A 72,089-nucleotide genomic window follows, 5' to 3' on the forward strand; every position below is an offset into this window, starting at 1 on the left:
TCAATCATTAATATTTTTAAAATTAAACTTAATAAGTTAATATTTGATAATATTTTATTAATATTTAAAAATTTAATATAATTTTTTTTGGTGAAGAAACTAACGGTGTTGGATTAAAAAATTAAAATATATTTTATAAAATTAAGAGAAAAAAAATTTTATGTAAAATTAAGAGACTAAAAAATATTTAATCAACGTAAAAATATTCTCTCCCTGCTTGAAAAGTCGTGATTTTGATAGCTTACCTGAACTTACCTTGATTTAGATATCTAGCTAGAACCTTGTCATTTTTACATCAAAATCCAACACTATTTTCACAGTTTCATCAGGCTGGTTCTACCTCAAAGCTCGCCCCATGAACAACATCGATCAAGCTGCCCCAAAATAGAGGGAAAAAAATTTAGTGGATATATTTTATATACAAGACGCGCGATATTGGCGCGGCTCAATCAAACCATAGAATCAAGTCTTTGTTCGATGCTACGATTGGTTTGAACCGTCCCAATACCTCGAATTAGTGTACGCCTCTTATTTTCCCCCCTTCCTTTTCGCTATTGATGAGCAATACAGTCCACTTCACAGTGTACAAAATGAATGTGCTTCGCAGGGTGTGTGGCTGTGTGTGTGTGTGTGTGTGTGTGTGTGTGTGTGTGTCCTCTATATATAGCTTAATTAACAAGCATGTGTGTGTATGTGCATCTTCTTATGAACGGGCTAAATCATAAGTTGACGAATGGGAAAAGACAGAGAGAAAGATTCAAGCCAAAATGTGTTATGAGCAGCTGATATCTCAATGAGCACCGGCCAAGCTTTAACTTTAATTAATTAATCTACTTAATAATTCATTCTCATGCACATATATAATTTAATTTTAATTTACAGTTCTAGTTTTTATTTGATTTCTGGCCGGCTTTTGATCACCCAAATGTTGAATTTTGTTTTCAATATAATCGTCCTTGACACCTTGCTAACTCCTCGAACATTGTATGTATATATAAATCAATTACGCACTCTTTGGTAGAGCACTTTTTTAATAATATAACTTTGTAGCGAGTGAATGTAAAAGAAATCAAGTTTATATTTATGTGACAGTAAATGATGGACCCCATAGTATGGATGACATAGCATTAATGGCAACGAAGGTTGAGGATGGTAATCATGAGTATGATGACATGGAAGGAGTCCAATACTTCCAATCCAACGTACCTAAAAACCCATTACAACATATTAGAGGTCTAATGACAAGAGCCCAAACTAAAGCCATGAAGCAAGCTTTGTTTAGTCTTGTGCAAGAAGTTCAAGAGCTTGGAGAGCATTAGGGCACTCCTTTCAAGCCCAAAGGAGAGCATCTATACATGTATAATGTACTTAAGATCTAAACTCATGAAGAGTCAAGCCCAAGAGATGCATACCTTAGCCCAATGCAAGGAAAATTGCAAGTTGAGCCTCTTGCAAGTAAGGAGGCATGAAACCCTAGTGAAGAAATCAAGAGTGGCGTGATTTTAAATCCTTTATGATCCCTTGATTGTCTCCTAAATTATTTCCTATTTTAATGGTCCTTTGGTTTGATTTCCTATTTTGAGTCTAGTGAAAGGTTAGAATTAATTATAGTATTAATTTTTAAATTTTGTAATCCCATAATTTTAGGATCACATCTCCTAAACTATGTGGCTGAATATTTTATCATTATTTTTTCTTTTAGTATCAGGAAATTAGGGTTTTAATTTTAGAAAATATTCTTCTCAATGAACCTATATAAATTAGGCATGCTCCCTCTTGTAAACAGAAAAGAAGTTGAATAAAATTATTTATTTTAGAGTTTACAATTCTTGTGAGCCTTAGTGCTTTGTGGTGGCATCTCGTGTGAGAAACAAACGTGATCAAGAGCATAATCAACTCTTGTGGTGTTTTCAAAGGTTGAGGTTCCTAGGGACAGGTGCTCTAAAGGATTTTCTCTTTGATCATTATTCGATTATTTATTTCATATCTTTTTTTATTTTCATCATAAATTTTGTCTCTTTCTTTTTGGTTCTTGTGTTTTTGTTGTGTCAGGGTTCTGTCCCTAAATTAGCATGATTCTGCTTCCGCGTCCCCTATCAATAAATTAATTATTTAGTCTCTAAATTAAGATTGTTTTTATCTTTTTTGCTCCATTGAAACATAAACATTTTCGATTAATTAGTTCCTCAAACATATGGTTTCCCAATTTAAAGTAGCCTTCTCACGCGTAAAAACATGTTAATGCATCAAAGAATTTTTTAAAAATTAATTACCAGATAACCACACACAATTCCAATCCAAGCACCCCCCCTTTTTTTTTTGTAAAAAAGGTAATTATTTTTTAAATTTTTTATACTTCATTTATGTCCATCAACTGAAGAAATTAATATGTGCAATAATAGTATCATTTGGAATCAAAATGGAACAGCTTTGACATGGATGGGTTAAGTCCTCACACCATATGATGGATCAATATTTAAATTTATCTTTGATAAAAACATATTTTTGAATAATAAAAACAGTGTTTAAGCGATCTTCATGTAGGGCATATTACACTCACTTCTAGTTCTAAAGTTTCCTGTTTGGCTTTTGCTTTTCCCCTCTAATTCTTATTCTTAAATATCTTTCAGTTTGTCAACTGATCGTCTCACCTTTTATTCTTGCTTTTGTCTGTTGTGCAAGCTAATGATTTTGTTCTTCTTCCCCATTACAGGTCATGCATATTTTGAAGTGACATGTGACGAATATTATAAGTCATGACTTGAACGTGCGTGGACAAGGATTTCAGGATTATACGAGATAATCAACCTTAGAATTCAGTGATACATATAGTTGAAAATTTAACATTATTGGCTTCCCCTTCGAATTCACGCCAGTCCAAATTTTTCACCTGAAGTTTTCGCCAATATGTTTGTTCTTCAATATGCCATACTATTTTTTTTTTAAATTTGACAATTAAAAATAATCTAGAGATTCAGTTATACAACATGCTATTCGGTAGATAGTCGTGCTGTGATTGAACTATCAAATAAAAATTTGCAGTCGTGAAGTTATAAAAAAGAAAATGACCAAAAGAGTAAGGCAGTAATTGCATATCTCTTCTTTTACATTTTTCTCTTTTGATATTACATGCAGTTATTTTTTATTTTACAGATGATGACATGAATTGGTAAATTACACTCTCACCCAACTCACAGCCCGATGTAATCTAACTTTTTGTCGATTTTATTGAAAAAATTTGGATGAAATGTAAAGTCCAGACTCATGGGGTCATATATATATATATATATATATATGTTTGCTATATTGTTGAAGATGCTATATTGTTAGATCTAGTGATAGGTCAAATGCAAGTTGTCACAATGCTGGAGAAATAAACAAAACTGGAAAACTCTTGATCGGCACCACCAAAGGAAGCCTAACGAGGAACCCAATGGTTTTGTAATCTTATAGTTGCTGTCCGACTGATTCTCCGTTCTGTTCTTATTGTCTTCCTCAATCTCTCCAAACTCCGAACCCTAATTATATTCCTTCCACAACCTTTTATCCTCACTTCACCTTCTGCTTCTTCTTATATGCCTTTCACACACAGAGACAGGCACATACTTCATTCATAATATATTATAATTAACATCCCCACCACCCACATTGGGAATCCAAAAGAAGGCCCCATATAGAAGAAAACGAAAAGTGCATGGAGTTGGAGTGAGAAGTGAGAGAAATTAAATATCGATCACTGCAAACAACAACAGCAATAATAACAATGGTGAGGCTAGATAGAGCAGGAACGAACAAGAGCTTAGAGAGTTTATTGGAGCTGAACAAGGTTAAAACGACGACGACGAAGAAGCAACTGAGGCCGCAGAAGTCTATTCCCGGGTATGGCCTGGAGTTCAATAATCTGTCGTATAGTGTGGTGAAGAAGGTGAAGAAAGATGGAGTTTGGGTAAAGAAAGAAGCCTATCTTCTTCATGATATATCTGGTCAAGCAATGAGAGGCGAAGTTATGGCGATCATGGGACCTAGTGGTGCCGGAAAGTCCACTTTTCTTGATGCGTTGGCTGGTCGAATTGCACAAGGCAGCTTGGAAGGATCAGTCAGAATTGATGGAAAACCAGTACGCGACTATATAGACATATATGCTATTGTATTGATTTCCTTTTTCTTTTCTGACTTAGCGGATATATTAAGGATGATGATTAACACTGATGTGAGGTTTTGTTGTTGTTGTTGTTGATCATGTCATCAGGTGACAACAAGTTACATGAAGATGGTGTCGTCTTATGTAATGCAAGATGACCAGCTGTTTCCCATGTTGACTGTTTTTGAGACATTTATGTTCGCAGCTGAGGTCAGGCTTCCTCCTTCTATTTCCAGAGAGGAAAAGAAGAAAAGGGTTTACGAGCTCCTTGATCAGCTTGGCTTGCAGGTATTAAATCTCTCTCTCTCTCTCTCTCTCTCTCTCTCTCTCTGTGAAAGTTTGGAAAGAGTGTGACACATCGGTTCATGGAAAGATCTTTGAAAGGATATGTAAAAATTGGGATTCATATTTGATTTTTCTTCAAATGATCGAACAGAAGCATATTACTTCTCTCAATTGATATGATAGAAATAAAAGAGGAACAATATGATGATGTGGTATAATCTAAGACTGTGGTTATAATAGGCCACTCAAATATCTTTATATGGATTGTTTTTGAATGATGATTATGCAGAGTGCGACACATACATATATAGGTGATGAGGGGAACAGAGGAGTATCAGGAGGAGAACGACGAAGGGTTTCCATTGGCATAGACATAATCCACAAGCCATCACTTCTGTTCCTTGATGAACCAACCTCAGGTCTTGATTCAACAAGTGCTTATAGTGTCGTCGAAAAGGTTAAGGATATTGCTCGAGGTGGAAGCATCGTGCTCATGACCATTCATCAGCCCTCCTACAGAATTCAAATGCTCCTAGACCGAGTCACTATCCTTGCAAGGTGCAATCTTCAAACCAACCTCCAACTTGAATCTCTTCAAGAGTGTAGTCTAGCTTAGTGTAGAGAGATAGAGTACGGAACTAATGGTTCCATTGTTGACATGGTTCCTGCCAAAGAAAAAACCTTTTTTTTTTTTCATACCAAGATTTTCTATTTGACAACTTTAATTTGAAGAGAGAGAGAGACACACACACATGATGGACCGAAACTCTCTCAGGATCGAAATCTCTCAGTTCCCCTACCATGTGATTGTGAGGGCAGGAGGGAGCCCAGGAGGAGAGGATCAGGAGATATCCTGCCCACACATAATAAAAGCATAAGGTGGGGTCCATTCATCCTTTAAATGAGAATCACTAATCAGGTGAAGTCCATTTACGTAGTGGGGCTTACTTATCAACCCACCTTCATGTTATTCTCTTCCCAGAACATTGTGCTTGTCAAATATAAAATCCTGTTCATATTTGCTAATTTCTCTCTTTCTAGGCATAAAAATGTAGTTATGAGGGAATCCAATTTCTCTCAAGTTACTGATCAAGTGGCTTTAGAAGTTGTTACTTGAGATAATTGAATCAATAATATTATGTATGACAACAGGGGAAGATTGATATACATGGGAGAGCCAAGTGCAGTCACTTCTCATCTTTCTGGGTTTGGAAGAACAGTACCTGATGGAGAAAACAGCTTAGAATATCTCCTAGATGTAATAAAAGAATTTGATGAATCCAACGTTGGACTCGACCCACTTGTTCAATACAATCTTGACGGCCTGAAGCCTGACCAAGCTGCCAAGACACCATTTGGAAGACACCAAGAACAATTTATAAAAAGATCAGCAACACACCCGCATCAAAGCACATGATTAGCCTGAAAAGCCAGGGCTTCAAAGCTGGAACAACACAGCCTGCAGATTCTGCACAATTTAGCTATAACATTCATGGTGATCATGAAGATGATGTCGATGATGAGGACTTTGATAACTCTCTTGAAAGGAAAAGTGTTCACACCCCTAGGACTTGTAATACCATGACCAGCGGTGTCTATCCTCGTTTGGCTTCTCAGTTTTATAAGGATTTCTCTGCCAAAGATTTCTCTGTTTGGCTTTACCATGGTGTGATAGGAACCCCTCGCCGCCCATCCTGGACTCCGGCTAGAACACCGGGTTGGACGCCGGCGAAAACTCCTATGTCCGGACTAGGAAGCACTGTTTTGATGAACCAGTTTTCAGCATCATACGAGGAGCCTTATCATCATCCCAAAACACCATCTATGGTTAGTCAATCGTTTGCCTTGGACTCCTGCGTAAGTTCCTATGAGGAGTTTGACATTGAAGTTCTTGATGAGCCAAACGTTGGGCCAAAGTACGCTAATCCATGGCTTCGTGAGGTCGCAGTGCTTTCATGGCGAACTGCCCTGAACGTGATTCGAACCCCAGAACTGTTCCTTTCTCGTGAGATTGTTCTAACTGTAATGGCTCTCGTCCTCTCCACCATCTTCAAGAACCTAAGTCACCCCACCTTCAAAGAGATCAACAGGATTCTCAACTTCTACATTTTCTCGGTGTGCCTCGTCTTCTTCTCCTCCAACGACGCCGTTCCATCGTTCATCCTCGAGAGATTCATCTTCATCAGGGAAACCTCCCATAATGCTTATCGTGCTTCTTCATACGTGATCTCTTCACTGATTGTTTATCTCCCATTCTTCGCAATCCAAGGCCTCACATTCGCTCTCATAACCAAATTCATGCTTCGCCTCAAAAGCAGTCTTTTCTATTTCTGGTTGATTCTTTATGCTTCTCTCATCACCACCAATGCTTACGTCATGCTAGTCAGTGCTCTTGTTCCCAGTTATATCACAGGCTATGCTGTGGTGATCGCCACGACGGCATTATTCTTTCTGACTTGTGGCTTCTTCCTCAAGAGAACTCAGATTCCTCCGTACTGGAAATGGCTTCACTATATTTCTGCGATAAAGTATCCGTTTGAAGCATTGTTGACTAATGAGTTTAAGAATGAACGGTGCTACACAGGGAGCTTATCGGATTTGTCTCCGGGGCCATTGGGAGATGTGAAGAAGAGTGAAGGACATGATAGGTCGAACTGTCCGATTGGCTTAATCGGAGAAGATGTTTTGGCCACCATGGATATTCAGATAGAGAAGATTTGGTTTGATGTAGCGATTCTTCTGGCTTGGGGTGTCCTTTACAGGTTCTTCTTCTATTTGGTTTTGAGATTTTACTCCAAGAATGAGAGGAAGTGAAGTAAAGCCAGCTCCACTTTACCTTTGTTTAACTTCTGTCATTCTCTTAATTTTGGTATTTCATGATGACTGTAAACTTGCTGATATGGTGATTATTAATGCAATTTATTTTTGTATTATTTTTATTTCTTGGCATAAGAAGTCAATACGTATGTATATATATGTGTGTGTATATTCCATATATGGGCATAGCCATGAAAACTTTATTGGGCTAATTTTCAGATGGCAGAATAACAAACGAAGGATTGTTGAAAACAAGTCCCACAAAATAGTCTAATTAAGCTGAAGTTTCAGGGAACTCTTTTGATATTAATTTTTTTTATCAAATTACCATACTACCCTAAATTTAAAATCCAAAAAAAAAAAAATCTATCTCAATCCCATTTCCCCTTCTCTGATCTCATGTGGCTATACTGAACTCTTCTCCCTCATCTTCCTCTTCATATTCCTGTTTCTCTCTCATTGTTTCCACTTTGACCAGATTCACCTGATCTTCATCTTTCTCCTATCTGGCTAGTCATCGTTCCTTCTCCGATGGGGGATAATTGAGCAACTCTCTCTCTCGTCGCCTGCGAACCATTAAAGCTCGATGCCGTTCGCAGAGATTGCTAGACAGAGGAAGCTACCTCCACCCCCCGTTGATGCTTGGGGTCGCCGTTATATGCAACTCAACCACAAAAGCCTCCGTCAGAAGGACTGGCAGGACGTGGCTAACGCTGTCAATGCGCTCTCCATGGTCATACTAAGAAGACACATCGACCATTTTTATTTTCCATAATTGTTTTAACGCTGTTCAATGCTCTCCATAGTTGCGCTTTATTGACAAATAAATTTGTGGAAGGAAATTTTTGTTTTGTTTTAATCAATAACACAATCAAAATAATTGTTTTTTATAATAGATAATGGGAATAGATATACCATTTTGTCAAGAATTAAAATGTCAGATAAGTTTTTACGGATTAAATAATAATTATCATATTTTACAAATACTTATTTTCTTTTATAAATGTACCATACAGATACTGATGATATATACAGTCGCACAGGAGATCCAAGTTCACATGCATCGATCCACACAACATGAAAAGACAGGGAACATAGCTTGTTGAGGGAAAACATCAACCAAAATCGACCTGCTGTAATGGGCATGGTAGTTGTGCATTATACCCGCTTTACATTTTTAACATGGAACAATGACATTTAAGACCTCTTAAAATAATTTTTTATAATAAAGGTCCATTAGTTTGATATCAGATATTATCTTGTGAATTTGTTAAGAAATCCTAATAAAAAATATTAGTTAAGATTTAACTTTTAATAACAATATATATATATATATATATTCACAAGATAATATTTAATATAAAATTGATGGATTTTTATTGTGATAAAATTTTGTGAGAGGGCTTTAAATGTCATTCTTCCTTCTAATATTGTTTTAATCTTGAAAGTCATATTTAATTTGAATTATATTATAACTTTAAATTAAAAGAAATTAAGGAAAAGTTAGATATTAGAAAATAAAATAATTTTCATATTAAAAAAAATTAAGACAAAAGAGACATGCAACCATTGAAATTTCAGAGTTTAGATGAATGATAATGCATATTAGTATTATTTTAAATTTAGTTGTCAATGTATTTAAAAATAATTAATTGTATTGAATGGAATTTTAAAATAATCCTTTCTAATTATTTCACTAATATTAATATTTTATAATTAACATGTCACATTACTCAACTTTCTAGCAGTGCATTTATTTGATTGAGACTAGATAGATATGTTACTATTTTCTATATCTATAAAATTAAATAATCACATGTATCGTTCATAAATATTTTTCATGTCCTAAATATTGCTCGTGAATATTAATTAATATTTTTTTTAAAATATAAAATATTTTTAATTTTTTAAAATGTAATTATTTTTTTTTTTTAAAGTGTCTCTATTGATAAATGACTTTATATTTATTATAGAGTATTTAATATGAATAAATATAAAGAAATAAGATTGATTTAAAAGTAAGTAATTATTTTATTAAAAAATTATATTTTATTAAAATGAGTGAAGTAATTCTTATTGCTTTACCAATAAAAAAAAAGTTGTTATTGCTTTTAAATTCAAATCTGTTAACAATCCACGGAACGATATGAATTGAAATAGAACAAATATTTATAAACCTTCAAAGAAGGTTCAAACTGTGTTTCCACTTTCAACTCCGTTATAAAATTGTCCTCTCATTTTCACAAGTCATTCGTGTTTTTCCTTTCGTTGGAGTCCCCAATCCAAAACTTTGAAGCAGACATTTCCCCGATTCCCTCTCCGTCTGGGTTCACACACATTCTTTGTCCCGACGTAATTTTCAGTTTCAATTTCGTCTTCAATGTTCCTCTCCGCAGCCCTGCACCTATGCTAGGGCCACACTCATTTCGTGAGCTTCCCCTGCGTGTTTCTCCATCACGCCTCTCGTCATGGTCTTCAAGGGAAGGTTCTTCTCCTCCAAGAAATCTGACTCTTCAAGCCCTGATGGATCGTCCAATAGCCCGCGATCACTTGGTTCCAATTCACCCAGCAGATCCGAGAAGAAGAAGGTGAAATCAACTGCCAAAGAAGCCCAGATCGCTAATACCAGCAGCAGCGCTGTTAGCGGTGGCAGAGGGCTCGGTGTCGCCGCCGTGCGCCGCCAGTTGCAAGTGAAGGAAGGGATCAAGAAGGATGTCAAGGATAAGGAAAGTCAAACTCGAGCAGAGTCCCGACTGACAGGTTCGAGGCCTAGCTCCGGGGCGGAATTGGATTCGAGCTCGGAGTCGAAGTCAAAGAAGGCGGCGGCGGTTGACGCAAAGGAATCTTCATCGTCCTCGGTTTCTCCAATTTTAGCATCTTCCCTTGGATTGAACAGGATAAAGACGAGATCAGGACCGTTGCCGCAGGAGAGTTTTTTGGGATTTAGAAATGACAAGGGGTCCACCCTTGGCGCAAGTAACCTCTCTAGACTTGGTGGTAATGGAAGCTCAGGGTCAGCAAGTGAAGGAAAGAAGGAGTTGGTAAATCAGAGCAGAGTAAAGAGTTCAGGCAGTGGAACTTGGGCTGATAATGGCATTATTTCAGATAGTACTTCGACTTGGAGTGCTCCGTCCTGGGACCAAAGCCCTAATATATCGGCGCGGTCGCGGCTACGGAACGGGGAATCATCTTCCGCAGCAGGTTTGCTTCTTCTTGTCCTGTGGCAGTTATTGCCTTGTTGCTTTTGCTGAACATTTCAATTCGGAAGTAAGTTATCAGGGGAATGCCGCTTGTTTTTAATATATTTCTAACACTTCGCTTTTAATTCTTTCCTCTCAAATTATAAGATATTTTTTTAAAACAATTGAGAGCTCCAAAATATAAAACACTTTTAAAATAAGATTTCATCAATGATGCTTTTTCAATGTTACATTTCTCATATATTCTCTCTTTTCAATATTTTTTTGTTAATGAAGTGTTGAATGAAAGAATTTTTAAAAGTTTATATTTTTTTTTGAAAAAGTAAGGTTGTAAGATGTATTTAATGAGCTTTATTGATATATAAAATTTTGTTTAAAAGTGTCTTATTATTTAAAACGAGGAATATATACTTTCATGCCAACATGCACTTCTCTCTACTTAGTCTTCTGGACAACTTCTCTAGAGATAGTTGCAAATAGCAGAATTAAAACAATAATGTCCTTAAATAAGTAAATATTTTTCACAATGTGTGAACAAATTAGGGGTGGAATCAAAATTGAAGTGAACTGTTTCTATTCCTTTTTTATGTTGGTTGATTTTCACGTTTTGTTATTTACTTGTCTTTGAAAGTATACATAATACTAAAAATATCTAAGGTTTAGTTTGCTGGTGTATACATGAAAGATAAATATAATAGGGCTCTTACCCAGAACCATAAGGAGAAGAAATGAGAAGTTTCAATTTCAATTGACAAGTAAACAGGAGAGGGAGTTCATGCGAGTAAAACAGCCAGTATTAATAGAGTATTCCCTGTCACCTTTATAATAGACAAGTAGACGCGAGTCTTGTGTATCATTTGGAGTTGAGGGAATGAATTGTGCTGTTTATAGAATATAGCATGTGAATAGCGTAAGTTGGTAGAGATTTTATATTTTATTTTGATTGATTTGATAATTAAATTATTGAGTGATCATGTGTCATAATCAATGAGATGCTATTTGGTAATTGGTATACAGAACGAAATGAAATAAAAAGGAAAATAGAATAAAGAAAGTGATTTTGTAAATGAGACACTCTCGTGCCCTAATATTTTTTTTTTTAAGCAATGAAAAGGATAGGACTTTGTATTTCTTGCTTTGTTGTAATGAATTGGTCTTTATGTAACAACCAATAAGTTATTTGCTTGGCCATGGTAGACAATATTTAGTTAATACTTGTCTTTTCGTTAGTGCATATTGGAAAGATTTTCGCATGGAGTATATTAAATTACGATGCTGATAAAAAACTATAATAAGAAAACAGATATATTTCTAAATTTAGCATAATCAAGACAATCCAAACAATTTAAAAATTGTTAAAAAGAAAGATGAGTGATCTGCATGACTATGGGGAGTTGCACTCCATGGGCATGTTGGTGTAGCCTGCTGATGTGTATACTTGATGATCCAATGAGCATGAATGACAAAATTAATGAAATTGCCATACGCCAATGCATCTGTGGTGGGAATAAATGCAGAAAAAATGACCCACAATTTGAACTTGGAGAAAAGTTATTACTTGAATCTAACTCAATGTTGTTCAAGAAACATGCCTCAATGGACATTATTTGAAAGGCAGCCTGTTGACTTTCATTTTATGACATTAGGAGTTATGATGTTGACAGCCGCATTCTTATTCAGCTTTTGGCTCAACCCATCTTCTTCCTTATGAAGTAAATTGTTACTCGCAATTAAAGTGGTATTGCCATGGTGAAATTCCCAATCATGGAAATACCTTAAGAAGGTATCACAAAGTAGGTTTTGACTTGATTTATAATGTGAATCTTGTCAAGATTGAATGATTTGGCTTTTTGCTTCCACACAGATGTTTGTTGGAATAACACCTCAACTTTTCAAAAGCCTTTTTAAAAGCACTGCTTGCAGCATAGACAATGCAAGGGCTGGCTGTAGAGCCATATAACCAATTTTCATTTCCTTGCACCTGTCTTTATTGAGCTATTTAATCATCAATTGTTGATTCCTGTAGATAACTGAGTGTTTATGCCAGAGGAACCTGTAAGATTTGCTTACTGCTTTCTGGCTTTGGTCCAAAGGTGGAGGTTTGGGTTGACTGAGGTGTAAATTTTTAGGATAATTTTGTTATTTGCTCATGATTACTTATGGCCTAATTTGAAGAGTGGTGCTGTCTGTTTCTATGTTTCTTTTACTGCAGTGACTGGCAAATAAATACTTTAATCTATCTAAACGTTGCTTTATGTTTAATTGTATGTCACTTTTAAACAGGGAGACAGGATTCGTCACTGTCTCAGTCTGGAGCCGTAAAAAGTGAAGATGTTTGCACTCCAGAGGTATATAAATGATATAATATTAATTGCTCGATTCATCTTAGTTTTAGCCGCTTTAGATGCTGTGTCCTATAAGTTCCATTATTATGGCTCAATATTTGCTTGTTTCTTTTAGACTTCATATGATTTTGAAAACCCAAAAGAATCTGAATCTCCTCGTTTCCAAGCTATATTACGGGTCACAAGTGCACCCAGAAAGAGGTTTCCTGGTGACATTAAAAGTTTTTCCCATGAGTTGAATTCCAAAGGCGTCCGGCCCTATCCATTTTGGAAGCCTCGAGGGTTAAATAACTTAGAGGTAATGAGTCTCCATTTCATGCTATTTAAAGGTGGTGCTTTGTGTTTTGGGAAGTATTTTGTGTTTCTTTTGGGTAATCCTGTATCGTTTAATGCAGGGGGTCTTGGTTGCTATTCGGGCAAAGTTTGATAAAGAAAAGGAAGAAGTGAACTCTGAACTTGCTATTTTTGCTGCATACTTGGTTGGAGTTCTTGAAAAAAATGCAGACTCTCATCCTGAGTGGCAAGAGACAATAGAGGACTTACTGGTTTTGGCTAGGAGGTGTGCTATGACTACACCTGGGGAGTTTTGGCTCCAGTGTGAAGGCATAGTTCAGGAGTTGGATGATCGACGTCAAGAACTTCCTCCTGGGATGCTTAAGCACCTTCATACCCGCATGCTTTTCATTCTGACGAGGTGTACTAGATTGTTGCAATTCACAAAGAAAGCGGTTTGGCTGAGGATGAACACGTTTATAATCTTCGGCAATCTCGAGAGTTGCATTCTGCTGCAAAACGCATTCATCCTGGCTTGGGAAGGGATGGAAAAAGTTCCAGTGCTGCCAAAGTCTCAAATCCCTCAGCCAAAAAATTTTATAGTCAGGAGCAGCGTATTTTGGATTGGAAGAAAGATGTAAAGCCAGAGATTCTTTCACTTCCTGTTTATGATGATAATTCAAAACACAGAGAGTCTCCTTCGGGCAGGGATCGGATGGCTTCTTGGAAAAAATTCCCATCTCCACCAGCAAAAAGTATGAAGGATGCTGCTCAGTTGAAGGACCAAACCTATGGGAGGGTTGATTCTTCAAAACTTTCAAATAAGATATCGACTTCTGATGTAGATCTATCTACTGCCAAGCCATCACAGCATATTCCTGTCAATGACTCCCAGGAGCATACTCTTAAGAGCCAACAAAAGGTTTGTTGGGGCTACTGGGGAGATCAACAGAATATTAGTGAGGAGAGTTCAATAATTTGTCGAATATGTGAGGAGCAAGTCCCTACTTCCAATGTTGAAGATCACTCAAGGATTTGTGCTATTGCTGATAGATGTGATCAGAAAGGTCTGAGTGTCAATGAGCGTCTTATCCGAGTTGCTGATACACTAGAGAAGATGATAGAATTATGTACACAGAGGGATATCCAACAACCTGTTGGAAGTCCTGATGTTGCAAAAGTGTCAAATTCAAGCATGACTGAAGAATCTGATGTTATCTCCCCAAAGCTTAGTGATTGGTCTCGCAGAGGCTCAGAGGATATGCTAGATTGTTTCCCTGAAGCTGATAATTCAGCTTTTATGGATGACCTAAAGGCCTTAACTCTTATCTCATGTAAAACTCGTTTTGGTCCAAAGTCTGACCAAGGAATGACAACATCATCTGCTGGGAGTATGACTCCTAGGTCACCTTTACTGACACCAACGATGAGTCATATTGACTTGCTCTTGGCAGGGAGGGGTGCTTATTCTGATCAAGATGATATTCCACAGGTATGTCTATTTCAGCCTGTTTTCTTCATTTTGTTCTTTTGTCTTCACTGTGGATTTTCACATTCAAGCAGCATTTTCCTGTTATTCTATCATTCATTCTTCTCCATGTGTTCTTTTATTATGTTTGGTTATAAGCAACCTAATAACTGTAATAACCTCTAATTATACACACTTTGTTTGACAAACTGTTTTTAAAGTACAGCATACTAGATATACAATTTCTGATTTTTTTAATATATTAGACACATGCCCAATATTTGTAACATGGTATATTCTTTCCCATTTTAAAACAGTGTTGTTGGAAACATTATATTCAAGCTTTTGCTGCAATTCAGCTTTTCGTTTTGTTTCACAGAATAGTGAATGGTCACAGTACTTGTATTTCTTATCTGGCTGGTTGGTGACTTCCAGTCTGATTAAAAACTTGGAGTGCTTCAACTTATTATTTTCTATTTGAGGTAGTATCAAAATCAAATCCATGAAATCCTTTCATTATAGAATTTTGTGAATGACATGAGTTGTAATGGTGTTTGCAGATCAAAAATGTCTTTTTAACTTGAGGAGATGAATTTTATCCTTCCTTTTCTTGAGCATTTACTAATTTCTTGAAGATAAAGTAGGGGGGAGAACAATCTAAGGGATAGAGAAGGTGAATTTTAAATATAGACATAAACTTGGTGAAGGGGGACTGGTGAGGGACTAAATAGTATCCGTTTTGGATTCATTTTAATATCTAGGTTGATTATTTTGTATGCAAGTTAGTGCATTGACAGTGACTTTGTATAGTTTGTTACATTTAGCATTTAATTGCTAAGCCAGCATTTCATTACTATACCAAATGTTTGGTGTGCACTTTAAAGAACTTTGTGTGATCTTCCAGTGCACTCAACTATTAGTTCCTGTGTAAGCCTGTTATTAATGGTGCGAAGCTGCCTCTTTCTTTTCTTTTGGGATATTGTAGATGAATGAACTTGCCGATATAGCACGATGTGTAGCAAATACACCTCTGGATGATCGCTCAATCTCATATTTATTATCTTGTCTTGATGATTTGAGGGTTGTTGTAGAGCGGAGAAAATTTGATGCACTCACTGTGGAGACCTTTGGAACTTGTATTGAGAAGTTGATACGGTCAGTATCACTGCTACAATATCCAGCATACATTTCTGTCATAAAGCAAGAACTCTTACTCTCTTAAGTGAACTTGGACAATCAGCAATGGATTCTAAATGTTTAAAATTTAGGGTGAATTCTCATTGCAGATACTATATGTTAACTGCTAAATGATATAGTCTCAACCATATTATGTAATAGATTGGCCTTGTTCTGAAACTGAGTGCCATATTTTATGCTGACATGACAGTTTCTAACTTTCTATTTCTTTATCTGTTCAACATCCCTTTATACCATTCCTGGTTAGATTTTGCTTGAATTTTTTGGTCCATAATATTTCTTTCAGTATTATAACTGGTGAACATATATGTTTTATGCAACCTTTTGGTGAAAATTATTTTTGTTGTTTGTTAGGGAAAAGTATTTGCAGCTTACTGAGCTGGTTGAAGATGAAAAGATAGACCTTGCCAGCACTGTAATTGAAGAAGATGCTCCCTTGGAAGATGATATGGTTCGTAGCTTGAGAACAAGTCCAATCCACTCTTCAAAGGACCGTACCACTATTGATGACTTTGAGATTATAAAACCTATCAGTCGTGGGGCATTTGGACGGGTTTTTTTGGCCAAAAAGAGAACAACAGGGGATCTTTTTGCTATAAAGGTCATTATACATATGTTATTTCTCTTATACCTTGTGAAGTTTTAGTGTATGTTTGGTTTTCAGTTTATCAAAAGTTAGTTTAGTAAAAATTAGTTGTTGTGGCCAAATTTGTGTTTGGATACAATTTTTCAAACGTCAATTTGATAAATTAAAAGTTGTTTGAATTGTGATAGTAAGATGTACTTTTGAATGTACAATTACCAAAAAAGACATTGATTTATAATGATTTGTAATTTTTATTATACAAATATAATATATTTGAAATATTTAAAAAATGTAATGAAGATTTTAAATAACATAAAATTTGATCTACAATGCTAAAAATTTGATCTCTAATTATTTGTATTTTTTGAATTTGTAATTTTAAAAAATGTGATGAAGATTTGTAATTTTTATTATACATTAATATTAAAAATTAACATGATTAATTATTCAATTTATAATGTTAAAAACTTGATATCTAATTATTATTATTTAAATGATAATTATATTTTTAATGAATTAACTATTTTTTAAATAAAAGAATAAGAGAGTAAAATAACATCCACATTTCAAACCTACATTTGAAATCCATCAAAAAATAGAGTTTCAAAATCCACATTTCAAATTCATTTCAACCCATTTTTGAAAGTCATTTTGCTTCCTAAAAAATTACCCAAACAACTTTTAACATCTCAAAAGTTCATCCCAAATGTTAAACGAGAGAAAACCAAATGCACCCTTGATTTGCTTGTCAATGGATTTAACTGTACACTTCCAATTTGTTGTGCTTATTGATCGATGGTCATGAAATTCGTGAGCTTGGGAACCTATATCTTACGAGTCTGTGTGTACTCACCTGCGTTGCCACAGAATATTTGTACTTGTTCCATATATCTATTTTTTCTCTTTAAACATAATTATTTTTTACGGGATTTCTAAAACAGAGAATGTGTTACCTACAGCTGAATTATGTGTGGAGTGTGAACAAAGCTTACCAGCTGTGTACTTTTTTTTTTTTTTTGGGGTATGATCTTCATTTCTTCTCTGTTGAGTGCAATTGCTTTATTTCTGATAACAATATAACATAATATGCTCTTAGTCTTTGGCATTGATATTTGTTGAACAGAATCACGAAATGCAATTCTATGATCCACATTTCCTTGGTGCATATAATCAAGAAAATGACACTAGATGGTGGTACCTTGCTGTTACTGGCAGTTTTTTAACACATCGTAGTTCAATTCTACGTTGCATGATGTGGCGGAAGAGCTGTCTGGAACACTGGACATCCTCTGCTGCCACCCCCCACCCTTTACGGGGGGAAAAAACAGAAGTAAAAGGCTTCATAAAACCCTGAGGGAAGATAATGGAGAACAGGAAGTGAATTTTAGAGAAAATAGGAAATTGTGGAAGACTTATTCGAGGGAGATGAAAATTATTGCTTAGGAAGCTGTAGTTTTATTTAATGCAGCACTTATGAATACTTGAATGTTTGTATTTTTTGATTTCGTTGGGTGAGAAATCATTTAGTCTTACTGTGTTTTGAACTTATTCATATTTCCTGTTTTAAGCTTACTGTTTTAGGTCTTACCACGTGCTATCTTGCAACAGGTTCTCAAGAAGGCAGACATGATCCGTAAGAATGCTGTGGAAAGTATATTAGCTGAACGTGATATCTTAATCACAGTGCGCAATCCTTTTGTGGTGAGTAAGTCTAGCTTGCGTATTATTTAATGTTGCTTTCAGAAATGGAAATGGCATTCTAACATTGGGATGAACTGTATCAGGTTCGTTTCTTCTATTCTTTTACATGTAGTGAGAACCTGTACCTTGTCATGGAGTATCTCAATGGAGGGGATCTGTATTCATTATTAAGGAATTTAGGTTGCCTACATGAGGAAGTTGCTCGTGTATATATTGCTGAAGTGGTAATTCATCACGCCTCCCCCCTTTGTGTGTGTGTGTGTGTGTGTGTGGAGAGTAGGTAATATGGAAAAACAATATTATATCTTATCCTCTGAAGCTTAATTTTCTTTCTAATGGTAGGTGCTTGCACTAGAATATTTGCATTCACTGCGTATAGTTCATCGTGACTTGAAGCCTGACAATTTATTGATCGCACATGATGGTCATATTAAGGTAATCACAGGATATGCTTTGATTCTTACTCTCTTGGGCTCTGTATTGTTAGCAAAATAGTTTTATGATTTTTGTTTAAGTGATAGGAGCCGAGGTGGCATGGGGATCTGCCCTTAAAATATGCTTTCTAGGGGTCACAATCACTCTCCTTAAGCATCACACCAAGCATCCCACGTTGCGTGATATATAATGGAAGAACTATACAGTCTAGGATGTCTAAATTCTTTCATAGTACCACGTCTAAAAGCCAACAACTTAGCAATTGCACCCTGCGACAGTTTACTCTGTCTTCTTATTGGTCAAAGTGTTCTAAAGGTAGCCCACTGGTCCCTCCTTGTACAACACCCAACCAGCTTGGGTAGTGAAAAATGGCCCAAGGAATTGCAGGGAACCATACCTTAAATGCGTCATGGAGGGAGAACCACTCTTTAAGCACCAGACCAAGCATCTCGTACTTCTTGTTGTGAGACTCAAGCATCCCAATCTACCTAAGCTCTATTATCAAGCCTATTTAAAAGCATTGTACATAATTTGGAAGTTTGTCCTCTGCTGTTATTTAGTTGTAGCAGGCTAACAAGGCATGCATTTTTGTCACAAGAATATATGTTTCTTGCTTGAAAATGTCGATAAAAAAAGTTCTCCCATCCTTGGTTTCACCATATAGACCAGGGAAGAAAAAGATCAATGGACTCGAATATTCTTAGTCTATCTCTTACAATGGAATAAGTTTATAAAAATGTGAAGTCTTTTCATTATGTTATCATTGCTGGCCTTTGACTTTAAATATTCATGCAAACTTGAGGTTCTATTGAACGAAATTTCACATTTTGTCATTTGTGCTCCCAACTTGATGAAAAGTCGTTTTTTGATGGGTCATGCAGCTAACAGACTTTGGGCTTTCAAAAGTAGGTCTCATCAACAGCACCGATGATTTGTCTGGTCCAGCAGTGAGTGGGACATCCCTCCTTGGGGAGGATGAACCTCAGTTATCTACATCAGAACATCAAAGGGAAAGGAGGAAAAAACGTTCTGCTGTGGGTACACCTGATTATTTAGCACCAGAGATACTTTTGGGAACTGGACACGGTTCGTATAGCCCCTTTTTAATGTTTAAGGTGGTTTAATTTTCTTTTTCTTCTGTCTCTTAATTTAATGTTTGATCTTTTGCTCTGATTAGGGTGGAAATTATTTTCCTGGTTTTGAGGATTAAGTTCTGAATAATGCGGGGAACTGAGAATATTTAATTTTATAGTCATCTTGTTCTTTACAGAATCAATGGTTTCTTTATATATTGGTGTGAAACTTGTGATGTACTTTTCTTTGGGTATTTGTTATTACAAACATGACAATAACAACTTTTAGTATAAATTTTACAGGATATACTGCGGATTGGTGGTCCGTTGGCATCATTTTATTTGAATTGCTTGTTGGCATTCCACCTTTCAATGCAGAGCATCCTCAGGTTTTCACCCATTCTGTTGTGCTATGTATGTCTGTTAATGGTGTTTCACTTTTAGTTCAAATTAATGTTTTCCGTCTTTATTTTCTTTCTGCCTCTCTTGTCTAGGTACACACAAATTCCTGGCATGTGTCAAATTCATATAACAATTTATCTAATTAATCAATACCCTTTCATTGGGCTCCCGGTAAACAAGAATGCAACAGAGCGACAGACATAATCATATATTCTAAGTGTCTTTTACTGTTATTTTTCAAATAAATTCACTAAATAAAAGCAATGTTAATGTTTATTTGTCATCCAATTCTGTATGGGTGTCTAGCTTCTCGTCATCTTCTTCCTCTTTTTTCCCCTCTTTTCTTTTTTGGGGGTGGGTTTTCTATTTTCCCTTTTTGGAGGCAGTTGTGTCCAAGCAGTAGGAAGTATGTCTGACACATATCAAGTAGAAAACATTGTTCTTTTCCTCACATGCATAGTCATGTGTTGCCCCTGCGTTGTGATCAACGCACCTAAAAAGAAGTGCGCCATTATTTTATAGGTGTATGGAGTATTGTAGTTGATGTGACAATGCTAATGAATTCACTTCAAACTGTTAATTAAGGCATTACTGCCATTTTGTTTAGTGGGATGAAATATATTTTATAGTCGAAAGAACTTCATGGATTTTTCAACATATGTTTTATTTATTTATTTATTTTTTTTTTTGACAAATAATTTATGAAGATTATTTTGCTTTGTCCTGGAACTTATCAAAATTAGACTGACACCCAATTTTTTAGATGATGGTGGTGTCATTTATTCGCTTGATCCTCTCAAGTAGTCATGCTTCTACAATGAAACATCCATGGGTGCCATTGAAAATTACTCACTTTTTTTTTTGGGCTCATGTTACAGAAGATATTTTTATGATATAGATCTTTGTGAATTGTTCTCTATCCTTTACTCACTTTATTATTGCTATTAGCATGAAGCTGCTAGCTGAGCACTCACTGCCAGATGTGGTTGTTTTATTGTAGACCATATTCGATAATATTCTTAATCGCAAGATCCCTTGGCCCCTGGTTCCTGAAGAAATGAGTCCTGAAGCACAAGATCTTATTGATCGGTAATTGAATATGTTCTGTTCTTGTTTCAACGTGCTTCCTGTAGGGACCGGGTAGACTTTGTTTTGCAGCTTTTGCACCTAACAATTCAGAATATTAGTTACTTGTAGGTTTTTTTTTTTAACAATATCTGAGTAATTCCTGCTGCTTGATCATGCAAATGACTCTTTTCTAACTTATTCTGTATAGTAATCTTGATCCATTGTATTCTGATGTTTAAGAAAGCCAATGCAGTTCTTCCTCTTACATCCGCTGCTGTTGAATGGTTTATTTCAATAGAATTTTATCACGGTTGCTGCCTTAATTTTGGACCTTTTAGTCAAGTTTAGAGCTAACTAGGAATTCTGCACTGTTGAAAATCTTTCTGTGAATTTTACAGTAATTATTGTGTATTACACGGAAAGCCCTTAAATTTTGCAAATTCACTGACAGTGGACATCATAATTTGCTTTCACCTCCTGAAGGCTCTTCTTATTCGATCAGTGACGTAATTAACAAAGGTGGTTTTTCTTTACTTTGATTAGTGACTTAAGCTGTTCAATTTTCAGATTATTAACTGAAGATCCTGGTCAGAGACTTGGAGCTGGAGGAGCATCAGAGGTGATACTAGAGTTTTTAGATTATCATAAAGATGTTTGTTTTGTGTCGATATTTCTGTTTTGTCATTGCTACAAGGCAAAAGTAATAAAAGCTTCATGATCCAGGTAAAGCAACATGTTTTCTTCAAGGATATAAACTGGGACACACTTGCCAGGCAGAAGGTGAGAACTACTTTCCCTGAGTCATAAATGTAAATAGTATAGCCTTCCTTATCTTGATTTGATGTCCTGGTAAAACATTAAAAGACGCTGTTTGTTTTTGCAGGCTGCATTTGTCCCTGCTTCTGAGAGTGCTCTGGATACCAGTTATTTCACCAGTCGCTATTCATGGAATACTCCTGATGGCCTTGTGTATCCCGATAGTGATGTTGAGGATTCTAGTGATGCGGATAGTCTAAGTGGCAGCAGTGGTTGCTTGAGCAATCGTCAAGATGAAGTGGTACTGCATTTATAGACATTGCTAGATATATTTCTGTTTAATTAATTTATTGTTGGCTGACTCCCCTTTGGGAACATCTTTAAGCAGGGAGATGAATGCGGGGGTTGGGCTGAGTTTGAATCTGGCTTATCTGCCAATTACTCTTTTAGCAATTTCTCCTTTAAGGTATCTCCTCTTACTTCGCTATATTCCAAATTGTATTTGTTATTTAAACAAATAAGTGGAATTGTCTATCATATGAACGATGCATAGTCTAGCATGCTTATTTTCTTTCATCGGAATGGTATACAGCATGCGATGACTTTGTAAAAAGGCTTCTCTAACCCTACTGATCTTTAATTGGGCAGCTCAAGATTTGTTTCCTCTGCTTCTCTAGCATGTTATATATTGTTGCTTATGATTTCTCCGAGTTAATTCATCCTTCATTATACTTGGTCATTTGCTAATGTCTCCATCTGGTTTTTAGAATCTCTCCCAGCTTGCATCCATCAACTATGATCTCCTCACGAAGGGATATAAAGATGACCCATCTACAAATTCTAGCACATAATCTTCTTATTCCAGAATTTGGTTTTCGACATATGACCTGAGCCATTTTTGGGTGCATATGATCCTTCTTGTTTGTAGGCCTTGTACATGTATGATTCTGCGAAGCTTGCGTGATTTCATTATCTTTTTGTCCCTCTTGTATTATGCTGATCTAGTCATTTCTGAATTTGCAGACTTAGAGGCTCAGGCTGGTCCAGGATGTGCTCTTTACTTATTAGGTAACAAATCAACACTGGGATTTCAATGTTTCGGGGTTTATGTTGTGTTATGTATTGGGGATTGTAAGTACTTCAAAATGCATGCAAGTGTTGGTTGTTCACATTTTTCTGTGGTGGGATGCTCTTGCTCTTCCCATAGCCATAAGGAGACATCCTTTACAGGTTCAGGTCATTGTAATTTTTCCTTGAAGAATTTTGAGATATAGTGAAGGCTCTTCTGACCCTCTTTCTTCCCTTAAAGCGTTTGACTTTCTAACTGGGATTAATTCTAATCCTTCAGTGCATGTTTGGTGCATGGAGAAGTCTTTCCTAAAGAGAAAAGAGAGTATCTGGGGAAAAAAAATTAGATAAGTGCATTTTCCTTCTGTTTTAGAAGATATTTTTTTCCATGTCAAACGGTGCATTAAAGTATTTGGGTTAAGGTTTAAATTTATTCCTGTATTTATTTTTTAGGAGTACTGGGCATTTTATACTTTTAAATGGGGCAATTTGACTCTTGAATTATTTTTTTAAGGAGCAAAAAACTTCCTCCATTAATGAAATGTTAATTCTATTATTATATACTGACGTGACATGTGCGTAGGCCTCATATATAGTGATAGGTAAGACTCTAACTATATTCTTTGTTGTTAATTTGACCCTAATTTTTGTTTCCAAAAGCATGGAGCACCTTAAATTTTTTTATTTTTATGAGCATTGATACCTTAAAATTTTATTAAAATAAAATTTAATAAATATTGTCAAAATATTAAATATTTTCATATTTAATAATTTAAATATTATTATTTATTAATATTAATTCAAAATTTATAAATCATTTTTAAAATATTAATAACTCAAATAGTATTTTATAAAGTTATAGATTATTTTTTATTTTTTTATATTGATTTTTAATTTTTTTTTATGAGACAGTACCCAAATTATTTTGTTTTTTGTGCATGTCAAAACTTATATTTTTAATATTGATTAGGTTTTTTATTTTTTTTGATCAATTACCAATCTTTCTCAAAAATATTATTTTATTTAAATTTAATATTCTCTGTATGTTGCAGTATTAAAAATAAAATAAAAAATATGATAATCAATACTAATAAAATGACAACAAAAATGTTTATTTGAAAGACATTGCTTATTTTATTAATGAATGTACTATAAAAAAGTGACTTTATGAGAAAAAAATGGATAGATGAGAAAAAAATTTCTTCATTAATTTAAAGGTTCATTTTCTTTATTTTTAATACAAAATTATTGAATATTAAAATATTAAATTGGGTGGTATAATATTTGTAAAATTAGGAATATGACAATAAAAATATTTTTTTGTAAAGATATCGTTTATTCCATTAATGTGCTATAAAAAATTACTTAATAAGAAAAAAATGAGGAGATGAAAAGAAAAAATTACTTCCTTAATTTAGAGGTTCATTCTTTATTTTTAATATAAAATTATAAAATGTTAAAAATATTAAAATATTAAGTTGGATGATGTAGTGTTTTAAATTATAATATTTAAATTATTAAATGATAAAATATTTAATATTTTAAGAATGTTTATTAAATTTTATTTTAACAAGACTTTAGGATGTCTACTGTTTCGGAAAAGGACTTTAGGATGCTCAATAATTCTAAAAAAAGAGTTTAAAAATAAATTAATATCAAAAGACATGGCAAAATCTTACATGTGTACATGCCACATTAGTATATAACGACAGAATTAATGGTTCATTAATAGGGTTTTTTGCCCTTCAAAAATATAGTTCAAAACTAAAATTATTCCATTTAAAAATATAAAGTGCTTAATATTTTTAAAAAAATAAATATGAAAGTAAAATTAAATCTTAAGTCAAACTATTTACTCTTCCCGACCTTTGGTGGTGATGGCATTAATTTACTATTATAAAATTAAAAGCCAAGTGGTGCTGCTCCTGTGCCTGCAAAGGCAGGTTCATTCATTGAAGAAGTGCTAAAGGTGCTACTTTTATTTTTCTTTTTCAATTATCCACTTCATATATTGTAATCATTTTCAAGTGTCGTTGTTTTATCGACTAAAAATAGAAATTGTATGAATAACGGTGAGCGATTGAAATTATGAAGCAAATCATAATTAATGATTACCATAAGATAATAACATACATGAAAGTAAAATAAAAAAATATATATTATAGAAGGCAAATGAAGAATCTTTCAGAAAAATCTGAACAGCCAATTTTTTTTTTTTTTTGGAATACAGAAATAGCGAGGCGTTTGACAGGAGACAAATGGTGGGTTGTCTAAATTTGTTCCTCTTCCATCACTTTCTTATTAATTGGCATTCCAACCTTTACTGAACTTAGCCTCTAAAAGATTGGCAACATGATCCAAAGGATTTAGATGGCACCAAGATATCATCATAATTCATATTGAAGCTTGATGAGAAGCAGGACCACATTTTCACAATACTCAGCTTTCTTTGAGCTGCCCCTACGTTGTTTCATTTCATGTGACTTGGTCCACCATAAAGTTTCAATCATAAAACTAGCCACATGCATCCCTTGTACTTTATGAGCTTTCACGGTGACTATTGCCCACACAAAGATGATATTGTGACTGCCAAATTTCAATCTTTGCAAGTGACAAATGAAAGAGTTAAAAAATAAAAAAATAAAGGTCTCTGTGTATGCCCATTAAAGTTTGTAAAGCACATATTTTTATAAACTCAAGTTGGAGAAGCAACAGAAAGTTATTTCCACACCGGTCATATATACATATATATATATATATAAAATAAAAAATTCAGATAAGTTGGGTTTTTAGAGACTTATTATCATCAAGACATGCTTCTAGATGCAAAATAAAAGCATTTATAGATCGCTCGTCAATAAAATTTTTATATTAATTGTGAGATTTAACCTCACAATTATGTAAATTATGGATCAAATTCTTGTCAATTGAATCAAAATTTTGTTAGTTTCACACTAATCTTTATTTTAAACCTAAAATTCATTTCAGCCCAATAAAATTTTAACTTTATGCCTGCTTTTGGGTTCCAAATCTCAGTTTGGACCAACAAAAATTCAGCTCGATAGTTAATCAAACATAACCTTTGTTTTTCTTTTTTTAAAAAAAAAAATTGAATACATTTGAAAGTTTAGTTGAGTTTAACTTGAGTTGTCAATCCTCGTGGCATGGATTGAATTTGAAACTTTCAAAACATAATGGAAAAAGTGAAAGGATGAAAAGATAGAATTTGTTTGACTTTATGCTAATTTATTATTATTGGGGACCCACGTGGCCATGTATTGACACCAGGCACATTATAGCGTTCTGATGGGTGTTCTTTGTCCCTACTCAAACTCCTTGTCTTAAAATTTGAGTGTAATGTTTTTATTTATTTTTTTATTTTTTCAAAGCAGTAGATACGAAAATATCTCCTTTGATTAAGAGGGTTGATCCTTAATCTTGACTCTTTTAAGGGTTAAGACATTCTTTAACAATTTGATAATTATCCTGCAATTTTACATTTCTGAGTTGTAATGTGTTTTAAAAATACAAAAATATTTATATGCTTTGTAAGAAAGGAAAAGGTCCATAATTTTAACGTAGCGACATAGCGTTCGAAGAAAATCCAAATACTCCGTTTATACATGTACAGTCCATTCTTTAAAAAATACCTTTTAAAGGTTGGGTGTTTAAAATATAAGAAATTTTTAATTTTTAAGAAAAATATAATCATTGATATTTATAGTTTCATCTGGTTTTACTTTTAGTTTCTATAATTTTTTTAATATTTTTAATTTCTATAGCTTCAATAAAATTAGGTGACATTTGTTATTTAGGTACTTATAGTTTCATATTTTTAGTGTTTTTAATCTATATAAGAATTAAAAATATTAAAAAATTTACAAGAATAAAAAATGAAATGCAATAAAACTATAGGAATCAATAATTATATTTTTCATTAGTTTTTTTATATGCAAATAATGATTTTTTAAAGTACTCTTAATAAATAAACCACTCAACCATTCACCTTTAAGTAAAATATCTTATTAAATAAGGGCAAATATAAAAACATGAGGCTTATATAAAAACAATTAACTGGTAACTTATTTGGATGAGATTCGGTTAAAAAAGTCTTATATTTTTTAACTGAGAAAGTGTGTATATAAAAAAAATTTAATTTTTTTATCCTTCAACTTTTAACTCACTTATAATTTAGTCTTTAACTATAACTCATAATAACTTAGTCTCTGAACTATAAATCGTTTTAACTTAATTTCTCAACTTTTGACTCACCAATAACTCAATCTTTATTTTTTAAATTTTTTTTAAAAAATATCCTTATCAAATAAGAGGAATAAAAGAATGTCCATATATTACTCTAAAATACCCTCCTCTTGCTCTTTGATGTAGGATCTAAGTTAAAATAAAAAAAACAATTAAAAGTTGAGGGGTGATTCATAGGTAAGTCAAAAGTTAAGGGATTGAATCGCAATGAGTTATAGTTAAGTGAATGAGTTACAAGTTAATTAAAAATTGACAAACTAAAAGATTAATTTAAAAAAATTTATATATTTAGTCTTATATATTTAATATGCTTGTTTTCAATTAAATCATGACATGTGACTTTTATATATTATTTATTTTATAATAAATTTTTACTATTAATTTTATTATTTATTAGATTCACTTGTTATAATTTGATTGAATATAAAAATATTAATTAGCTAAGTTATTTTACCCTGCACACCCTAACCAAGTGTTTTAAAATTAATCGAATAGAAGTACATTTAGTCTAGCTTTTCTTAAATTTGATTATAGTATAATGTTGAAAATATCTTGGATTTATTTAAAATATTCAAAAATACTCACATCTCCTCCGGTCCTCCCTTTGTAATTTGCGCGGATTCCGATACAATATATTTTTATTTTTTTATAAATTAAAATTGTTTTAAAAAATTAATTTTAAAACATAAATTAAAATTATATTTGATGTTTTAGCTTTTAAAAATTTAAATTGTATTCCTTTTATTAAAAAATGTAAGATATTTTTTTGAGAGGTTGAATGTTTAAAAATGTAAGGCTATTTTGGTGTTTTAAGATATAACTAATAGGTTTTTTTTTTAAGGATTCATAACAAATAAATTATTTTATATTTATTTTAAAATAAAATATTCTATTAAATAGGGATAAATATAAAAAAATAGTATTAGTTTGAAGACAATTCACTACTTTATTGGAGTGATATTTAGTTAAAAATACCTTTTATTTTTAAAATAAAATATTACTCATATTTTTGTATATTCTAAAATAAATTGTATGAAATAAAAAAATTATTATTTATATTTTTATATTTTGATAACTAAAAAAAATCTGATATTGTACTATGAATAAAAAATATAGTTAATAGAAATTGCTAAGAAATTAAAAAATATATTTATTTTTACTTGTTTTTTTAAGAAATTAATGAAATCTAACTTTTACTATTTTCTTTTCCATTTTTCTTAAATAATGTAGATTACTGTTCCTGGGGATAGCACGGCCCTAAAATTTAGTTGTTACTTTAAATCGCATCCATAATCATATCCTAAATCATTGTCTTGATGGAAAACCGGACTTTTTTCCACGCTTGCAAGAAATAATAACCTGATAGAAACTTTTTGCTACACGATATACTAATTTGAACAAAGTGTTAAGAAATGTAAAAAGAAAAGAAAAAAAAAAAAAATATATATATATATAAACAAAAGTGAAGAGATATACGGATAATAATTAAAATACAAAGATAACCAAAGAAGAGGTGTAAGGAATACCCAAATCTCAATTTTGGCAACTAAACGAATCTTAGTATCATCAAATTTTATTTATAAATTACTTCAACATATTTTATTAAAACAATATATCTTAAAATTTATTAATTTCATTGAAAAATCAAAATATTTAATAATTTTTTAATTTCATTATCATAAAATATAGTACATTTTTCAATAACATACTTTTGCACACGAATATTTTATAGAGTGAAAAAAAAAATTATAATAAAAAATAATAATAAAACTTACAAAAAAAAAAACTCTTTTCATCTGGTAGATAAGACATTAAGACAGGAAGGATTAATCTGTATATAAAATAAAAACCGTAATAAAATAAAAAAACCGTAATGAAAAAAAAAAAATTCTCTCCATCCAGCTGCCGAGAGAGTGATGATTAATAAATTTAGTTAAGAGTATTTAATTCCCAAGTGCTTTCACTCACATCCCCACCAAACCTTTTCGGCAAAACATGAGGGTCTGTGTTTTTGAGATAAATGCCACCGACAGGACATCACAATCAACAAAAGACAGCAAACTATAACATCTTTCTGTTTCTTTTTTTTTAAAAAAAAAAAAAAAGCAAAGAAGTGTTCTAAGCAAAAGTAATAAATCACTATGGACAACTTTGTCCACAAAAATAACTACGGACCACAAATGCAACTTCTGTAAGGTATCAAATGAGAAGAAAACAAGTGGAAGAAAAAGAGTAACACAATGGGGACTATAGCAGACAAAAAGAGGCAATAAATTTGATGTTAGATGCCAAAGAAACTTGAGGCCCAAGTAAAAGCATGATCGGTGCAATCATATCAGCACTAATGCACACTAACAAACTACGAGCTTTGTTTGATGATTTGACAATAAATTCTCCGAGACGAAGCTGTGGCCATCCAGATCATCTAAAAACAAACTACAATCAGAGAAACGAACGAAAAATGATCTTGATGACCAAAATTGGTCCAGAATAATTCAGTTTTACTCCATAAATTAAGACAATCTATACATGAGATGATTATCCTCCATAAAGTAGGATAGTGATAAGCACAAAAGCTAGGATGCATGCACGGTTCTGTCAAGTTACTCTGATAAAAACATGGATCATGTCAAAAAAGATTTCTCCAGAAAGTCAATAATGTGATGTCAATTGCTAAAAGATATTCAAGTGCCATGTTTCTACCAGAGAACTTGACTGATGCCTAAGTTTCGCTCTCACGACAAGCTCAGACCGAAATCAGTAAGAAGATATATCATCTACATCGTTGATCAGATCAGGATGTTGGATTTGGTCTTGATCATGTTTCAAGCTAGCCTCTCGCAACTCTTCAATGTGCTTCGTCACTTCTGACATTGATGGGCGACTGTCAGGGTATGGAGCAACACAATCTATTGCAAGTTGCAACAACTGGACCATCTCCTCCTCAACATTCTGATACCTGAGAAGCTCAATATCAAACACCTCAGAGGTCCACTCTTCTCTAACAACAGATCGAACCCATCTAGGAAGGTCTACACCATCATCATTCAAGAGCGCATGAGCCGGAGCCTTCCCGGTAAGCAGTTCCAAGAGCAATACTCCAAAGCTATAGACATCTGCTTTCTGAGATACCTTGCGAGGATCGGTACCTCAGGTGCACGATACCCAGCAACTCGGTTCAGAGTGGAGGCAGGACCGGCAAGGTGAGAGAGGCCAAAGTCGGATACTTTAGCATCCAAGGATCTGGTGAGAAGGATGTTGGATGACTTTATGTTCCCATGAGAAACATTAATCCCTTGTGAGTGTAGGTACTCAATGCCCCTAGCAGCTCCAAGGGCAATGCCTGATCTCACTTCCCAATTCAATGGGGTCCCGCCAGCCCCTTTATTTCCTGCAATAAGAAATTATGAACAAACTTGTCATGAGGTTTTGTTGGTCAGATTTATGTTCAACATTGTTCAAGGAGGTCATTGGATTCGAAGTCAGAGAAACAGAAAGTACAATACCAAGGAAAACAATATAAGAACTGAACCTCTGAACTATTATTAAAAAAAAATTAAAAACCAGCCAATTCTATCATTTGTTACTTCCATATTACCATATCAGAAGAACAAAAAGCAGGAAAATGAATGCATTTGAGATTCTATGGAAACTGGAGGAGATGATGCTCAATCAGATCCAGTTTCTGATAATGGGATGATAAGAAGCAAGGTTTTGAACAATCAGGTGACTGATAACAATAAAGCAATCCCAAGAATTCATTGTCAGGAGATCAAGAGAACACAAGCAATCATAACCTCAAACCTTGAGAAGAATAAAACAGACCATAACAAAGAAGTAATGAAAGAAACAGAAGGTATCCAAGTGAACTCACCATGTAAAAGTGCAGATAAGCTTCCCGCTGGCATATAGTCATGAACAATAAGCTTTTCCTCTCTGCTATAGTAATAAGCCATTAGAGGGACCAAATTCTCATGATCCATAGCTCCTACTGCTTCAATCTTCTCCTTGAACTCTGTATCAGAAATTGTCACATCCCTCAATCGCTTCACAGCCACCACAGGCCCATCCTCAAGAGTCGCCTTATAGGCTGTTCCAAATGTTCCTTTGCCCAAAACTTCTGCAGAAGCCCTAAGCAAATCCTCAAGATCGAATACATTCGGTGAATGACTGAAAAATACCAGCTTTTTTGCTCCGGCGTTGATCTCCGTCGCTGCCGTCGCCCCTGCAGCAGAGTATCCGTTACTGGTTCCAGTTCTGAAACCGGTTTGTTGCCCCGAATTTCCACTTCAGGATGTTTATCAGTTAAAATGTCCAGCGACCTTGTCTTCTGATTACTGCTCTTTCGGCATAATATGATCAGAGCGAAAAGAATCAACAGAAGACACACGGCTGATCCTACAACGATTCCAGCTATGGCACCACCTGACAGTTTCTTCTTCTTCATGTTTCCCTCATTGTTTTCAATCTTAGGCGTCGGAGATTTCCAGGTTCCGGTTCCGGTTCCGGTTCCAGTTCCATTTACATCTCCTGAACAGAGGCTGAGGGGTTTCCCGCATAGAGAGTTCCCTAGAAATGAATCTTTTGCGAAAGTTTGTAACTTTTCTGGCACTGAACCATTCAGCATGTTGTTTGAAACATTGAACTGCTCAAGGTTTACAAGGTTTAACTCGGGGATGACACCTGAGAGACCGTTGTTTTCGAGGAACAAGGTTCTGAGCCTCGTCAAATTGTTGAAACCCAGCGGAATGGGACCGGAAAAATGGTTGGACGCCAAATTAAGCCGAATCAAGTCCGGTAAAGCAAAAAGAAATTCTGGAATTTCCCCAGAAAGCAGATTCTGCTGCAAGTAAAGGTTACGAAGATTAATACAGGAAGCAAGATCTTCGGGAAGCCCACCCTTCAACGCATTGAAACGCAAGCTGAGAGTTCGAAGGCGAGTCAAGTTGCCGAAAATGCCAGTGGGTATTGAGCCAGAAAGCGCGACACCAGGAAGACGAAGCTGAACGACACGGTCGTTTTTGCAATGGACTCCGAACCACTTGCATGGACTCTGCTCAGAAACGTTCCAGAAAAGGGTTCGGCCTCCAACAGCCGAACGGAGAGACACGAGAGCGAGTCTCTCAGAAGCCAGATCTGGTCTGACTAGAGGAAGCAAAACTAGGAAGAAACTGAGCGAAACGGAGAGTCTATGAAGCAGCATTACCATGCTGGTTTTTTTGCTATCAGTATTGTAAACTCTTTCCGAGAAGGACGAGGAGGAGAAGGAGGATGGGTTTGAGGCGGTGGTTTTAATGTTCACAGAAGCAGGAAGGAACTGAAGCAGCTACTACGGATATGGGGAAAACTTCATTAACAGAGAGAGAGAGAGAGAGGAAGATGAAGATGTTGATTTTGTTTTTATTTATTTATTTATGTATCTCTTTCTTTCTTTTCCAATGGTTTTGAATTTTAAGAGAGTACTGTATAATTTTCTTTTTGGATTCTCTCCACGGAACACGGGGGAAGAAAATCCACATCATTGATTAAATATTGGGAGAATGGCACGGAACGCCCTGAAACATACATGATTATACTTTGAGTTTAAAAAAATTTGATATTACACTGTAAGCCTTGGAACTCTTATTGTAATTTTTCTTGAAATTAAAAGTATATTTTTATCCTTTGTTTGATTTGAATTCAAAAAAAGTGAAACTATGCACAACACGATATTCATCACACATAAGACAATGTTCATGTATGCTCAACTGAAAGTTCATACCTTTTCAGTATTTCAATAACATAGGCTTAATAAAATAGATAACTTAGGCAAATCATATACAATACAATATTCATAATGTATAAAATAATGTTCATGTATACTCAACTCGAAATCTATTCCTTTTCAATATTTAATATGCTAGGCTCAATAAAATGGACAACTTAGGCATGCCATGCGCAATACAACATTCACTATACACAAAACAATGCTCACGCCTGCTTAATTCAAAGTCCATACATTTTTAGTATTTCAATAGCCTTGGCCCAACAAAATGAACAATTTAAGCAAACCATGCACAACACAACATTTACTATGCATAAAATAATGCTTACTTATGTTGAACATAAAATCCATACCTTTACATTATTAAGAAAGATAATTACATCATATATGAATAATTTCATATTGGTACTGGCCTAGCTATTAAAATAAGTATCCACATAAAATTTAACATGATATTTCAAGTCCAATATATATAAAAAGTTAGCAATTATATCCAAAATATCTAACAGTTACTTCTCTGTATACAAACAAAAAATATCTATGATTCTCAATGATCCAAAAAAAAATATTACTTGAAAATGCTTTTATATACATAATTATAGTTTTCTATCTACACCATAAAAGTATAATGTAACTATTTCTCATACTAGATTAGGATTTTTACATGTCTTACAACAGTGTCCGACTTCCCCACATCTTGAACAATGATAAATCTTCTTATCTTGAAATTGAGGCTCTATTCTCTTTATTCTTGACTCCCTACAGTTGGTTAAAGGCAAGTGCAATAAAGTTTAAGATAAGTTATTTGTTAATGTTGCTTATTAGTAAGCTAGACCTAATAAAATGTATAAGTAGGCAAACAATGTACAACACAATATTCATTATACATAATATAAGATTCATATATTCTCAATTAAAAGTCTATACAATTATAGTTTATCAGTAGGTTAGCATTAACAAAATATTCAAGTTCAGCAAACAATGTGTAATACAAAATTCACTATGTATAACACAAGGTTCATATATTCTCAACTAAAAGTCCATACGATTTCAGTTTATTAGTAAGTTAGGCTTAACAAAATATTCAATTTAGGCAGATAATGTACAACACAATATCTACTATATACAACACAAGGTTCATATATTCTCAATTAAAAATCCATACGATTTTAATTTATCAGTAAGTTAGGCTTAACAAAATGTTCATGTCATGTAAATAATGTACAACATAATATTTACTATGCACAACACAAAGTTTATGTATTCTCAATTGAAAGTTCATGCAATTTCAATTTACCATTAGGTTAGGTTTAACAAAATGTGCACCTTAGCATTCAACAACAACAACTCAAAGATAGTTTTTGCACAACAAATATTTCAACATTTTTGATATCATATTTTCTTCATATTAAGTCAATTTTATTCAATTCATATGTTAAAGTCCAATATGAACAAGTCAACCATCATTATTGTATAATAATTAATCCATTTTAAAATTTTCACAGTCAACTTAATAGTTCAACAACCTTTAGTTTAAATTAATAGTAAAATCACAAATGAAATTCCAATTGAAGGTTTTCCCATCCAACTGAATATTTGGTTAAAATCCAACTATTTTAAATCATCTTCTCATCAATTTATGCAAGGCTAAAAAACCAAAAAGCTTGTTCCATCATTCTTTGCTTATGGTTCAATGAAGAAAACATGACCAAGCAAAAAGCAATCAACAATAACAAAAATTGAAAGCCAACAAAACATTACATTACTCTTTGCTTGTGATTCAACTATTAGCCCTTTCTTGTTTCAACATAAAAATGGTAAATAATATCCTTAATCAAAGCTTAATAGATAAATTTTCAACTAAATCATTGCTTAAGAGAAAGGGATTTTGGAATCTACATATCTCAGAAGTTATTTCTCGCCATTAGAATTGAGAAACTTTCACATTTTCCAGCTAGATAGCCTTCTAACATTTGTCATCAATCTCACCACTCTCCATTTGTCCATTTTCATTTCTCTTTATAAAGGGTAAAATTGTATTTGTGGGTGAAGAAAAATTATAATAAAGGTCCAAAGGCTTGCAAAGTAATATCAAATTTTTTGAGACCCAAAATGCAGTAATGTGTTTTTTAGGGCCTACAATGCCATTCTCCCTTAAATATTTATTAATGAAAAATTGATGATAGCTTTAATTTTAATTTTTGATCCATAAATAAAATTGAAGCATCCTATGCGCAATTCCTATGATTTTTATTCAATGATATAGGTTTCGCATCAAATTATGGAATCCGTAATTAATAATTTTAATATATTTAGATATGAATTTTATATTATTATTTTTTAATTATTATTTTTTGATAATAACATAATAATTTTTGTAATTTAATTATAAAATTTTCCAGGGGTTAAAAATAACACATTTATCATTTTATTATCAGAAATATGTTTATTCATACGGGTTTTGTAATCTTATTATACTGATACTAATGATGATTAAAAATAAGAATTAGGGATTATTTTAGTTTTTCCATTTAATTTGATCCTTTTTTTTTTTTACCAGCCATTTAATTTGATTCTGACATTTAGGACGCCGACCTCTTTTGATTTTATGCAAAGTATTAATTTCAAACCCACAAACAACAACCACATTGCCTTTTTGTTTTTTGTCGAAACCAGGTTGCCGTTTTATTATTACAAACTACTACGAAATTAAGTGATTCGAAAATTAGGTGTCTTTTTTTCCCCCCAGCTCAAGAGTTACTTACTACAAGAGAAGTAATTTTCTTGGTCTGTTGTGAGAAATTTTTCTCCTACAACTAAGAGTGAGATTATATGTGAGTGTGTATTTGTGGATAAAAAATAAAAAAAAATAATAGAAAAATTTATTTAAATTATGTAGATGATAGATTGTTACCACAAAATGGTATAATTCTCTTGAAGTTTCATGAGACTTTTTTGTCATTAGGGAATTAAAAAAATGATCAAATTAGTCTCAAATAAAACAAAAATTTCTGAAGTTGCGAATGACTATTGAATTGTTGTAAATTTAGAAACAAAAATTATAAATGAAAAGTTATGAATTTTTAACACTTGATATAATGAGGACCTGCATATGCAGAGTTGCGAATGACTATTGAATTATTGTGAATTTAAAAATAAAAGTTGTTAATATAGAAACAAAAGTTGTAAATGAAAAGTTATGAATTTTCAACACCTGATGTATATCAAGGCCTGTAAATGTGGAGTTACAAATAACTATTGAATTATTGTGAATTTAAAAATAAAAGTTGTTAATATAAGAATAAAAATTGTGAATGAAAAGTTATAAATTTTCAATACTTGATGCATATCAAGACTTACAGATCAAGACTTGTGAATATCTATTAAATTGCTGTGAATATAAAAATAAAGTTGTTAATATATAAATAAAAATTATGAGTGAAAAGTTACGAATTTTTTTTAATATGAATAAAGGGCAAAAGTATTATTTTCTATAATTTTTTAAAGGCAGAAACATTCTTTGGAACTTCAGAAGAATTATACCATTTTGTAGGACTAATTTATTATTTACATAATTTAAATGGATTTTTCTATCATTTTTTCTAAAAAAGATAAGACATTTTTAACTATATTACACCCTTAATAAATTAGTAAATCATCTTTAAATTAATAATATTTTTTTATATTTATTTTTATGTAATACAACATCTCATTTAAAGATAAATGGTTGAGTAATTTATTTTTAAGAGCATCATTGTAAGAGGCGCTATGAATTTTTAAATACATTGAGTGCACCACATCATTTATAATTTATTTAATATGACATTTAAATTATATTAAATATAAATTAATTATGATATTAATGTCACACAATAAATTTTTTTAAAATATTTTAACTAAATAGATCAAAAATAATATAATACATTCAATTTTCAAAGCTGTAACAAAGTTTCAGATCCTTCCATATCCATCGAGTTTACTGTTAATTTATTACAAGGCTGAACATTGTTGTTGTATCGCATAAGTTTTCTAACTTAACCATCAAACAAAGAAGTTTTCTAACTTATGTTAAGTTTTTGATGCATTACACATTCCTAAAAAGTTTACTGTGCATGGCAAATCATGGGGAGTCTTGAAGCTGGAGGATTTTCCTGTTATGGATGTTGGAGTTTCTTCTATAATTCTTTTTTTCCCCTTTTATGTTTAGCAATGCTGCACTCAAATTTTTTTTTTTCATTCTTTTGATTTCTTTTAGTAAGCTATTTTATACAAACCTTATTATTTTCTTTTGTAGAGAGGATGAGATTGAAGATATTCCAAAGTTATAGTATGAAATTTTCCTTGTACGTGACATACACAATGCCTAAATGATTAATTTTTTCATCAATTTAATCTTTAGCAGGAAATTTCTGTTCTGCAACAACGTCGATCTCCCGTATATTATTGAATATTATGGTTCCTATGTCAATCAAACTAAGCTTTGGATAATAATAATAATGGAGTACATTTCTGGTGGCTCTGCTGCTGACCTAGTAGGTCGCTTCTGTTGACTTGACTCTCTATGTTTGATGCCAGTTAGTTCTATAGAGACTTCAAATCAACCCACTACCTCTATTTCTCTCCACAGAATCCATTTTGGTTGGATTGATGTAAACAGAATTTATAGAAAATACCTTCAAATATTATTTTTCAATTTATAGAGTATAATGATGATTTAGTCATTCAAATATTCATAACTATATTGATGATTTAAGAATGATGGTGTTGAGATTATAAAAGGCTCATCTGAACATTGTTGTTGTATCTTATTGTTTTTTTATACTTGGATAATATAAGTCAAGAGAACAAAAAAGAAATAAATATATTGCTAGAATTTTCTTCAATTTAATGTTGTCATTTTTTTTTGGTTTATTATTGTTGTTGTTGTTATTATTCATTCTATTGACTCTTGTGGTGTGACCTACAAGCTATTCTTTCCTAAAGAAGTGATGCCGAGGAATAGAGAATTACTTGGTGATAAAAGAAAATTCTTACCATTTTTGTCAGTATTTTTCTACAGTATTGCATGAAATATTTCTTTTACATTATAACGTAAGAGGTAATCAGAAAAAAAAAACATGAGCCAAAATTAGAAATCTATTATTCACTAACTGAATGTGTTCAGTTGTTAAAAAAAATTCATTCATTTTTTCAACTTTAAAATTGGAATTTTGTAAATTTGTTATTTATGTTATTTTTAAAATTTTTTTAAATCAAATCCGTGGAAGGCACATGATTCAAGCTAGTTTTCTTGGTTTGAAGTGATAAATTTTTCCCCTACAACTAAGGGTGAGATTATATGTGTGTGTATTTTTGTAGATAAAAAAATATAGAGCATTTTTAACTATATTACACCCTTCAATAAATTAATTAATTTTTTTAAATTAATGTTATCTTTTTGTATTTGTTATTATTTAATACAATGTCTCACTTAAAGGTGAATAGTTGAGTAATTTATTTTTAAGGATACTTTTGAAAAAAAAATTCTTTAATCACACATTGAAAAACTAAAAATGAAGTATTTTTTAACATAGCGCATTAAAAAAATATCATATATTTTTTAAATGGAGAGAATATATATATATATATATATATATATGAACTAGTTTCAATACTCATTTGTATGATGAGCATTGAAAACTCATCATCTTTAGATCATTTAGATATAATCTAGACAGTGTAAATTTATAATTTTTTACTTTTATTTTTTATAATAATTAAATATGTAGATGAGTATTGAAACTGGTTCTTGCACACACATTTACCCTGTATACTTAGCATTATATATTTAAACTACTTATTTCCAACTAAATCTAGACTTGTAGATTTTTTATATATTATTTATTCTATAATAAATTATTATTATTAATAATATTAATGCATTAAAATCTACTTATTTTAATTTGATTGAATAAATATAGAAAAAAAATACTATCATCAGATGTTATAGTTTTATGGAGTTTTACTTTTAGTTCTTATAATTTTTTTAATATTTTTAATTCCTATAATTTAAAAAAAAATTAGGTAATGTTCGTTTTTCAAGCATCTATAGTTTTTGTTTTTTAGTGAAATATTAAAAAAATTATAAGAATTAAAAGCAAAACTAGATGAAATTGTAAAAATTGATTATTTTTTTATAAAAATATGTTAAATATATAAGACTAAGTATGTAAGTGGTGCATGTATAAACTTTAGAAACATATTGAACCACCTTTTACTTCAAGTTATTATTATTTAAAAAAATTACGTATAGGTCTTGTGGGGCAAACTTATTCACAAATAAGTTCAGTGAAATTCAAAAACTACAATCAGATTTTTTGAAACTTGAGTATAATTTAAAATTAAGCTATAAAGATAATAATACTCTTATTAAACATATATTACGTCAGTTAAGTAATTAATTTACAACTAATTTATAAGTAATTTAAAACTATAATTTTAATTTTTTACAACTGTAATTTCACATATGTAATAGTTAAACTAATTAGTTTAATTATTAGATACATAAAGTTATAGTCATAAAAGCCCAAAATTATATTTTTTAACTTATTGATAAAGTAATTGTAAATTTTTTAACTAATGTAATATATATATATATTTAATAAATATATTATTATTTTATTTTAATTTTAAATTATCTTCAAGTCTTAAAGAATCTAGTTGTGACTTTTTAATTTTACAGCATTTATTTATAAATAAGTTTGTTCCGCTGTATGTAATTTTCACTTATTATTTTGTAGAAGTTATTGGTGTTGACGCCGGGATTTTGAGAAATTAATTTCGATGATTTTAAAATTGATTTGATTTGTTGTTAATTTTTGAAGTGAACATTTTCAGAATCAATGACAATGATTTTCTTTTAAACGATGCATTTGGTTAATTCAATCAAATGCATGAAAGGGAAGTTTTCCTAATTATATATTACCAACATCAAGTGCTTGAGAAATGCTTCAGGTTACTGATCTTTTTAGCCAAATTCAAATCACACATTTAAGGAGATTTGATTGATATTGCTATGCCTTTATGCAACTTATGGTTTGCATCAAGTTTGTGTCTTTCTTAATCACTATTAAAAATAGACTGAGTGCGTTACGTTATTTATAATTTATCTAATTAGAATATTTTAAGTGATCTAAATAAAATTTATGACATTTTTTAAATTAATTTTATTTTTATAATAGAACACATTTGATTTTTAACATTTTCTCTTTCTACTACCATTTATATCAAAATTAATTTATATTTAATGCTATCTAAATATCATATTTTATTAAACAGATCACAATTGATATAGTACACTTGATATATTTAAGTATTTCTTATTATCATTATTATTATGCATTTTTTACAAAATTTTTGCCATTTGATTTTAAGTTATTACTTATTTCGTGTATTGCACTGAGAAATCTAATTTTTTGTTTTATTTTAAAAAAGGTTAAGTTATACAAAAACTCTCTTAAACTTTGAATCATATACAAATAACTCTCTTAACTTTTAAAAATTTATAATAAATTTTCTTGAACTTTTAGGTTGATGCAAATAACCCCTAGCTATTAATTATATATTTCTTTAAATTTTATTTTTGTGTGCATTTAAGTCCTCAAACTTTGATTAATAAATGGATAACCTCCCTAAACTTTAAGTTATGTATACATAATTAATATATAAAATTAATCGTATAGAGTTATTTATATAAATAGAAGAGTTGATGGGGTTTCTTGTAAAGTTTTAAATGTTAAAAAAGTTATATATACATGATTCAAAATTTAGAGAAGTAATGTATAATTTATCCTTTAAAAAATATCATTATCAGAAAATAAGATCTAGTAAAAAAGTCCAACAAAACATTCAGCATATTTCTCTAGTGGTTGGATGGTTGTTAGCCCAACCGAGGTGTGGAATCTTGGCTCTCTGAATTAATTTGAACAAATTAAATTTAATATTTTTTATTTTACATTTTTAAAATAAAAATTATATAAATTGTAAAAAAATTTAATAAATCTGTTTACTATTTAGGATAGTCCAAATTTGATTTGACTAGTCCACATTTAATATCAAAGTTTTTATACATTAACTTTCAAATATATTCTAGATAATTTAGGTTTAATATTAAATTTTTTTTACAATTTTTATAAATTAAATGTGGATCATTCATATTAAATCTAGACTGTTCAGACTAGTAAATGATATTTATTAAAATTTTTTATAATTTATATATTTTTTTATTTTAAAAATGTAAAATAAAAAACATCAAATTTGAATGGTCCAAATTTCTCATTTAAGACTCTATGCAAAAATCCCAACCCAAATCCACTGTTAATCTCAAAATAAATATATAAATAATTTAAAGGACCCCAATCTATTCATCGGACTCTAATTGAAAAAATAAATAAATAAAATATTAAAATTGATCAAGTAACTCAAGTGAGGGGATCATATTTGAATCTTCACCCTCATTTGGGAAACAAAAAGAGGGATTGCCAACCTCGTTGGCTCATATTAGATCCACAGGACAGTGAAAATAGAAATGATGTGTTTTTGAGAGCTATTCCTCATTTGAGGCCTGACTCGACTTAAATAAGGATTAGTTAAAACTATCGGTTTCAAATAACGGATCACTTATTACTAATTTAAAAAAAAAAGAAATAATTAGAGGGATTGTCAATAAATGGATGTGGTAAGAAATGAAGCTCACAGTTACTTCCCTTTCATGTGCTCTCACAGTTCAAAGTCTCTGCCCTTTTTTCTGTCGATAAGCTTCCCTCAAGAAAACCCATAATTATTAGCTAAGGTAGTTGGGCTTAACTAAGCAAATACTATATGTTCGTCAATTACTTCAAGGATTTGTTGAGTTGAAGACTAAGTCAATGAAAGAGAAATGCATAATAAAATCTGTGTCTCTCAGGCATAAAAATGAATATTCTTCGAAGTTACCTGGAAAGAATATGCTAACACACATGGTGACTGTCTGCGTCTAATGCAAAAACTTCATAAAAAATTCAAGTGATAAGTCCATAAATAAAAATATTAGTCTATTTGGCATTATAAAATGCTTTCCCTAGTCAGAATCATGCAGCTTTCAAACTAAAGTACTTATTAAATCTGTGTATTCCGTATAAATACAAATGAATCTAGAAAAGTTTATGCCCCTATGTTGGTATATACTTGTGTACGTGTCAGTGAAAGTCAAACAAACAAAGACTTTGCAGATGTTAATTTCGACATTACTGGTAATGCCAGATTTCTCTCCAGCAAAGTGGGAGATTCATCTTTTTGCCTGTAAAAAACTTTGCAGGTGATGCGTGGGAAGAAATCATCATAGAAGAAGAATGTTCTTTGGTTTTCATTACTTGTATTTGCTGGTTACTTCTTCATTGATTTTTATGTTTCTTTCTTAGTCTTCGCACACATACCTTCTATGAGTTAATATAAGATGTTAACTTTTGTGTCTTTGTTTCTATTCTTTTGTTCACAAAGTGCCGGTAAATATGTTCATTTTTTTAATTTTTTTTTAAGTTTTCTTTCAGATTTGTATGTGCTGTTTTTAGACTTGGCGGGGGCTGGAAGAAGCTAGAAGAAAGCGATTTTGAATAATTAGTATCAAACATTCTACCCCACTATGCAATATTTTTGTTTCTTTTACTATGTAATTCTCAGATTTATTTTAAATGATAATCCTTGTTGCTTATATTTATGAATTAAAAATTGCTGAAAAAGCCATATTAATAAAAAAAATCATCACTGACAAGTGAATATATAGGAGGAAAAATCAATTTGAGATATATAAGAACTGACATGAAAAATTATCTTCATTTAAGATGACAATGAGTTATATTATATGGTGAAGTTGGATGTATCTTTAATTACTTTGAAGAAAAATTGATGGAAATTTCATCTTTTTTTCATTCTCATCAAATGGATTTGGAGGAGCAAGTGACAAATGTGTTATGAGATGATGCATGCATATTGATTGACTATGTTTGCTCTGAAAAAGTCATTTCACTAAATATAACTTATTTTACAAATTGGGATAATAGATATAACTTATTTCACAAATTGGAATAACAAATATCTTGCTATTTTCTTCAACAACAACCATTACAAAGGAGTAATATTTGAAGCGGCATTGTTAAATGATGAGACCATCAAGTTTTTCAAAAGGTTCTTTGAAACTTTTTTTTGGCTTCTACACAAAAATATGAGGCCACTAACCATTTTTACTAATCAAGAGACTGCAATGGCATGTGCATTACAAGAAGTGATGTCAGAAATAAAGTATGCCTTGTACACATGGAATATTTCAAGGAATGCAATGAAATATCTTAATAATTCAACAAAAGATGGGTCTCATATCATGACTGATTTCAGGGCAAATTAAGTTACTTTTGTACAAAATCAACATAGCTTTTATTTCACTTTACAGTTTCAAGACAATACAATATTTATTTATATTGTTGAGGTTCAAATATAGGCTCACATATGAACTTAGGTCCTCCTAAATGAAGTCATGCAATTCAGCTCATCTCTTCGCAGCCATTTCATTTCAGCTCTTTTTTGCATCCTTTTGTTTTAATTTTCTTTTTGCATCCTTTTGCCTTGGCTTTTGCTTCCTTTTATTCCAGCTATTGCTTTGCTTCTACACCTGTTCCAATCACAGCTCCTGTTAGATGCACTTGGGCTTTTCTTTATTTTTGGTCATGATAGCTCTTGAAATGATTGTATAATATTTACTATACTTGAGCTTCTCTCTTTTTCGTCATGTAACTCATTGTGTTCACAACTCATTGGTTGATTTTAGTTATTACTTTCTTTTTGGATCGCAATTATAAAGTTTCAGTGTAAAGTTATTGTCATTATCTACCACAATATATCAAGGCAAAAGAGCAATATATGAAATTTTGAAAAGTTTCAATTTGTGCATTATCAATCCCAATTCACAAGTCATGCAAAACCAGTGTAGTGATCATCCTATCTCTTCCACTATCTCCTCCTTTGTACTAATACTTGTTTGCAACCTATAATACCAGTTTCATATATATGAAATAGGGCTACTATAGATATGAAATAGTAAAGTCACTTCTGATATAATTAGGGCTACAAAACAAAAACCAAAGACGGAAAAAAAATTAGTAAAGTCACTTCTGATATATAAATAAACATATTAGACACAATTTTTAAAGGGGAAAAAATAGTAAAGTCACTTCTGATATCATGAGGTTAGGGCTCCATTGTTCTTTGAGAACGTCCAGACAAATATTTCCATATGTATGCAAAGAATTTTTCAAAATTACAGTGTTCAGTATTCATCAGCCCATCAATACGATAAGTACAGTGTTCAAACTTCTAAAATCAATGCAAGTCTGTCCATCAATGCACAATCAGATTCAATACCAAAGCAATCATGTTCAATACTTATCAAAGCAGAAAATTCAATTAGATTTAAACAACATTGATTCAAACTCGTATTCAATTACTTTCCATAACAGCACTGAATTAGATGGAAGCACCTTGCCAAGATTGAGATTCCTCTTTTCAGACATGAACAAATCAATTATCCTCACCTTAGTTGAATAGGTGAATAACAAAACACAATTTTAATTTATTTTAAAAAATCACAACTCATCCCTACCATAGAGATTGTAGAAGGATCAAGGATAAAGAATGGGTGAAGGCTTTCGATAAAGCCATCGAACATGAATCCTTACCACAAAGCTCAACTTTCTAAGCTCTGGATGATGAACTAACGATGGGAGCCAAGTCAAAAATGAAGATGCCGATTGCCGACGATGAAGATCTTGGAACGTTCACGGATGATGAAGGACTTTCGAGGCTTGATATGGTTTGAGAGAAACGAGAATTCATCATTGCAAAATGAAATGGAAAGAGGCGAATGATAAGGGCTGAAACATGATTCGGTCTCTTCTCTCCAGATTCCACAAGCAACAGCTGATATTAGATAAAATGAATGGTAGAGATTCTACTTGAATCAGCAAAACAACATCGTTTAGAATTAGTGGAGAGGAAATGGGGACAGGGGTTAGAGGAGAGAAGCCGGATCCAAAACAGAAATTTTAAAAATTGTTGCTGAACAAGAACTATTCTGGTACCATAAAATTGTGCCAATAAGACACTTGCTTTATTTCACATCAACGTACAATATACATACAAGTTCATGTTCTTCAGTGAAGTGAAAAGCATTGTTCCATTGAGATTGAAATCTTCCAACTAAATTGATGACGTGAGAAAAAAACTCTCATGGCAATCTGAGACAGTAATGCATTAGCAACAAGAGATGCATATCAAACGGTTAAATGAATTTAGTAATCCTCCATTAAGAAGAAAGAAAAAAGCCATTTTAAGACACAATTTTGACATCGCTAATGGCACAAAGACAAAAAAAATTTACTAGATGTATGACTTGAACAGAACATCAACAGAAATCAGAGTCCAACAACTTTTATGAGAAACAAACAAGCGCTAGAGGTCCCCATCTTGTTTCAATTTTCTGACAAGCCCTTAGAAACCATTATACGAAGAAGCTTCTCAGCCTCATCATTCTCATTTTTATTAAGAAGATGTCCAATAATAATTATAAAGGTTAGTTATTATGTTAGGGATGCAGCCGCTGTCTTCCATTTTATCAAGCAGCGTCTTTGCCTCATCAAACAAACCCTCTTTGCAAAGTCCTTTGATCATAACATTGTAGGACACAACACTTAGATGTTGACCTTCCATCGAATGATACTGGAAAATCTCTCTCGCCTTATTTAATCTTCCACCTCTGCACAAACCATCGATAAGAATAGTATAGGTCCAGTCAGTAGGTCGGATTTTTTCTCTGCTAATATGTTCAAAACTTCAAATAATGCAATTGCTCGATCAAGATCCCGCCTTTTGCACAATGCATGTAACAATACATTAAAAGTGATTATATTGGGGGGATGACCACTTTGACGCATCTCATCGAGAAGATCAGAAACAAATGAAATTCTTCCTCCTTTGCACAAGCCGTCAGTAAGACAAGTATAACTTACAATGTCGGGAACCAGATTTGTCAAACGCATCTTCTTAAAGAGATTTTCTGGCCTCATCCAATCTTTTATTCTTGCAATATCCATTAATGAAAACATTATAACTAAAAACATCTGGTCTTATACTGCTTTTAATCATCGTATTAAATACTGCCATTACTTCTCTTAAATTATTGACCATACAATATCCATCCATTAATCTGTTATAGGAAACTACAGTGAGCTTTTGACCAAACTTGATGATCTTGGCAAACAAGCTTCTATAATCCTTCCATCCTTACAAAATGCATCCACCAATATATTAAAGTGACAACATTCAGGTTGATGCCTTTTTGGAACATATCATTGATCAACTAAGCAACATCTGTCCATCTATTTACTTTGCAGAATCCATCAATTAGAGTGCTATATGTGACTGTATCGGGAAATATTCCCAGGCCAATCATTTCTGAAAATAAACCAAGTGCTTCACTTGCAAATCCATCCTTACAAAGCCCGTCGATTACTGTGCTGTAGATAACTACATCAGGCTTCACTGCAAGTCTCGGCAGCTTCTGGAGTAATTTAACAACAGACCTTGTTTTCCCCATTTTACATAATCCATTGATTAATATGCCGTATGCTTCGCCAACCATATTATTGATACAGAGTCCCTTCAATAGTATAGTCAAAGTTATAGTATCCGCTTGAAGACCGACCTTGAAAATCTTGCCCAATACAGAGAAAGCAGAATTCATCTGACCCACATGGCAGTAACAGTTGATCAAAATGCTCAGAGAAACTAAACATGGAGTGAAACCCTTCAACTCCAAGTGAGAACAAAGTGACATAGCAATGCGCTACTTCTTCATCTTGGCAATAGCTCCTAAAGTTTTGTTAATTTCGAATATGGAGGGCGGTGGACGCTGACGGAGCAAGCGATTGAATGAATCAACGGCATCGGAGACGTCGTTGGGATTTGGAGAATGCGAATGAAGGAAGAAGTTGAGACGGAGGGCGAGAGGTAAAGAGAGAAGGAAGGGAGAAGAAGATGATGGAGGAAAGGCATACCTGGTAGCCGCCGAAAACAACATCTTCACTTCGGCAAGAGACGACTGTTTGAACGGTGAAAGTCGGAATTCGAAGCTCGGAAAGATGATTGCGGGGCCCCAGCAACTGCCCTTGGGGCCTGGGGGTTGAATTCTGATTTCTTTTTTTGATAAGAGTTGAATTCTGATTTCTCACCCTACTTGTTTTTTGTTTTTGTTTTTAATTATATCGTAAAAGTAAAATTACTACACGAAGCAGATCTGCGATCGTTTTTGATTTTTTTTTTTGGATAAACTCTTCAGAGTTTTAGAATTAGAATTATATTGAACTTTTTTGATTGTTTAATAGATATATAAACTTTTTAAATTTCAGATGACAAATTTTTTTATTATGTAAATAAAAATTATGTATTGTTAAAATACGTGAGAAGATATACGTGGGAAATGTTTTTTTCTTCCTAATAAAATAGTGTAGTTTATTTTCACGTACGGCATAATTTTGATGCCCTTAATGTAATACAAGATTTGAATAAAAATTCACTCACGTCAATTCTATTACTCTAATTAAAGAAATAATTATTTCACTTTGGATTAAATGTTAATTTATCCTTAAATTATTGGTGGAGGAATGTTTAAAACCCTAAACTAATTTTTGTATAAAGTTATCTTTTAATTTTAAAAATAATATAATATCACTCTTACCATTGACAAAAGTTAATATTAACTTTAATTAAAAAATGATAGAAAAATTCTTTAAAAATTATAAAAAAATTAATTTTCTATAATTTTTGAATATTTGTTTGTAAATTTTTAGTCATTTTCTACAATTTTTTTCTTTTTTTATTATTTTTGATATTATTTTTTAATTAATTAACAGTTAAAAAAATTGAATCTGTTTCAAAAGTTAAAGAGGGTTCATGGCATAGAAAATGAATTTAGGATTGTAAAAGTTCTTGAACCTATAGTTTAAAGGTTAGATTGATCATTAATATTTTTTTAAATTTATATAAACTTTCGCTAAAATTAAAAGTTCAAAACTATATATTCCCTTTTTTAAAAAATGTAAGGTTTTTTTTGAGGAATTTGATATTAAAAAAGTAAGACATTTTTAATCTTTTGAGGTGTAACTATTATTTTTTTAAATATTTTTGTTAATGAATGATTTTATTTATTATAGGGTGTTTAATAGGGGTAAATATAAAAAGATAGGGTTAGTTTGAAAGTAAATAACTATTTTATTGGGAGATGAGATTCGATTAAAAATGCCTTACATTTTTAATGGAGGGAGTAACAATTATTCTAATTTTTTATATTTTCATTTCCATCAACCTTAATTAAATCATATTTTTTAAAACAAAACATATTTTTAAATAAATATTAATTAAAATCTCATTTAGGTTACTAAAAAATAATTTTAGTGCTTACTACATGTTTTCATTTTATCAACCATATCTTAAATTTTTTAATTTTGTAAACTTATTTAATAAATAAATTTTTTAAAGATAAAATATAAAAGTTGACCAAAATAATATTTCATAGATTTGATTAAAAATAATATCCATATACATATGAAAAAACAAATCTCAATAAGAGATAAATTAATTAATATAATTTATGTTTATTTTATTATTTTCATATAATATTTTTTAAATTTCCTTGAATAGGAAAAGACAAAGATATAGAGTTGGTAATTTAGATTATCCTAAATAAGCCCAAAAAATTTAAGATCATATTTAATAAAATAATATTTTTATTGTTCTGAAATAATTTGGGCCAAACCCGTTAAAATATATAAAATACTTTAAAAATTAATTAATTTTTTAAAATTTAAGTTGCTGCTTAAACAAGCACAAGTTAACTATAAAATATGAAAGGTAATATGTGATTCGTAGTAGGAGAGAAAATCACCCGTGTAATTGAGTATGCTGCCATTAGTGTACATTATTATAAATATTTTAAAAAAATAAAAATACTTACATTATAATATTTTTATTATTTTTATCTATAAAATATGTCAAAATAATATAAAAATATATTTTAATGTTAATTTTTAAATTTTAAGACTCAGATATTTTTAAAAAAAATCGAGTTTTTGAGATCCTTTAAATATTTCAAAAAATATATTTTATATTTTTTATAACATAAAAACAATTAATTTTAAAGTAAAATTAATTTTAAAATGAAAAATCATTAATTTGGAAATTCATATATTTAGGCAGGCCTAAAGAGGTTCGGGTCAAGCTTGACTATTTAAGTTTTTCTACAAGCTTAACTTATTCAGGCCAACTTGAATATGCTCGAGCTATCCAAATTCCAACTCTAATAAACTATGAAAATAAATCAAAAATTTTAAATTTTTTAACATAGCTTTAATTATAAAATTAAGTATTTTATAATTTTTAATAAAATAAAATATTTCTTAAAGTTTTAAAAATTTAACCAAAGTATAGGTTTTAAAAAGCAAAAAAAAAAAGAGTCATTATAATTTTAATAAAACAGAAAATATATCCTTGTATTTCATTCTAACAAAATTGGATAAAATTATAAAATGCTTGATTTTGTTTGTATTTCAAATTTATTGTCCTCAAAATTTGAAAACCAAGCTAAATTAAAATTGTGATTTCATAAAGCTTGAGGAAAAAATATGCAAATGATATTAAATAATCTAATTTTACCAAAAAAAATCGATAGTCAAATAAATACAATAATAACAAAATCACATGTGTTAGTTCAATCAACTGGCTTCATGCCGCTCGTCTCTATTTTTACTGTTATATTCATCTAAAAGTGATGGCTTCACATTATTATACAACTCATAAAAAAATCAGAGACGGAGTGATTTTTCTGGAAAGCATTTTGTAGCATTTGCATCTAGACCGCTCGTTGGTAGCTACTTTTGAGGACTCCAAAACAGAAACTAAGCTAAGCTCAAATTAGATAAAAAAGTTAAGCTCAAATTAAACTAAACTCAGGAAGGTAATGCAAAGATCTAATCAGAAAATTAGGGAGATCATAATCCTTATTTATAAGGATTTTATCTTTCTTAACTTTAGAAAAAGTAGCTTTCCAATTCAAAGCAATCCTTTGGTATTTTTTTTTTTGAAGGAGCTCAGATATATTGTTAAATGAGTTACTGACTCATATAATTTTGATCCACCCAGTTTTATGAATATTACTCTTGCTTTCAACAATTCAAAGATTATTAAAAGTATTCTTGATGAAAAAAAAAATTCAGGTTTTGAGATTTTGATACTCAAAACTGATTTGGAACATCTGCTAAATCTCTTCAAAAGTCATTGGCTAAAGAATTCACAAACAATTGGAAGCAATAGTGGAAGAGTTTGGATAATTGTAACCCTTTATTTGCTTATTTTTATTTTCCCATATGACTCTAATTTGCAATTGTTACTATTGATAAAAAAAAAAAAAAGTAGTATAGGTGAGTCATAACTCACAGGTTAAGTCCAAGTCTGCTGCTGTGTTTCTAATTATTTGGAATACCAATAATAAAGTGACAATATCATGAGTTCGGCGATGGTACTGCACTTGTTTTTTTGGGAAGGCTTTTGATGCACAGTAAAATTTAAACGCACTGCAAGTGAACAGATTAAATGTAGTAAAATGATTTAAGATTGTCCCACAAAGAATTAAAGTAAAAGAGATTGGGTACAAACTAAATTCATTTTCGTCTCAATTAAGTTAACCAATCAGAGTGAAATTTTTATAAATAAATACAATTAAAAAAATAAAACAATACCCCTCGATGTAAGATAAGAAATCAACGAACATCCTAAGAATTCTTTTTTTAATTTTTTATAAGCAACCCCTAGGAATTATAATCCCTATTATAAGTTACAATTCAATTTCTCTTAATTATTAAGTTTAATTTCAACTTTAGAATCAAGGCTCTAAATTAGATTTAAGCATCCGTCGGTCACAAAAGCTTATAATTTAACTATGCTATGATGTCTCATGCAAGTCCTAATTCAATTATACACAAGTGTTAAGGATTACTCAAGGGTTTTTAGCACATGTCTCTCCCAAGTACAAGTTAGATAAATTATAATCCTAAGTTGCTTAAGAAATGATCTAATTACTATCCACTTTCTTCAAAGGTGAATCCAAAACCCAAACATATATTAGAGTTGGTCATCCAATTCCATGAGAATAAATAAAATCATATTAAGCACCAAAGCATCCATTAAACATAAATGAAAAAAAAAAGAAATCTAACTAGAAAGTATAAATGTTTGTGACACCATCTCTTGTTCAGGCTTCCAAATATAAATTGAAAATAATATAAAAAAGACTAATAAAATTAAATAAATAAAAAAGAAATAAAATGGGTTTTTGTGATTAAAAAATAATAATCTTTTCTTTTTTTATTGACCCCAAATCCCATCAATCATGTTCCAATCAAATTTGACTTAATTAAAGGAAAATCAAAAAATTTGAGAAGTCAAATTAATCAAATAAGGGAAAAATCTGAAAATCTGAAATAATTAAGGCAAAAGTCAAATGAAAACTATTAATGATATGATTATGATTGATTGGGTTATTAATGGGAGAAAAACTCAAGTTGGTTCTATAAAAATGAGAGCAAGAAACATCGCTCAAGGTTGACCTTGGCTCATGTAGGAAGAGCTTTGCTTATTATTAAGGTTGGCTCTCTAATTTATTGTGAACATAATGTTTTGCTAATATATATATATATATGCTTACTGTTGTGAGTAATTGTCTAGCATGTGTCCCCAAGGTTATTGATGTTTGATGCACATCAACATTGCTTGTTCAGATTCCACAGTTTGTTAGTTGGGGCTCCATGCTTATGGCTCTTGCTTAACTTATAATATGTTGGTTATACTATTATTATATATTCTTTGTTGGGCTGGGATTATATCCATGGGAGACGACGCCACCTAGACTCGAATCTTGATGTTAGGATAGAAGTTTGAATTGCTTTGTCCACTTGATTATTCTAGTGCGAGCTCATGCATGTGGAGATAAACGGTGGGTTTCAAATTTCTTACGATAATGCAAGAAGATTATACCATGTGTTTGGGGGGGTTAAGAAGGACATGTTATGCATTTGTACAATTTCGGATTTGTTAGAATGTCTTGGAAAAAATATCAAATTGTTATGACCCTCCATCTCATTTATTTTTTTTTTTGAAAAAAAATCAATTGATTGTTGTTTGGGCCTAAAGTTAAAATAACAGTTCAATGAAAAGAATTGAGGTTCAAGACACGACTGGCCCAAGAAACATAACTCAATCCATTGCTAGAAGTAGAGCATGCACGCACGAGCCTAACATAGCCCTTAAGACTCAAGATGACTAGACATACAAGACCATTGAGGGATATGGTGCATCGTGCCATAAATTGCATGGGCCGTGCTAATAAATCCTTGATATTTCATAAACAAGCTTTGAATTTTGTAAGGATAATAGTCTCAACTGAATAATTATAAAAGGAATAAAAGGCTGCATAAAACAACACATGGACAATCAATCAACAACACCTATTAATACTTTTAGCATCTAAATTTCCTTTCTACTCTCAGATAGTTTTTTATTTCTATTCTTTGTAATCTTTACAATCCTATACTTTGCATAGTTATTAATTAAATACTCTTGTATTCAAATCTCTTTGTCACATTTAGCAAACTATGGCAAGGGAGCTTAGAAACCCATTATTATCTTTTGAGACTTAGCATCTCTGGTCTAGTACTTTTTTATTGTTTGTGAAGAACAATTTGCAACATACCTAGTATGACTCTGTGTGATAAGATGCTAAGGATGAGAAAAGACAAAAAGATTGATAAAACATGTTCTAGTTCTAATGAGCCAAAAGGAAACTGTGCACCCACAGTGTTAACCATTGATGCCTGATGCTGAAATAGGTGTACATTGTGAGCATATAGTGATGATGACAATATGTAGCAGTAGCACAAGTCTTAGTTCTAAAGTAGGTAGCAAACACGTCAATCCATTAATTATATCCAATGGTCCATTAATAGAGGTGCTGTGAGGTATTTAGGACCATATGGATAAACAGAATGAAGAAAATTAAAGATTTTTTTGCTCTCTCTTGAAACATCTGAATGTAGAGAAAATGAATGCCAACAAATGATGATGCAGCCCTTACATGAAGGGATGAAAAACATAGCCGCATTACTAAGGGGAGGACCTCTTGAAGCAGGCTCAATCTTTAGGTCGCCAAGGGGCAACCATCATGAAGTATCTAAACACAGGCCTTCATGGCTACACACTTGTAAGGGACTATTATGTTTTACATGTTTTCGCTAACACTAACCTCATGAATAAGTTGTTATATTTTTATAGGAACTAAATACAGGTAGCTTGGGGGCATAAGAGCAATCCCAAAAAGACTTAATGGTAGTGAAGTGACAATAGAAACTCTAAGGGACATTATTCAAGACAAATACGAGCCTGGGCTAAGACCAATTGATCAGCCTATATTCATAAAACCATATCCTAAGCACATAAATTAGGACAATCTTTATTTTAGGGGCTATAGAATCCTGGACTTCACTTTGTTTTTTTGGAGATGTTACATAATCGCATGTTGGCAATTCATTATTCAATATGGTGAAGTTGTCAATTATGACAACTTCACCAATCTAAAGCTAAGACTGTTCTCGAACTCTTTTATAGGCCTGACCTTTACTTAATACACAACTTTGGCGCGCAACTTCATTCTTATGTGATTGAAAATGGAGCAAAAATTCTATATACAACTCTATAAAGCAAAACTGAGATTAGCATCACAGAACTTTGCAAACAACTCAACAGGTAGGAGAGATAGCTTATCAATATCTTGCAAGATTCAAGATGTTGAGAGGCAGATGCAATGTACCTCCTTCAGAGGTCGAGTTTGTCAAGCTAGCTCAGGCAAGACTTGATATAGAACTATAAAAGAAGTTCCAAGGTATATAGTTTAGAGATTTCTATGAACTCACGGCAAAAAATATGTGGGTATGAGGAATTTCTAAAAGAGGAGGATCACCGTAGGCGTACAGCTATAAGGACATATTTTAGTATGTTGGATGTGGCTATGGTAGAGATAAAAAATGCAAGGAATTACATATGCTCGACCTTAGAAAGGCCGCTGTTGAAGCCCTAAAAAGGCCCAATGCAGTACAATATACCTTTGACACCTCCAAACTAAGGAAATTTTTTGACACCAAAAAATTCCTAGGTGTTTTAACATGTACTCAGAAAAGGTTCTTATAGTGAAAATGGGCTGCTCAAAGATGTGTAGAGGAGTGAAAAACAGAACCTCAAGTAAGTGCTAATGAGCAAGAGACAAACGAGTTCATAAGAAGTCAATAGAAGATCATGATAAGGAAGGAGACAGTGAAAAGAAGATGAGGAACAACAAACAGAAAGATTCATGTAAGAGAGGTACTCCTAAACCTCTACTACGTAATTTCTTTAACATTCCCTTACAATTCGGTAGAATAATAGGAACTAGAGCTCAAGATAATTTCTCACGTGATCAAGACAAAGCAAAGATCATTGATCAGACATAAAACAAACGGGCCCATATCAATATTGTCCCATGGAGCCAAAGGACAATGAGGAACTTGAATCATCTGAAATGCAGGAGACACCACAACCACAAAAATATTGTGTCAAATCTCTTGTGTCAAATTATCCTGCAAGCCATGTAAGAAAAAAACCCAAGTAGGCTATCTTAGACTTTGCAAGTTATTAATTAAACATTCTTGTATTTCAATCTCTTTGCATCTTTATATTCAAGTAAATTATAGTAAGGGAGCTCGACAATCAGCTGTTATCTTCTGAAACTCAATGTCTCTAGCATACTTGATACTTTCTTATTATTTGTGAAAAATATTGTATTAAAAAGTGCTCACCCCTTTTTCAATTATTCATCAGTGAAACTAAATTACTGTGAATATTTGACATTTTTTTGAAACTAAATTACTGTGAATATTTGACATTTTTTTTATGGATATATTGTGAGTGATACTAAATTACTATAATTGTCAAATATCAAAAAAATATCTTCATGCATTATTTCAAAAATAATAAGATTTATTGAGATACGTTTATGCTATGTCATGAGTAATATTAAATCATTGTGGATCATTAAAAATATCAAAGAAGATGCTGTGGCCTGTGAATGACACCAAGTCCTTGCAGGTATCAAATTTTGCATTAAAATTCCATAATTAAATTATTATATAGAAAATTTATTTTGAGAATTCTTTTAGAATTTGCCATAAGTGATACTCAATTATCATATGCACTTAGAGCATCAATTGGTAGACTATGAGTGAAACTAAATCATTGCAAGTTTCAATACTTGTTATTTTTCTCTTACCCAAAGGTATTTCTTAAAACAATTTTATTTAAAAATAAAAATATATACTCAAGATAACATTCTTTCATAAAATAAATTAATGAAAAGAATAAAAAAACTTAAATAATAACTTTTTGAATTACATGAACTTTGATCCCCATCTTATGATACATAGACCTAAACTTAATCCTAGGTTTAAGTCCTCCCATGTAAATAAATACTTTATTTTTATTTAATCATCTATATTTTTCATGTGATTAAAAGGTAATTAAGATATTATTAAAATGTTAATTAATTTTACACAATCAACTTAAAGTAATTGTTCTTATGAATAGGTGTTGTGGATGCCGAACACCTTCTTTATCCACAATCGACTCTTGAATCCTTTTTTTCGTAGACTATTCTTTCTATTATATAATTTTCTAAGGTTTCTTAAAAATTTTGGTGACAACTTTAATTTTTCTACATTTATTGACTTTCTCTCTTCGAGGAAGTCACAATACAAGTGTGACAAGGTCATAAATCCTTAAGGATGAAACAAAATTAGTTACAAATAGCTTCTAAATATGCAAAAAAAAATTCAGAAACAACACAAAGAATTAAATGGATAGAGTAGAAGAAGATCTATGCAGAAAAATCCCATCAAGATGACTTGCAATTTTTAATCTAGCATTCAAACTTGGTTGATACATCAAAATCGCCTAGAGCCTTCAATACAAACTTGGATGTCTCCCCTCTTCATAGAAAAAATATTTATAGTTAAAGTTGAAGCTTCTTATCCAACTCCTAATCAATGTAGGACTCTTCTAATATTTATATAACGTATAATATTTTATATAATTAACTATAATTTATATAGTTTATTTATATTTTACCTGCACAATATAAAGAAAGAATTATGAGTAGATTTTGAAATGAAATCCTTTCTTATCTTATAATTACTTGATAAGAGGAAAATAAATAAATATTAATTAAATAGGTATAAAATATTAATAATTTCATTAAACATAAATCAAAATATATACCTATTTAATTATAAATACCCACTCATCAGCCTTTTTCAGTAAGTAATGTGGCATGAAATTCTTTTTCCCTAAAATCTAAATCATCCTAGGTCCCACGGGACCTATTGGTAAAAATGAAATTCAGAGGATATATCTGTGAATAAGTCCCTTCTATAAGGCTTCTACGTAATTTTCCCTTTCATTTTTTAATATAATATTTTTTTTTAAATTCCTTGAATTGGAGAAAGACATGGGCAGATAATTTAAATTAATACTTTTAAAATTTTTTTAACATAGCTTCAATTAATAAATTAAGTATTTATAATGTTTAATGAAATATTTCTAATAATATTAACAGTTTAACTAAAAGTAAAAGGTTTTAAAGGAAAAAAGTCACTGTTATTTTGACAAAATTAAAGATATGCCCTTTTGTTTTATTCTGAAAAAAATTGGATAAAATTATAACATGCTTGATTTTGTTTGTATTCCATTTTATTGTCCCCAAAATTTGAAAACCAAGCTAAAATTAAAATTGAAATTTTATATGATTTGAGGAAACACATATCTCAATAACATTAAATCAAATCAATATAATAATCACAAGTCGCATAAGCCAATTTAATCAAGTGGCTCCACGTGAGTCGTCTCTAATTTTACTGCGTATATGAACAGTTCGGCTTCACGTTAGTAATCAAGTTGGCTTCAATTTTCAGGTCAGGTTTTGGTTTTGGGCATAAAAACCTTAACCAAATTTGATTGGAATTTTTATACTATGTTTTTGCAAAGAAATTTTTCTAATATTTATTTACTTAATAATTATTCCAAATTCCACAATCCAATCCAATAAAGAATTTTCAACAAAAAGTAAAATTTTTTTGCTTCCTTCACCTTCAACGAAAATATAAATTTATTTTGAATTGATGTTAACAATGAACTTATGGTAAAGAAAGTCTGGCTTCTATGATTATATTAAGAATTTTTCCTTGTTTGCTCTCAAGAATTTTTTTTTTTTTCTGAATGATTCAATTTCACAAATTAAATCAATAAATAATTCATTATATGTAAGTTATGAAGCCAAAAGTTTAAAAAAAGTCATTCAAACTTGATCTACACTTGAACTAAACTAAATAAAATTGAACCAAACTGATCATTAGAAAACTGAAAAAGTTTCATGCTTAAGCGAACTAATTGGATTGGTTTGATTTGGTTTGATTTTAATTTAAAATTCACATACAAATCCACCAATCCAAGCTACCTTCAGCGACTCTTCATTTATGTCAATGATGCCATCACTGAAAACCAACAATCACTCGTAAACTCTGGATAATGGTGATAAGCAATTAAAATAAAAATGAATAAAACAGTTGTCATGGAAAAATTTGTTCTCCTTTGTTGGGTGACATGTGGAGAAGCCCTCGAAACATGCTATGTCCTACATAAAAATATAAAGCACAACAACATTAATTCCAAAGATTAAAACATTAGTAAATTTAGTATACTATACAGCTCTCAACAAAAAAGTTTTAATTCTGGCAACAAAAATGTTTTAATAAAAGTATAAACATTTTAAAATCAGGAGGATAATATGCTGTGCATGCAGCTTGCATTGGCAACAATGCTGATATATTTCTCCGGCTGTCTCTTCCACCTTTCTGCAAACCAACGATAAGAACAATGTTGGTGTGCTGAGTAGGTTGAGTTTCTTGCTTGATATAATAAAACATTATAGGACACAACATCTAGATGACCTTTGATCAAAAGATATTGGAAAATCTCTCTTGCCTTATTTAGTCTTCCACGTGCGCACAAACGATCAACAAGAATAGTGTAGGTGCCAATAGTAGGTTAGATTTTTTCTATGACAATATGTTCAATAAAAGCAATTGCTTGAGCAAGAATCCTGCCTTTTGCATAATGACTGTAACAATGTATTATAAGTGATTATAGTTGGAGGATGACCACTTTGATGCATCTTCGCGAAGATAAAAAAAAACAAATGAGATTCTTCCTTCCTTGCACAAACCGTCAATCAGAGAATTATAATTGCAGTGTTTGTTGGGAACCAGATTTCTTGAACGCATTTTCTTAAAGAGATTTATGGCCTCATCGTCCAATCTTTTATTCTTGCAATAACCATTAATCAAAATATTATAACTAAAAACGTCTGGTCTCAAACCACTTTTGATCATCTTATTAAATACTTCCAGGGCTTCCTTCACATTATTCATCAGACAATATCCATCTATTAATCTGTTATAAAAATACTACACTAGAGAGGAATCGTCAAAAAATTAAGATGTTGATTTATCGTTTAAAGTTTAATAAGCAAGTTAATTCATTATAGTTGTTAGATTTTCTAAACATATAGTTGAAATTGATAAACTAATCTTTCATGATAAGGCCTCTGATCTTCTTTATAGTTTTGTTGAGAAAATGATTGGGTTGTAGTGAATTGGTTGTTTACAATGGCTAAAACTAACAGCTTCATTAAACCTAAAATTGAGATGATGACATCAGCAGCAATTGAGAAGTTCAAAATGTCAATAAATCAAAGCAATCGATATATATCCTTGACGAAGAAAGAACCAAGCGGAGTTTTCAACCACTGGCACAACAACACAAATACAAAACCCATTGAACATGAAAACTTTTCAACATTAAATATAGAAAATAAACAAGCACAGATAATTGTCCTGAAGATTTTTAAAACCGATACAAGTGTAACATCAGTCACAAACAAGGTCGGAAACATATAATATTCTTCTTGCATTACAGAAACCTTCAATAAACATAAGTGTGTTGCCACAATACTGGGAACTAAATTTTTGCAAAGCGTTTTTTTTTTTTAAAAAAAAGAGATTCCACAACCACATTTGGGTGGATGCTTCCTTGGTTGGTCAAAAAAAAAAAAAAACAATTTGGGTGGATGCCTATTTTCGAACCATCAATGACCAGTCCATCGACTTTTTTCCACCGATCCATGTTGCAGAAACCATATATTAGAGTAGTGTTAGTCATTATATTACTACTATGCACAGGTCACCAACAATAGAATCATAAGTTATAATAACAAGAACCAAATTTCTGCAATGCATCTCCTTAAAGGAGATCCATGCCGTCGTCCACTTGTTATTCTTACAAGGAATATAGAATCTTCCTTTCTTTGGAATGTTTCTGCTCTCAGAATTCAGACATCAAGAGCTGCATATAATTCTGCCTATGAAGGATCTTCCAATCTAAAGCAACGCTTTTATTGGGAAAATTACATTAAAAGACGCACCAGAGATAATATTCAGAGTGAAAAATCAAAAGAACAATTGCCAAACCTAAAAATGATTATTGCAATTAGGTAAGTGACAAACGATAACTATTTCACCATCATAACTTCAGTTTAGAAATATAGGTATTTGTCTTGATAGTAATCAATCTAGACACACACTCACCTAAACCTTTTATTTCTAACCAAATATCATTATACCAGTTGACCATTGGGATCCCATAGAAATTAAATTAAAAAAAAAACAATAACACAACCGGACAAATCACTAAGCCTGAAGTAATCATCTAAATCGTATCAATACACTATTCACACACGTCTTAGAAATATAGGTAGTATCTTGATAGCAATAAATTGACTGATGCAACAGTTGAATGAAATTAATAATCAACCATTAGGAAGAAAGCACAAAACCATCTTAAGATAAAAAAAATCTGACGACGGCAAACAGCGCAGAGACAAAATAAATTCACTAAACTTGTGACTTGAACGAACATCAATACCGAACAGTCATCGGAAACCAACAATTTTTAGGAGAAATAAACAGCCATTAAGGAAGAAAGAACAACACCATGTTAAGACAAAAATTAAACATTGGTAATGGAATAGAGACAAAAATAAATAAATAGAAGAGAATCACATCCAAGGACTTGGTAAGAAAGTTATTCACAGAAAATGACTAATACAGAATGAATTGTTGTTGAAATGGGAGCATGGACTTGGTTCTTTTGGATTAAGACTTGTTATTAGTTCTTATTTGCAAATAACCTTCTTGCTAAGTCCTCAGATGTGATTCTCCCAAAATAAATACACTAAAACTATAACTTTAAAAGAACATTAACAGCAATCAGAAAATGACAACTTTTAGCATAAATAAAGAAGCATTAGCAAATTATACAATGGAATTTGAAAACTGATACAAGAATCACATATGTCAGCACTAGAGGTCCCCACCTTGTTTCAATTTTCCGGCAAGCTCATAGAAACCATTACACGAAGAAGCTTCTCAGCCTCATCATTCTCATTTTTATCAAGAAGAAGTCCAATAATAGTTTTAAAGGTTATTATGGAAGGGATGCAGCCACTGTCTTCCATTTTCTCAAGTAGCGTCGTTGCCTCATCAAACAAACCCTCTTTGCAAAGTCCTTTGATCATAACAGTATAGGACACAACATCTAGATGGTAACCTTCCATCAAAAGATACTGAAAAATCTCTCTTGCCTTATTTAATCTTCCACCAGTGCACAAACCATCAATAAGAATATTGTAGGTGTGGACAGTAGGTCGGATTTTTTTGCTGACAATATGTTCAAATAATGCAATTGCTCGATCAAGATCCTGCAATTTACATAATGCATGTAGCAATGTATTATAAGTGATTATATCAGGGGGATGACCACTTTGATGCATCTCATCGAGAAGATGAAAAACAAATGAGATTCTTCCTTTTTTGCACAAACCATCAATTAGAGAATTATAACTTACAGTGTCGGGGACCAGATTTCTCGAACGCATTTTCTCAAAGAGATTTATGGCCTCATCCAATCTTTTATCCTTGCAATATGCATTAATCAAAACATTATAACTAAAAACATTTGGTCTCAAACCGCTTTTCACCATCCTATTAAATACTTCCGTTGCTTCCTTTAAATTATTGACCACACGATATCCATCCATTAATCTGTTATAGGAAACAACAGTGGGCTTTTGACCAAACTTCATCATTTTGGCAAACACAGCTTGAGCTTCTATGATCCTTCCATCCTTACAAAATGCACCCACCAGTATAGTAAAGGTGACGACTTGATGCCTCTTTGGAACATATCATTGAGCAACCGAGTAACTTCTTTCCAATTATGGATTTTGCAAAATCCATCAATTAGAGTACTGTATGTGATCGTGTTGGGAAATATTCCCTGACCAATCATTTCTGAAAACAAGACAAGCGCCTCGCTTAAAAATTCATCCTTGCAAAGGCCATCGATTACTGTACCGTACATAACTACATCAGGTTTCACTGCCAATCTAGGCAGCTTCTGGAATAATTTGACAGCAGATCTTGTTTTCCCCATTTTACATAATCCATTGATTATTGTAGTGTAACTAATTTTATCTAAAAAATATCCTTTTACAAGGAGGTCATCGTGAAAATCCAATGCTTCCCCAACCATGTTGTTGGTACAGAGTCCCTTCAATAGTGTAGTCAAAGTTATAGTATTCGGCTTAAAACTAATCTTGAAAATCTTGCCCAACATAGAGAAAGCAGAATGTATCTGACCCACATGACAGTAACAGTTGATCAAAATGTTCAAACAAACTAAAGATGGAGTGAAACCCTTCAACTCCACCTGAGAACTAAGTGAAATGACAGTGGGATAATGCTTCATCTTGGCAATGGCGCCTAAACTTTTGGTAATTTCGAATATGGAGGGCGGGGGACGCTGACGGAGCAAGCGATTGAATGAATCAACGGCATCGGAGACGTCGTTAGTGTTTGGAGGATGGGAATGAAGGAAGAACATGAGACGAAGGGAGAGAGGTAAAGAGAGAAGGAAGGGAGAAGAAGATGATGGAGGAAAGGCATACCTGGTAGCTGCAGAAGACAACATCGTCAGTTCACTTCCCACTTCACAGTTGTTTCCACACAAGCAAATGAGATTTCGGCAAGAGACCGAGACGACCGTTGCAACGGCGAAAGGGGGGAGTCTGAAATTTGATTCAAGGATATAGGTGAAATTATAATATGCGTGGGGAACGTGTTGTTTTGGATAAAATTGTTTAATTTTGTTACTTAATAAATTATCTAAAATAAATAATTTTAATGCTTTTATTTTTTTAGGAGAAATGACAATAAAATTTTTTTAAATTATGTAAATGATATTTTAATCTCTTAAAATATTATAATTCTCTTAAAATTTTTAGAGTTTTTTTTATCATTAAGAAATTAATATAAAAGATTAAATTTGTCCTTGATTGAAACAAAATTCCTAAACCAAAAATTTTTAGATGGACGATTTCACTCCATCTTGAAAGCTCAATGGCAATACTAGAATGATAATTAAGGCATTTGGTAAAACTTTTTATCTAATAACTTTCTTGCTAAGTTTTAGTTGGCTCAACCCTTGTAAGTTGATCCTCATAAGCCAAGCCTTTAAGAATTCAAGTTCATGAATTCTCTCACTTTAAAATCAACATATTTCTCAAATTTAATCCTTATTAAGAGGGCCCAAAGCCCTAAAGCCTACATAACTTTTTTTAATTAAAATTTCTAATCATACTAAAGGAAAACTTTAAGTTTTTATACTTTACTCACATTTTAATATTAATTCTTGTACTTTTTTTAGTGTTTTTTGTCTCTGTATTTTTTATTTTTTATTGTTTTATATCCCTCCAAAATCCTATATTTTGTTTATAAAGGAACCTAAAATAATAAAAAAGAAAAAGTACAAGAATAAAAAATACTTAAAAAAAATATAGTAACAAAACGCGAACAAAGTACAAAAACTTAAAATTATGTTTTTCTTATACTAACATATATATAAATTACTACGAAACTTAAATATCTAAAATATAAATATTTTTTAGTCATTATTATTATCCATCTTCATTTAAAAAAAATACATTAGACACTTAAAGGGAGGTTTATTTGGAGGAGGTGATGCTATTTCAACAATGTCATTAACTTCATCTTTATCATATAAAATAAATATTTAACAAATTGTGTTATTCTCATATATTAATTCAAAATTTTAAATAAATTATATAAATGAAGTTTCAAAAAAATTATAAGAACCCTTGGACTAACCCGAGCTCGAGCCTAAGAGAATAAAGCTTATAAGGATAGAGTCTAAAAATCCTTTTATACTAAAATCCTTTGGCTTTTTAAGTTCAACCTCCTAAAAATACAGAATCTAAAAAAATAACCAGTCGGGTCCAACCTTTATCGATGGCTCTACATAACATATAATGTACATGTTACACATGTAATAAACAAGCACCAACGTTAACTTTAAAGACTAGAACATTAGACACTAATTGTTCCCAGAATTAGAATGCTGATACAAGTATACCATTAGTCGCAAGAACGATCCACCTTGCTTTTTTCTCGACAGACAGGCCTTAAGAAACCATTCTACGAAGAAGCTTCTCTGCCCCATAACTCATTCTATCAAGTTAGGACTTCGCCTCACCAAACAAACTCTCTTTGCAAAGTCTTCTGATCAGAACATGGATTTAACATCAATATGGTGTGGCCTTGGATCAAAAGATGCAGATATATGTTTCTCCCGCTGTGTCTTCCACCTTTCTGCAAACCAGTAATAAGAATAATGTAGGCGTGCTGAGTAGGTTGAACTCCTCTTTGATAAATATATTTTTTGGGATTGCATGGCGAGCAGAGCTTAAAAAACAAAGCCAAGAACCAAGGCAGACCAAGAGGTCACGTCCGAGCTACAGTAGCTAAGCTCTCTCATAAGCAAAAAACTGTTGGCAATTGGCATTCAATAGGAGCTCCTTCCAAGAGTGGGATATCTTTCCCACAAAAATGAGCATTCTTTGTGTTCATATCCACGCAAACCAGCTATTCACAATAAAAATGACACAAAGTCACTTCACAATTCTGATTCAGAAGGGACCTAATCTGTTGAATTTCAGGTTTCTGTGGATGGAATTGACCTCCTCTCAGAATGAGATTGAGGGCCTCTGTGGAATCCGTGTGGAGAGTAACTTTACTAAGATTGAGCAGTCTTGATTGCAAGAATTTCTGCTGCAATGCATTTTTGGAATCCGAGGCTATCATCCAATTTCGCAGAGAATCTCGCATGACACCCCCACAAGCTGCATTTCCACTTGCATCAACAGACCCGTCAACATCAACTCTTAAGGTATCCCCTGGCGGAGGCTGCCACCTAGCATCTTCACAAGTGCGTGTCTGCAGAACTAGACTTGTAGATCCTCGTCCTGGTGAATCCTCCATGAGTAGGTGTATACGTGAGTGAAAAATATGTCTCGCTTCTGTCATCAAATGTCCCTCGCACCTAGCATTCTAGAGAGACCAGCAAATATGAATAAAAGCTTTTTTCCACTGCCACTTGCAATATTTGGCAGACCCCGTTCCTGTTCACCATTCCATTTAAGCCAATCCTGCAAAGAGTGTTCAAACAATGCAATTTCTACACATCAAGATGCTGCCTTTCGTACACTAACAAGATAATGCCAATTTGGCCCTAAACTATGAGAGGGACAACCACCATGTTTCATCTCACACAGAAGATAACATATATTCTTCCTACTTTACAGGCCTTCGACCAGAGAAGTGAATGTGAATCCTGGGAACCAAAGTTTTTGCAGTGCACTTTTAAAAGAGATCGACAGCCTCTTCTACTTTTCTATTCTTACAATATCTGTAAATCAAAATAATGAAAGTGTAATTGTTTAGGTTGATGCCTTTTTTCGTACTATCATTCACTAATCCAGCATCTTTTTTTCACTTATCCATATTGCAGAAACAATATAATAGAGTAGTGTGTGTGACAATAATGGGAAATATTCCCCCATTAAGCATTTCTAAAAACAAATCATGTGGCGTAGTTACGAATCATTGCAAAAGCCACCAATAAGATTAGGATAGGGGCGCCCATTTGGTTGCAATTATTCTCTAATATATCTTTAAATAAGGAAATTGCTCGGTCAGGATGCCGGCTCTTGTATAAATCATCCGACAAGGTATTGTAAATCATTATATTAGGGGGATCACCATTCCAAAGAAGATGAGAAAACACGAGAAAACCTTCGTATGCTGCACAAGCCATCAACAAGAGAATTATGAGTCATAATATCAAGAACCAAATTTCTCCAATTCATCTTCTCAAAGAGATCGATGACCTAATCCATTTTGTTATTCTTACAATATTCATAAGTAACAGCATTAGGCTTTTGACCACACTTCATCATTTTTAGCAACCACACCTTCAGCATTCATCAACCTTCCATCTTTACCAAAATTGAGTGTAAGATGTAACGAGAGAAGGAAGGAAGAATGAGATAATGGCAGAAAGTCGGGAAATTTAGGGAAAGCATACTTTGTAGCTCTTGGGAGCATCTTCACGGGGAATATAGGCTCTTCTTTTTTCGGCCATCAAGGAATACTGATGCTTAAGAAATGCTTCTGCTTTAAGGATTCAAACGTCGAGAGCTGCATGCGGTTCTGTGAACAAAGTATTTTCCAAGTCTAAAGCAAGGAATATTTCATTAAAAGCCCCATGAGAAATAATATTAACTTTGAAAAATAAAAAAATGCAAAACATAAAAAGATCACATTTATTTGACTCTGATTTTTTAAAAAAATAAAAAAGCAATAAAGAAGATATTAAAATTGACTGATACACCCCAGATCCCTCCCATGAATATCAATCAAGTTACTCAACTAATGGGATCATACTGGAATCTTGACTCACACTCAAGTCTATACCTCACTTCACAAATAATTACTGGGACCGCCAGTAACTTGATGTAGAAAGAAGTCAAGCTCACACTTACTGTGCTCCCATAGGTCAAAATCCTCTGCACTTTTTTTTTTTTTTTGGGTATCAGCTTTCATTAAAAAAACCCATAATTATTAGCTAAGGTGGTTGTGCTTAATTAAGCAAATACGATATGTTCTTTAATTACTTCAAGGATTTGTAATTATTTAAGAATGACACAAAGTCACTTCACAATTCTGATTTAGAAGTGGCCTGACCTGTTGAATTTCAGGTTTCAGTGGATGGAACTGACCTCCTTCGAGATTGATGGCCTCTACGGAATCCATGTGGAGAGTAACTTTACAAAGATTGAGCCAAGGCTATGCTTGAATCCTATTATCCAATCTGCTAGAGAATCTTGCATGACGCCCCCACAAGCAGCGTGTCCACTTGCATCAACAGACCCATCAACATCAACTGTATCCCCTGGCAGAGGCTGCCACCTGGAAACTTCACACATGTATGTCTGCAGGACAAGACTTTTAGATCCTCGTACTGCTGAATCCTCCATGGGTTTGTGTATGCGTGAGTGAAAAATATCTCTCGCTTCAGTCTTGATTCCTTCAATTGCTCCCTTGCACCTAGCATTCTAGACAGACCGGCAAATATGAACAAAAGCTTTTTTCCACTGCCACCTTGCAATATCTGGCAGACCCGGTTCCTGTTTACAATTCCCTTTAAGCCAATCCAGCAAAGAGAGTTCAAACAAGGTGAAAATACAGTGAGGTTTTAAAAACATATGCCATGCCTCTCTTGCAACCTTACACCCTCTAAGGACATGGATAATAGATCCCTCACTATTACACTCAAATAGACACAAGGTACTTGGAGAGATTCCTCTTTTCGCTCTTAGTCTAAGGTAGTATTGATAATATGTCTGAACAAAGCAAATTCTACATATCAAGATGCTGCCTTTTGTACAACTCATCTAGCAAGATAATGTAAGTGATCACTGCCTTTTGTACAACTCATCTAACAAAATAACGTAAGTGATTACACAATAGGGGCAACCAATTTGTTTCATCTCACAAAGAAGATAGCATATGGTATTCTTCCTACTTTACAAAGAATCAATAAGAGAAGTGTATGTGACAATATTAGGAACTAGATTTTTCCATTGCATTTAAAAAGAGGTCCACAGCCTCATCTACATTTTAATTCTTACAAAATCAGTGAATCAAAAAATAAGTGTAAGTTGAAGACAACATCTTCACTTCACAGATGCTTCAACAGAGGAACATGAGACTTCAGCAAGAGACGACTATTTGAATGGCAAAAGTCCGAACTCGAATCTTTAGCATTAGTCGCTAGAAATATATCTTGCTTATACATGAAGAATTACGAGAAAATGAGACCTGATGGAGGACTCCATGCGGGTAATGTGCAAAGATGAAAATGAAAAGGAATAAAAAATTCCAGCAAAACAATCTGCATGTCTAGTTGTTGAATGATTGATTTACCATACAAAAGAAAAAACAATCATTAAGCACCAAAAGGGGAGGGGGAAACACACACACGTGCAATCTCAATTACAAACAGGCTCTCACTGACAAGTCAACTGTCCATCTCAAGTAAATATTTAAATAATTTAAAAGATCATATTCATTAGAGTATGATTTAAAAAAAAAAAAATCTTTGCCACTAAAATTGATTAATACGACCTAGATCCCTCCATTGTAGATCAAAATACTCAACTGAGAGGATCTAATTTGAATCTTGACTCTCACTTTAGATATAATTAGAGGGATTGTCAGTAACTTGATGTAGAAAGAAGTCAAGCTCTCAGATTACTCTTTCTCGAGCTCCCATAAAGCCTTTATACTTTTTTTTTATCAATCAGCTTTCCTCAAGAAACCCACAATTGTTAGCTTAGGTGGCAGGGCTTAAGCAAATGCTATATGTTCTTAAATACTTTACGGATTTGTGATTATTTTTTAGTAGAAGATTAAGCAATGAACGATGAACATATAATTAAATTGGTCTCCGACATAGACATGAATATTCTTCAAAAACTACCTTAAAAGTATAAGTTACAAACGTGGTGATACTGATTGTCAGCATAATAATTCATCAAAAATTCAAGCACTTATACACAAATTAGAAGTTAAAACCAAAGTACAAATTCAAAATATGAATCTTTCAAATCAAAGTACATACTCAACCTATGTACACTGCATAAACAACCAGAACATACCACACAACAATCAAATTAAGGGTATGTCAGTGTAGAAAGTTGGCGTCCCAACAATGGCATATACTATGTATGTGTCAGCAAGAGTCAAACAAAGGCTTAAAGATATTGATCTTGACATTACTGGTAATGCCAGATTCGTCCAACATCTCTCTTGCAAGCGACCTGATTAAATTTGACAGAGTCAGGCAAACCTGATTAAATTTTGCAATTAAATAATATGAAAAATATTTTTCAACATAAAACAGAGACCTATAAAGGAAAATGGCAAAGAGACAAAATGAAATTACTTAGAAAGCATCTTTCAACATAAACCAAATTGGAATTCAGCCATTAAGGAAGAAAGAAGCATGGCATGTTAAAACAAAAATTAAGCATTGGTAATGGAACAGAGACGAATATATATACTAAAACTGTGACTTTAAAAGAAAATTATCAGTAATCAGAAACCTAAACCTTTAGAATAATAAATAAAGAAGCATCAGCTAATTATATCAGGGAATTTGAAAACTCATACAAGAATGAAGGCCTCACCTTGTTTCAAATTTTTGACAAGCCCTTGGAAACCATTTTACGAAGAAGCTTCTCAGCCTCGTCATCTTCTTTTTTATCAAGAAGAGATCCAATGATACTTATAAAGGTTATTTTGTCAGGGATGCAGCCACTGTCTTCCATTTTATCAAGCAGCGTCTTTGCCTCATCAAACAAACCCTCTTTGCAAAGTCCTTTGACCATAACAGTATAAGACACAACATTTAGATGGTGACCTTCCATCAAAAGATACTGGAAAATCTCTCACGCCTTATCTAATTTTTCACCTGTGCACAAACCATCCTTAAGAATAGTATAGGTCCAAACAGTAGGTCGGATTTTTTTCTCTGACAATATGTTCAAATAATGCAATTGCATGATCAAGATCCCACCTTCTGCATAATGCATGTAACAACGTAGCATAAGTGATTACATTTGGGTGATGACCACTTTGACGCATCTCATCCAGAAGATTAAAATCAAATGAATTCTTCCTTCTTTACGCAAACCGTCAATCGGAGAATTATAACTTACAGGGTTGGAAACCAGATTTCTCGAACGCATTTTCTTAAAGAGATTTATGCCCTCATCCAACCTTTTATTCTTGCAATATCCATGAACCAAAACAGTATAACGGAGAACATCTGGTCTCAAACCACTTTTGATCATCTTATTAAATAATTCCACTGCTTCCTTTACATTGTTTCATTAGACAAGATCCATCCATTAATCTGTTATAGGAAACAACAGTGGCCTTTTAACCAAACTTGAAGATTTTGGCAAATATGGCTTGAGCTTCTGTGATCCTTCCATCCTTACAAAATGCATCCACCAAGGGTGACAACATCTAGGTTGATGCCTCTTTGGAACATATCTTGACGAACTGAGTAACTTCTTTCCAATGATGAATTTTGTAAAATCCATCGATTAGAGTGTTGTATGTAACCGTATTGGGAAATATTCCCTGGCCAATCATATTCTCAAAATAAGTAAAGCGCCTCACTTGCAAATTCATCCTTACAAAGCCCATTGATGACTGTGTTGTACATAACTAATATTCATTGCAAGTCTCGGCAACTTGTGTAGTAATTTGACAGCAGATCTTGCGTTCCCCATTGTACGCAATCCATTGATTATTGTGGCGTAACTAACTTCATTAAAAAAAAAAAAAATCCTTTCACGATGAGTCATCGTGAAAATCCAATGCTTCCCCAACCACGTTATTGATATAGAGTCCCTTCATTAGTGTAGTCTGAGTGAGAATATCCGGTAGAAAACCCATTAACCCATCTTGAAAATCTTGCCCAAGGCAGAGAAAGAACAATGCATCTGACCCACATGGCAGTAACAGTTGATCAAAATGTCCAAAAAAACTAAAGATGGAGTGAAACCCTTTAACTCCACCTAAAAACAAAGTGACATAGCAATGGGGTACTTCTTCATCTTGGCAATGGCTCCTAAACGTTTGGTGATTTCGAATATGGAGGAAGGGGGACCCTGACGGAGCAAGCGAATGAATGTAGCAACAACATCAGAGACGTGGCTAGGATTTGGAGAATGGGAATGAAGGAAGAAGTTGAGACGGAGGGAGAGAGGTGAAGAGAGAAGGAAGGGAGAAGAAGAGGACGGAGGAAAGAGGGGAAATTTAAGGAAGGCATGCCTTGTAGCCGTAGAGTAGAGACCAACATCTTCAGTTGTTCGCAGAGGAAACTGAGATTGATTAAGCACTTTCAGTCACGCGCATCAGCTGCATCGAGTTGCATTGAAGGAATCCCCATTTTGCAATCCAATCCTCACAAGCGCTCCCCTTCCGAAATGTACGCACCGCTTTGACTTCCATCTGTCCTCCGACTCTAACAATTCGCCTTATAGAGACTTGTCACCGGAGAAATTCTCAAAATCAACCGGTACTTCACTTCATCAATCATCTCTGTAAAATCTTCAAATAATAGTGAATATAAATTAATTTTAATATTAATTATAACTAAGAGAGAAAAATTATAAAAAATTAAATATACCTTTTATTATAAAAATAATATTGTTAAAATAATAACACATAAAATGTTATTTAATTAAATAGGTGTCATTTTATTAAATGAATCATAGATAATGTGATTTACCAAATTCATCCAGCAATTTTTCCTTGTCACCTTCCCCCTACTTTATGCCTTATTTAGTACGGGAAAATATTTTTAATAGAAAAGAAAATAAAAATATGAATGATAATGAGAATGAAAGTGAAAGTGAAAATGTGATTTAACAATATGTTTTGTGCGTTGATGATAGTGGGAGTGTAGTTTAAAATTTATTCAATAAATACATTTATATTTTAAAAGATCATAATCTCTCCATTCTTTGGACAATTTTCCAAGAATCAGATTCAATTTTAACAGTAGTCTTCTATATTTTTTTTTCAGTCATCTATCATCTTTATTGCAAAGACTTTCCTTCTATTCCGAAAATCAAAATTTTACAAAATATGTCCTTTAGTTTTGTATTTTATTTATCCTACTATTAAGTCATGTATTTTAGATTAAAGTACCTTGCTTTAGTATAAATCTTGTTCAATTGCTAAACACAGAGTAATTTTAATGCATATATTTTCAATTCTTAATTGAAATTTATTTTTTAAGTTATGTAATTTTATTTATCTAATTATTTTTAAAATTTTTGACACATGATTTGACTGAAATAATATTTCAAATATGTGAATGCAAGAAATGCAATTAACAAATAATGACTTTTGTATAGTAATTAGTAAATGATAAATTAGTAAATACTCCCCCCATTCAAAAATGTAAAGCATTTTTTGAAAAGTTAAATTTTAAAAAATGTAAGGCATTTTTAGTCTTTCAAGGTGTAATCATTGTCCTTTTTAAAAGTGACCTCTATTGATAATGAATTTATATTTATTGTAAGGTATTTAATAGGGATAAATATGAAAAGATAAAGTTAGTTTGAAAGCAGGTAACCACTTATTAGGAGTAAGATTCGGTTAAAAATGCCTTACATTTTTTAACGGAGGGAGTATAATTTATATCTGTTTTAATTTAAATTTTATTAATTTTGATATAATACCTTCAATATATTTATATAAATACTTTTATATTAATTATTTAAATTAGAAACAGATGGTAGATAATGATTAGTTTGTAGACTTTTTTAACATTAAAAAATAAGTAATTTTTAGATTTAAAAAATGATTTATGTTTGTTTTATAAAAAGAAAACATTTTATATTTGTTTGTAATAATAAAAAGTAATTATTATTTGTATT

General features: G+C 32.1%; 3 protein-coding genes, 1 long non-coding RNA gene and 2 pseudogenes across 8 annotated transcripts; 2 read left to right on the top strand and 4 right to left on the bottom strand.

Annotated features, from left to right (window-relative positions):
• The first annotated feature begins 3,763 nt into the window (after window positions 1-3,763).
• On the top strand, window positions 3,764-7,240 carry LOC129292028 (ABC transporter G family member STR-like). The gene is given in 5 exon segments (XM_054929523.1): window positions 3,764-4,117; window positions 4,250-4,429; window positions 4,716-4,984; window positions 5,579-5,781; window positions 5,784-7,240. Coding segments are annotated over 5 exon segments (2,463 nt in total).
• A 2,227-nt stretch (window positions 7,241-9,467) lies between these two features.
• Window positions 9,468-23,055, top strand: LOC129292027 (probable serine/threonine protein kinase IREH1). Its single transcript, XM_054929522.1, is given in 19 exon segments — window positions 9,468-10,444; window positions 12,727-12,791; window positions 12,904-13,086; window positions 13,184-13,520; window positions 13,523-14,553; window positions 15,515-15,684; window positions 16,081-16,327; window positions 17,921-18,013; window positions 18,097-18,237; window positions 18,356-18,448; window positions 19,330-19,534; window positions 19,825-19,910; window positions 20,924-21,012; window positions 21,559-21,610; window positions 21,715-21,771; window positions 21,875-22,048; window positions 22,133-22,213; window positions 22,515-22,686; window positions 22,771-23,055. Coding segments are annotated over 18 exon segments (3,921 nt in total). The 5' UTR covers window positions 9,468-9,711; the 3' UTR covers window positions 22,599-22,686; window positions 22,771-23,055.
• Window positions 23,056-29,388: 6,333 nt separating this feature from the next.
• On the bottom strand, window positions 29,389-32,443 carry LOC129292246 (probable inactive receptor kinase RLK902). The gene is given in 4 exon segments (XM_054929813.1): window positions 29,389-30,227; window positions 30,230-30,469; window positions 30,953-31,333; window positions 31,336-32,443. Coding segments are annotated over 4 exon segments (1,965 nt in total). The 5' UTR covers window positions 32,288-32,443; the 3' UTR covers window positions 29,389-29,835.
• Window positions 32,444-43,201: 10,758 nt separating this feature from the next.
• On the bottom strand, window positions 43,202-47,078 carry LOC129292054 (pentatricopeptide repeat-containing protein At1g63400-like; annotated as a pseudogene).
• Window positions 47,079-59,233: 12,155 nt separating this feature from the next.
• On the bottom strand, window positions 59,234-62,245 carry LOC129293938 (pentatricopeptide repeat-containing protein At1g62670, mitochondrial-like; annotated as a pseudogene).
• Window positions 62,246-63,413: 1,168 nt separating this feature from the next.
• Window positions 63,414-70,642, bottom strand: LOC129293036 (uncharacterized). 5 transcript variants are annotated; one of them, XR_008589097.1, is made up of 5 exons: window positions 68,817-70,642; window positions 68,286-68,447; window positions 66,310-66,752; window positions 65,651-65,775; window positions 63,414-64,712 (listed from the first exon to the last, which is right to left on the bottom strand). It is a non-coding gene; the product is annotated as an uncharacterized LOC129293036 (long non-coding RNA). The 5 variants fall into 5 exon arrangements; XR_008589096.1 differs by lacking the exon at window positions 68,286-68,447; XR_008589099.1 differs by lacking the exon at window positions 68,286-68,447 and having other exon boundaries at window positions 66,310-66,766.
• Between the last annotated feature and the right edge of the window lie 1,447 nt (window positions 70,643-72,089).

The sequence above is a fragment of the Prosopis cineraria genome, unplaced genomic scaffold (assembly GCF_029017545.1).
Source record: "Prosopis cineraria cultivar Desert tree isolate PC_DT_omini unplaced genomic scaffold, ASM2901754v1 PC14, whole genome shotgun sequence".
NCBI classification, from domain to species: Eukaryota; Viridiplantae; Streptophyta; class Magnoliopsida; order Fabales; family Fabaceae; genus Prosopis; species Prosopis cineraria.